Source organism: Cicer arietinum, chromosome 7 (assembly GCF_000331145.2).
Source record: "Cicer arietinum cultivar CDC Frontier isolate Library 1 chromosome 7, Cicar.CDCFrontier_v2.0, whole genome shotgun sequence".
Classification (NCBI taxonomy): domain Eukaryota; kingdom Viridiplantae; phylum Streptophyta; class Magnoliopsida; order Fabales; family Fabaceae; genus Cicer; species Cicer arietinum.
In genome coordinates, this window is record NC_021166.2 from 21,175,087 (window position 1) to 21,247,175 (window position 72,089).

At 28.2% G+C, this 72,089-nt stretch overlaps 4 protein-coding genes and 1 long non-coding RNA gene across 5 annotated transcripts; 1 reads left to right on the top strand and 4 right to left on the bottom strand.

Annotated features, from left to right (window-relative positions):
- Window positions 1–23,088: 23,088 nt before the first annotated feature.
- LOC101501432 (uncharacterized) lies at window positions 23,089–27,526 on the bottom strand. Its single transcript, XM_004509651.4, has 4 exons — window positions 27,163–27,526; window positions 25,564–25,855; window positions 24,821–24,871; window positions 23,089–23,531 (listed from the first exon to the last, which is right to left on the bottom strand). Exons 1-4 carry the CDS (start codon window positions 27,441–27,443, stop codon window positions 23,139–23,141), a joined length of 1,017 nt encoding a protein of 338 aa, XP_004509708.1. The 5' UTR covers window positions 27,444–27,526; the 3' UTR covers window positions 23,089–23,138.
- Window positions 27,527–35,937: 8,411 nt separating this feature from the next.
- Window positions 35,938–43,811, bottom strand: LOC140921058 (uncharacterized). Its single transcript, XR_012163917.1, has 4 exons — window positions 43,624–43,811; window positions 43,239–43,329; window positions 41,542–41,606; window positions 35,938–36,074 (listed from the first exon to the last, which is right to left on the bottom strand). It is a non-coding gene; the product is annotated as an uncharacterized lncRNA (long non-coding RNA).
- LOC101502500 (uncharacterized) lies at window positions 39,859–41,183 on the bottom strand. The gene is made up of 4 exons (XM_012718391.3): window positions 41,116–41,183; window positions 40,619–40,915; window positions 40,345–40,536; window positions 39,859–40,067 (listed from the first exon to the last, which is right to left on the bottom strand). The coding sequence occupies exons 2-3, from the start codon at window positions 40,895–40,897 to the stop codon at window positions 40,513–40,515; spliced, it is 303 nt and encodes a 100-aa protein (XP_012573845.3). The 5' UTR covers window positions 40,898–40,915; window positions 41,116–41,183; the 3' UTR covers window positions 39,859–40,067; window positions 40,345–40,512.
- LOC101502806 (uncharacterized) lies at window positions 41,789–42,571 on the top strand. The gene has a single exon (XM_004509734.4). The coding sequence runs from the start codon at window positions 41,789–41,791 to the stop codon at window positions 42,374–42,376; it is 588 nt and encodes a 195-aa protein (XP_004509791.3). The 3' UTR covers window positions 42,377–42,571.
- A 6,286-nt stretch (window positions 43,812–50,097) lies between the features above and the next one.
- Window positions 50,098–52,622, bottom strand: LOC101501747 (dof zinc finger protein DOF5.7). Its single transcript, XM_004509652.4, has 2 exons — window positions 51,283–52,622; window positions 50,098–50,477 (listed from the first exon to the last, which is right to left on the bottom strand). The coding sequence occupies exon 1, from the start codon at window positions 52,357–52,359 to the stop codon at window positions 51,316–51,318; it is 1,044 nt and encodes a 347-aa protein (XP_004509709.1). The 5' UTR covers window positions 52,360–52,622; the 3' UTR covers window positions 50,098–50,477; window positions 51,283–51,315.
- Window positions 52,623–72,089: the final 19,467 nt, after the last annotated feature.

Here is a 72,089-nt window from a genome sequence, read left to right on the forward strand (position 1 = left end):
CAAATTTTTATATTTTTTTAATGAAACCCTCATTGTCCTCCTTGGATGTTGTAACATTGTCCCACTTTTTTTTTTAAAAGTCATTTGAGTATTCAACTCTTTCGACCAATCTTTAGTTACTAAAACATTTGGTAAGATATTTCCTTGTATTTAATACATTTATTTTCTATTGAGTAATAATGCAAATATTTGACGAGTATGCAAATTGACAACCAGAACTACATTTTACTTTTTAAGGCAGAACTACCTATATGATGGTTCTCAAGCTTATAGAAGAAAACTATATATTTGTAGAAGATGTCTAAAAAACTAAACTGTCAGACATTTAAAAATAGTCATTGTCATTTGTAGTTCTTTATTTCTCTTGCATAAAAAATAATTTCTAAGACTTTAATGCCGAAGAAAAAATGGCTTTGTTGAATAAAAAAAGACTTTTTAACAAAAATTGTGATTATTACTAAAAATAGAAATTTATTATTTCTTTTATGGAATTTACGTGATTCTATTTCGTTTTAGCACGCGTTTGAAACTGCCGTGAGAATTCCTTTCAACATGTGGCAATCAAAAGTTTATAATTGTAGTTTTAGGATTTTTACAGGGAAGCGAGGAAATAAGATATACTATATGCTAACATGCGTGTTGTACACTATACATTAATAGATTTAATTATAGAATTATAATTTTAATCTGTTTATTTCTATCGATTTATAAAATCAATCTTCTATTTTAAAAATCAATAATTTTAGTTTTTCTCATATTTTTAAATTAAAAATAACGATTTGATATATTTTAAATAACGTAAAATACAATTTTATGATATAAAATTATCTAAATGGATTAATTATGTTATTAATTAAAATAATTAATTATTTTAATTTTATGGGTGTTATTCTAATATTATATGACACATTATTTAAAGCATGTCAAGTCGCTATTTTTTAGTTAAAAAATATGAAGAAATAACTATAATTGTCGACTTTTAAAATAGGAGATCAATTTCGTGAATCAGTAAAAATAAAAGGATTAAAATTAAAATTAAGTCAATTTAATATATTAGTGAGTATAAAATAATAATAATAATAATAATAATAATAATATGTAATGAAAAATTAATATTATTTTGTTTTAGAGTAGAATATACTAAGTGTTTATGTGTCTATTGGGTAATATATTTTTGAATAGTTATATATAAGCTAGATTTGTTTTAATACAAAGAAAAAAAGTAAAATATTGTTAACTAATACAATTCATGCAAAACATATTAAAATATGAATCTATTCATAAGATTTTACAACTTTAGAGATGCAATTCTTGTCTTTAATATTATTTAAATGTGAAATTGGTTTATTCAAATTTTTTGATTTCATTGAAGTGTTACTTATAATAATATATTTGTTAAATAATTATGCATTATTTTATTATTAAAGTTGTACATTTAACTATAATATGTTCTTCATTTTATATAATTTATAATAGTTTTGAAACATTAAATTTATAAATTTATTTATTTTTTGACATTTTCAATTGAGTATGTTCATCGTAATTATGTCAATCTTAGTGTCAATCTAAGCATACACAAAATGATATTTGGGTTTATTATAACATTCATTCCTAATAGTTTGTTAATAACAATGTTCATAATAACATTCAAAATATTGAAACAATTATTTACGTATGCAAATATAGGTTATATATATGGAAATAACACTACAAAGCTAAATAGAAATTTCTTAAGGTTCAAAAATCTTAGATAATAATAATATTTCTTTACATAATAAAAATGTTAGTTACACAAAATTGTCAAGTCAAATGAAAAATTCAATACATAATGTAACTAAATTTTATAGTTATAGTATTTTAGATGGGGAACAATTTCAATTACTTTGACTATTGTTTCGTCTAAATATTTAGAATGTAAAATGAAAAGAAAAGTTTGACTATTTCAAGAGTGAGTTGCAAAACATTATAGGCAAAAAAAGTTTGTGGATGTTTAACACATAAAAAGTTTTGAGTAAATAGTAAAATGGTTAGAAGTTATTCATTTCTAAATATTTAATAATATTCATTTTTGTTGTTTCGATTATAATTTGTGTTTTTTTAATTATAAAAATAAAATGAAAATGCTATAAGAGACACATTCAACATTATAGGAAAAAAAACTCACCTCGTATACAATAGTACACAATCTTGAACAATAATTGACAACAGATGAACAATATTATTGAAGTATTTGTGAATTGAGAATGTGTCACACAAATAAGTGTAATTTGGTTGCACTTCATAATATCGTTATCATTGCTTGAACTGAGAATGTGCAAGAGAGTAATTGAAAAATAACATATAGATCTTGATATCTGTATGTAGTCGAACTTGCATTATCATACTTTGAAAATATTATATGTTTTGTTTCTTTTTGTATGAATTATTGAAATGAAAGTTTAAACGAGTAATTAGATGAGTCATTGAGTGATAAATTAAAGCAAAAATTACATAACTTATGGAATAATTGTACTCTGATGGGCAAGTGAAAAAATTTATATTGCATATTAAAGAAATAAAATAGAATAAAAGTAGAAGATAGTGTGCATTGGGTGTTATAATTTTTTGTGAGTCACAAATATAGAATTTGGGTTCTATTTTGTTATATTGTAATACATAATACAAATTCAAGCATAAGTTTAAACATTATGTGACAATTTCAACTATCTTTTTGAACTAAAAGAAAATACTTCCTGTATTTATCTAATTCAAGAATCCATCTTTTTTGGGAATAGATCTCTATTTTTGTACATTTGCATGAAAATTTATTGTTGGTATTGTCATTTTTCTTTTGTTTATAGAGAAAATATATAGTAAATAAATTCACAAACAATCGTAAGATTTTGAATTTGAATCCAAAACATAATATTAAACCTAATAATATTAATATCTTCAGTTAGGTCTTTTCGAATCCAAAACATAATATTAAACCTAATAATATTGACATCTTCAGTTAGGTCTTACAGATTTTGATATTGTCATTTTAAAAAATTTTTTTTTATGTAAATGTTTGATGACACCCAATTTATAAACAATATTTTTTTTTAATTAAATAATCTGGAGCATCTCTCTTTTGCTCATAAATCCCTATTTGTTATGAAAATATTTAAAATTTCCTTTTGTCGTAAACTAGGATGATTAATCATTGAAAATATTAAATCAGTGAGTCAAAAAATTCATTGAAAATATAAACAGTAATTTTTTTAATGAAAATCACATTATCATTCTTCTTTTGACATATTTTGTGGTAATTCTTCAAAGCATCTAACTCGTTCGATGATATCTATATTTCTATACTATAATATAAGGCGAATTCCAAAAGTAACAAACAAATACTAATTTCAATTAAATATTGTTATGTATAAATTTGTCCTTAGCAAACATTTTTTATTCTAAATTTAAATTTAAAGTTATGTTTGAATCTACATTATAATTAAAGAATGTTGTGTCTTGGTTTAAATCCAAGAATCTTGAAGAAAAAAAGTCATATACTGCTTAGTATAAAAAAAGAAGAGAGATGTCAAAATTATATATATAATTTTCAGTTTTTCGTTACAAGATACACCAATAATAAATATTTTAAGTTTATATTTGATTTTTTTCTTGTCTCTTACACTCTTGTATTTGTGAGATGTAGTTCAGGAATTTTGCTTTTCTAAATTGAAAAGTTGATAAAGTGAAAAAATGAATAATTGATATTATATAACTGTTGAGACAAAATATCTCTCAAATAAAGTTTTAATGATAACAAAATTGTTTAAGAGATTATGATTATATATGTTATCTAATATGTGCTCTTGAGCGTATCAAATTTAGAAAAAAGGTTCATCTTCTTGATCAGATGAAGTATTTTACACATTTTAAATATGGCCTCTATGTTAGAGGATAAACAAGTTGAGGATGAAAATATGACATCTATGAAAGAGGATAAATAATACTGAAGAGTATATGAATTTATGTCAGAAGACAAATAATGCTGGAAAAAAAAAAGGATGAATTTATGTTAGAGGATAAATAAAGCAGAAGAGATGATGAACTTTTGTTTACTATTCATCCTCGTACATGAGAAAATGAGAAAAAAGTACCAAAGTACAAAACGTAATGTCCTTGACTAAAAAGGCAAGACCGTACAGTTGTTGAGAAAGCAAAAAGTGAAAAAGCACAAGTCACATCAGAATTCATGGAAGCTTAATCCTCCTAGCTTTTGTCTAACAATAACATATGAATGACATATTTTCAATTCTAAATAAAGACCATGGACAATCATCCAAAACTCCAACGAATACTTTGTACTTCTCTTTATATATGAAGCACCATCACCTCTATAAATTGATATGAACTCATCTTCATCATACACAACAAAATATCAGGCAAAAGAGAAGGATTAAAGCTGTAAAGAGCACACTCATTCTCTTAGAATACTTTCTATTGTTCTTAAATATATCTTTGAAGTCATCCTCTTAGAAAGTTTATCATAGTGGAAGAATCATATTCTTATCAAAACTCTCAAAAACATGTATATCCTCAAGTGAATATAAACTTGTTGATAATTGTAAATCAAGAAGAGAAATTGTTTATGTAAGCCTGTTGAGGCTAAGAAAACACATAGTGAAAAAAAAATCCCTTTAGAGGACAAGCCTTTTTGAACCACAGTGAAAACTCACAAGTTACTGAGGATTAGACATAACTCATTTTGGGTGAACTAGTATAAATTTGGGTGTTTCATTTTCTATACTTTCTTCTCTTTATTTGGTCGAACTCGCATTTTAGTTTCAATCTTTTATCCTCTAAAAACCATCATCTATCATCACACAGAGGATAAAGTTTTAAAAGAAAAAGAAAATTCAAGAAAAGTACAATATCTCTATTCAACCCCCCTTCTAGTGTTATTTTAGCTACTTCAATAACCACTCATGATTGGTCATGCATGAGCACATAATATCAATTATTCATTTGATCATCATTGATTGTTATTACTCACTTTATTCACTAAAGTGGATTGTTCATTATAGATGAGTCAAATATGTAGTCCATATATTTGCTATTAATAATGTTTGAACTAGGGACTGAGATTGTTTGAGAGAATTCTTAGTGTTATAAATATTTCCACATAGTATTATTCTCTTGTTGTCATTAGACAATAGTCGTGGTTTTTTTATCTGATTTTGAAATCTTCACGTTATATTTTTATGGTGTGTTTGTGTTCCTTTCAATTTATCTAGGTATGTGTTTTTCTCAGCATCTGGTATTAGAGTCTTTGGTATTGACGAGGGACATAATTCTTAGTATGCTTTGTGGTTGCACCATTATCTAATCTTCTGAGAATCTATCTGGTGCACGATTTTAACATGTATACAACTTCAATGTCAAGTTCTAATATGTCATAATAGCCAAATTTGATGCAAGAATCATTTTTGACTTGGGTAAATTTTAAGTCGATGATGTGTTGATAAAATTGAGATTACACAAAGTGTTGAATAACAAACATGCATTGGTTACTATTGATCCAAGGTGTGCTATGAGATTATGTGGATTGTTGAATAATTTTCTTAGAAATCCAGCATAGAAGTTGCACCATAAATTTTCAGTTTGGTTTTCGAAGTATAATGGAAATTCTTGATGTGGTTTAGCATGACATGAAAATTCTTTGAGTGGTTTAACTTCAATTGAAAATTCTTAAAGTGACTTAGGATCAATAGAAAATTTTTAGAGTGGTTTAACTTCAAGTGAAAATTATTGGAGTGGTTTAACTTTAAGTGAAAATTATTGAAGTAGTTTTTGCTTCAAATAAAAATTATTTGAGTGGTTTAACTTCAAGTGGAAATTCTCGAAGTGGTATAGCTTCAAGTGAAGTATACTTTTTATGGTGGAGTATTATAGTTATTTTTGAACTATGATTGTTGATGCGTACAATGAAAGTTGAAGATGCATCAATTTCTATAAAGGTGGAGATTGTTATGTTTTGTTGAAATTGAAGAATATTTTAAAATTAAAAATAAAATCTAACGTTGCATAGTATTGTAAAGGGAGAGGGAGGTCAAAGCTATATATCTGAACTCTAATTCTTCATTATAAGATGCACCAGTAAGAAAAATCATAAGCTTCTATATGAATTTCTTCTTTTATCTTCTACTCTTGTCTTGTAATGTTGTGAGAAGTAATTAAGATATTAACTTGCTTTAGAGGGCGATGGTGTACTGGGAGCTCAGGTTGATTGACATAAGTCTATGTGTTTTAAAAAATTGCACATAGTTTTATTTTCTAGTTGTCGTTAGATAATAATTGTGGTTTTTTTATTTTGTTTTTGAGTTTTCACGTTATATTATTGTGTTTTATTTTTCTTTCTATTTCTTCCAAAGAAAGAAAACACCAAAAGTAACGAACCATTTTAGTTGATCAGTTATCACATAATTATTTTGTAAATTTAAATTTTAAGACATACAATATTCATATTGAAATTGAAATTGAAATTTAGATTGTCAATGGATTTTCCTTCTCAAATCAAGAGTTATGAGACCTAATTGTCCAATATCTGATAAATGGATTTTCCTTCTCAAATCACCAGAAATGATTGTTTGTGGTTGTTTGTGCATAGGGAGAATATTAATATTTGGAAGGATCAATGGCTCAACTTTTATATGGTTGAGAGTCTTAATATCCCCAAGAACAAACATTATCTACTTTAAGCCAATGTGAATGATTTTATCAGAAATAACAATTGGTATATTCCTTATTCCATTTATTTGAATTATCCTAATATTATTGATGTTTTGCGAGATACTCACGTACCTACTTTTAGGATGGATGATAAATTAGTTTTGAAACACATTTATAATGGGGAGCTTTGTTTTTCTGATGCCTATCTTTTTCAAAAGCCTTCGAATAATAAGGATTATTGGGTTAAAGTGATATGGAACCCTTCTATCCAGCCATCCAAATCTCTTTTTGTTTGACACCTTTTTCATAATAAAGTTCCTACATATCAAAATTTATGTGTTAGAGGTTGCAATTTGTCTCTTGATGTAACTTGTGTGGCAACGAAACGGAGACTAGTCAATACCTTTTTTGTGATTGTGCTTTTGCGTAAAATCTTTAGACCTGGCTTGCCCTTAATCTTAACTTTAATATTGACAATTCATCTATTGATAATGTGTTGGACATCGGTAAAAGACTTTGGTCTTCTCAATATAAGATTGTTATTATCGTTACTATTGTCAACTTAATTGATGTGATTTAGTTTTGCAAAAATAAAGAAAGGTTTGATTATTTGTTGTTGTTGTTGTTATTGTTATTATTATTATTATTATTATTATTATTATTATTATTATTATTATTATTTTTTTACAAGGATTTAGAATTACTCTATGCGTTCTTTTTAAATTTTTGCATGTACATGAAAATTTTGTTCCTATTAACACGTCGTTTTTAAAGTTCTAATGCATTATAAATCATTGAACTATCAATAATATCTTTATTAATTTATTAAAAAGAGAGAAATCGATGAGATGATAAATTATTAATGGTATTATAAGAAAAAGATAAATAAAAATATCAAAATTAACCAAATTCATTAATTGTTTTGGTATGTGTTAAAAGTCAAAAAATAACAATTAAATAAAAGGAGGGGGAATAATATTTATTTTATTCAACAACGATAAAAAAAGTTAGGGATTCAATATAATTTTAGTAATTTATCTTTACTTAATATTCGTTTTGATTATTTATTTATTTATTTATTGATTTTCATATTTTAGTCTTAGTTACAATCTCTTCTAACAATTATTAATATGTATTTACTATAATATTCTTTAAAAAAATATCTATTTATTTAAAAAATAAATAAAAAGCCAAAATAAATATTTGATTAAAATTATATTTAACTTAAAAAATGATAACGTACACGTGGTTGATTCAAATTGATTGTGGATACCCATAATTTTTCAATGAGAATCTAAAGTGACCATGCACATGCATTAGTAAAAAGGGGCATGAATTTATTCTTAATTCTTAGTTCAATTAAGTTGAATGTCTTGTACAGCTTCGAATCAAGACTTTACAATTGTGTGAGTTAATTATAATTCAATTTATCATCTCTTCTAAAATCAAAAAGAGGTATAGGTTTCTCAGAGTTAGAATGTTCACTATTAAAAATACTCCAATCTTTCTTTTTTTTTTCTCAATTTTTTATTATATTATTAAAACTCTGTATTCTACTTTTAAAGTATTAGATTAAACGGGAGGGAGCTCTCACGGGAGATAATAATCTCCAGTAATAAATTAAAAAGAAGGTTTTCCAACCAAATTGAAGTTTCCTTACTAAAAAAATTGCTTTAAAAATAAAAGCTCGGTTCGTGTTAATCATTAAAAATAAGATATTGTTAATAAATCTCTTTAAGATATTTGTTAAGAATTTAAAAATAAAGTTTTATAGTAAAAGTAATAAAACTTAAACTTTTAATTAATAAATTAAAAAAATACAATTTTTAAAACATTTATAATTAAAAAAATTATATTTAATATACTAACAAGGACATTTGTCTTAAAAATATAATTTTAATGGAAACAATATGCTTCTCATTCTTCATATATGTTGTGTTTGTTTGGGTTCATTTTTACGTGTTCTGTTTCGAAGCTATTTAAAATTGAAAAAAATTTAAATTATTTATATAATTTTAATAATATTTTATATGTAAAATATTTGCACGAAGAATAATGTTTTTCATTATAATTTAAATACTTCGTTTAAAGAAAACAAGACTTTCTAACAAAACTCATGTGATTAATTACTAAAAATAAAAACTATTATTTCTTTTAAATAAAATACATTTCGCAGTCTTTTAAATTTAATAAAAATATTAGTTTGATTTTTTATTTTTTTTGTAACAATTAAATTTATTTTAACAATTAAATAATAAAGTAATAAAATGTAAGAATACATCTCGTAGTCCTTTAAATTTATGATAGTATCAATTTTTTTTGTAACAATTAAGTAATAAAATGTATGAATCATTGTCCATTTTTTACACATGTTATAAAAAAGTATTTTGTATGACCTTTACAAATAGATGTGACAAATCATCGTCATATTTCCACTTTTCATCCTAAAACCAAAATTTCAAACACAACAAAACCCAAAACCTAAACTAAAAACTTCAAAATTAATTTAACAAGAATAAAAGAGGAAGAAGTGTTGAACTTTTGGGTATTTTATTTTAGGCCTCCATCGAATTTTTGCTATGGATTATGGTTCTATGATATTGATTGTGGAGTGTAGGATTGAAGAAGAGATGTGTAATAAGTGATTCTTTGGATTTCAAAACGCATCATCTATAAAACATGTTTCCAGCAGTTTGGTTTCTTGCTAGTTCATTTCCAAATTAATGGAAAATATAGCCTTCCTTGAAAGGATTAAAATAAGGCTAAATATCACTTGTGGTCTTTTAACTTAATTTCAGTTAACATTTTAGTTCTTTATTTTTTTTTCTTCCGATTTAGTCCTTTATTCTTAACAATATCAAATAAAATATAAAATTATAAGTTTATTTGAAGATTTGCGTTACGAATTTGATGAAATTTGTATTATGTTGAAGAATATAATTAATTTTATGAGTTTTGTTTGAAATTTTTTTAAAATTTTTGTATAAAAAAGGATAACATTGTTGAAATTTTAAAATATAAAATATCAAATTGTCACTTAAAATTAAAGTAAAGGACCAAGTAAAAAAAAAAAAAGATAAATGACTAAAACGTTACCTGAAATTAAGTTAAGGGACCACAGATGTAATTTAGCCGATCAAAATAATGATACACACATTTTATTACTTAAAAGATCAAAATATTATTAAAAAAATTAAGCATATCAAATTAATACTCTTCGTGAAACTTAAAAAATTGTGGAATGTATTTTGAATATCAAATTAATAATCTTCCTTTCAACGTGTGGCCACCAAAAGCTTATGGAACACATTATTGTCCATCTTTCCGCTAGTAAATTTATAAAGCAAAATATAAAATTGACCTTTTGTTTTCCTATAGTATATCCTAATCGCAAATCATTCCAAATAAAAATGGTTATACTTTTATGTAAATAGTATGATCAAAATGTTTTCGTGCATTTTTAGACTTCGTATTTGTGTGGCAACGATGGCAATACGATCAAAGGTTTTTACGCAATATATTGTGTTCTTCATAGAACAAAAATTACTTTTAATAAACTTGAAATCTAGTTTTACGGAACCAATTATTATATACATATATGTTTGTTCCATGAAATTTAAATTCAAAATTTACCTAATAAAATTAATGTAGTAAAATTCGACTATTGCTAGTAATAAAACTAATTCATTTTTGTTCCATACATTAATTTTTTATTTGATAATATTTAATCTCGTGTCTTAAAGAAATAAATTGTCCACTCTAAAATGAATTAAATAAAAGCCATTTGACATTTCATTAAAAAAAGAAAAGAAGCTCTGACATATTGAATCCTCTTTTAGAGAATGGTCCTTAAAACGACATCACGTATCTTTTATTCTTTCGTCATGCCACGTGAAAACAAACTCTGATTATCGACGGCTATTTATATTTTTCTCTCTAAATATTTTATACATTTTTAATCAATTAAGTCTTATAGTTTTATATGTTATAATATGATAAGGGATTGATGAGAAACTATAGAATTATAGTATTGTCAAATTTGTACCTCCAAAAAATAGTACTAGAGTTTTGACGAAATATTACTTGTTAATATGTGACGGGAACTTCAAGTTTGTCTCCATCAAGGAGCATCAATGAGCCGGCGTTTATGCTTTAGATTCTACAAGTAATGTTTCTTTCATCTTTTGTCTTTTCAAACAAAGTAAATTATTTAAGAAGTGTAATTGGACCAATATTTTCAATTAACGGTTCTATCAAAAACATCCAACTATTGCCGTCCTTGCCAAACTTTATGATGGTTTCACATCATATATAGGATATACTCCTCAATTCACTGTAGTCACATCTTTTTCTTCCAAAAGTCTACTGTTAGTTATATATATAATAAACATAAAAACATGCTTTTTAGTCTTTTAATTAATTCAATTTTTGTTTAAGTTTTATAAATTTATTTTTTTTATTCAGATATTTAAATTACATTTGTTTATATCATTAGTCTTTAAAAATTATTAAATTACACTTGCAATTTTTTAAATTTAAAAATTTTCTCGAATTTCTATAATGGAATGTTAAGATTTAATCGACATATCACAACAAGTTAATTGTTCAAACTAGTTTGCATGTAAAATAAGTGAAAGACATTGATTATATTGTTAGACTTTTATTTATCTTGTTCTTATAGTTATACGAGTCATTGCGCCAAAATTAACATTTTACAGTGCGCCTTTTACGGCATTTTTTACTAAAAGCGCTGTTGTAAAATTAACAGAGGATACAACAACGTTTTTCTCACAAGCGCTTTAGCAAAAGCGCTGTTGTAGGTCATATAGGGTCATAATGTTTACAGCGCTTTTGGTGAAAGCGTCTGTTGTAGGGTCACATATATACAAGCACTGTAAATTATAGCGCTACCATATTATGTTTACAGCGTGTTTAGAGCGCTTTGTATATAATTTAGCGCTTTCATACAATTACAGGGTCTTTTAGAGCGCTTTGTATATAAGCATTGTAAAATGGTGCGTATTTGATAAAAATCATTCCCTTTAAATAAATAAAAACATATTTAATACGTTCTCTTTCTAACCCTATGAACTCTTCTCCCCTCTACTGTGTGAACCCTCCTTTACTGTGTGATGTCTTATTGTTGAACCCTCATCTACTGCTCCTCTACTATGCGTCAATTTCTACTGAGTGATTGTTGTCTCAAGTACTGTATTTATTAATTTGTTGTTATCACTAAAACTAATAAATTGTTACCTGATAAATCATATAAAATGTTATCTGATAATAAAGGGCATAACCTTGATAAATCATATAAATTGTTATCTGATAAATCAAATAAATTGTTACCTGATAAATCATATAAAATATGTTCTTTTTTGAAATATGTTCTGTTTTAAAATTAGAGTTGTATGCATAACCTTGGACATTGGTTTCCATTTTTCAATATAGACTATATATATATTATAGATTGGTATTCATATAGGTCATATAAAATGGACCGAAAATATATTATGCATTCATATAGGTCATATAAAATGGACCGAAAATGGATGTCTGTCAATTGATTGTCAAAAGAGTATGAAAATAGAGTGAAGGAGTTTGTTGAGTTTGCAGTGAAGAATGCAAAAGACCCAAATCGAATCATTTGTCCTTGTTTAAAATGTTGTTTGGGAAAATGCGTTAGAACAGATCAATAGGAAGGACATTTAGTATGACATGGAATTGATCAAAGCTATACATGTTGGATAAGACATGGTGAGAAAAAACAAGGGAACACTAATTTTGAGAATGGTTCGATATATGCTTCAAATGATTTCGACACAGATACATATGAGCGGGACGGAGTTGAGGAGATTGCAAAAGCAGTTGAAGAATATCTTCGGGATTGTCCTAAAATGTTTGAGAGTTTGTTGAGTGATGCAGAGAAACCATTATATAATGGTTGTACTAAATTCACAAGATTGTCGGTGATATTAAAGTTCTACAACTTAAAAGTGATTAATGGATGGTCTGATAAAAGCTTCACAAAATTATTAACACTCCTAAAAGATATGTTGACATACGATAATGAACTTCCCAGTCGAACCTACGAGGCTAAACGAATTTTGTGCTCTATTGGCATGAGTTACGAAAAGATTCATGTGTGTCCTAACGATTGCATTTTATTTCGAAACGAATATGAATTACTAAAGGCGTGTCTGAAATACAATGTCTCTCGATATAAGAAGAAATAGTCTACTCCAGTAAAAGTCGTGTGGTATTTTCCTATAATACCAAGATTTAGGCGCATCTATCGCAGTGAAGAAGATTCAAAACACTTGACATGGCATGCAGATGAAAGAATTAGAGATGAAAAGTTTCGACACCCTACAGATTCTCCACAATGGACAAAATTTGATCATGAGTATCCTGATTTTCAGAGAGAGACAAGAAATATATGACTTGCACTTTCTACTGATGAAATGAATCCACATGGTCTTCAAAGCATCTTACACATCACGTGGCCTGTGATTTTGTTGATTTATAACCTACCTCCATGGTTATGTATGAAGCGTAAGTTTATGATGTTATCTCTGTTAATTTCTGGATCCAAACAACAGGAGAATGATATCAACATATGCTTAGCTCCTTTAATTGAAGATTTAATAAATATGTAGGAGATAGGTGGTGAAGTTTATGATAGGTATAAGAAAAAATGTTTCAATTTGAAGGTTATGTTGTTCGGCACAATTAATAATTTTCCAGCATATGGTAATTTATTAGGATATAGCATTAATGGTTAGTGTACATGTCCTATATGTGAAGAGAGTATAGATTGGATGTGGTTGAAACATTGTAAGAAAAACGCATTTCTTGGATATCGCAAATTTTTACCTATTAGTTATCAGTATCATGGGTGGAGAAATGCATTCAATGGAAAATCAGAGGAAAATATTGCTCCTTTAGCACCGGCTGAATATCAAATATTTGAAAAAGTACAAGGTTTGACCAATAAATTTGTCAAACATTTTGCGGGAGAGCTTGTCAAAACTGGGTGGAAGAAAAAGTCAATTTTCTTTGAATTGTCATATTGGAAGTCATTGTATATCGGACATTTTCTCGATGTGATGCATATTGAAAAAAAAAATGTATTTGATAGTGTTATTGGTACGTTACTCAATGTTTCAGGAAATTCTAAGGATGACATCAATGTATGATTGAACTTGGTCGATATGGAAATAAAAAATGAATTGGGTCCCGTAAAGAAAGAAAATCACACATATCTACCTCCAGCCGCTCATACTCTATCTAGAAAGGGAAAAAAAATTATGTAAATTTCTACACGAAGTTAAAGTTCCAAAAGGATACTCTTCAAACATTAAATATTTAGTTTGTAAGAAATACTTCAAGTTAAAAGGTTTGAAGACTCATGATTGTCATGTTCTAATGGAGCATTTGTTACAAATAGGTATACTTTCCATTTTACCGGAAAAAGTTCGATGAGCCATAACTAAATTATGTTTCTTCTTTAGGGAAATTTATAGTAAAGTGATCGATCCTCAGAAGTTACCGATATTGCAGAGGGAAATTGTTGTTATTTTGTGTGAGCTTGAAATATATTTTCCACCCTCTTTTTTTGATATAATGGTTCACCTTACTGTTCATCTTGTTAAGGAGACACAACTTTGTGGGTCAGCTTATATGAGATGGATGTATCCGATAAAACGATATATGAAAATATTAAAAGGGTACATAAAAGTAGAAGTCGACCAGAAGGTTGTATTGTTGAATGGTACATTGTCGAAGAAGCTACTGAATTTTGTACTGAATATCTATCAAATGTTGAATCCATAGGACTTCCCATGTCTTATTATTCGGGAAGAATAACAAGAGAATGGATAATTGGGAAGAGAGTAATGATTATATGAAGGACATAATGGGAACAGACACAATTGTATGTTCTGCACAATGATGATGAGGTTCAACTATATGTTACAATACACGTGGATCAGTTATCTAGTTTGAACATGAATAGGAATCAAAATTGGATAACACGAGAGCACAATTGAAGTTTTATAATATGGCTAAAAAATTACATTAACTCAAATTTTGATATAGACCCCGATTCAATTTCATAGAGATTGAGGTGGCTAGCAAATGGTTCGAGTTATATGTATTTTCTTACACTGGTTATGTAATTAACGGCTACACATTTTATACCAAAGAACAAAATGATCAAACCACTATGCAAAATAGCGGAGTCACTCTAGTAGCTGAAGTGATGCATATCTCAAGTGCAAAACACAAAAACCCCAATATACGCAAATCTATCATATTTTGGGGTTATCGAGCACATATGAGAGTTAGATTACATAATGTTTCGTGTTCCCATATTTGGTTGCAAGTGGCTCGATAATAATAATGGTGTTCAGATTGATGAGTCAAGGTTCTTGCTTGTCGATTTTAATAGGGTGTAATACAAAGATGAGCCTTTTATTTTAGCGTCGCAAGCTCAACAAGTGTTTAATGTTACTGATCCTGTTGAAGATAAATAGTCCATTGTCGTGTCGACCAATAAAATAAGTGATGATAACAATAACGATGAAGATGTTGGTAATGAAATTTTCTTTGTGAAATCACAACCATGTGATTAATCCATCATTTCGTATCGTTAAATGACAAACAAATGTGAATCCCACCAAGAAAAGAAGAAGGGTATCTTAAGGTGTTTAAGTGTTTTATATAAGTCATGTAATCTGAACTCATCATGTAATTTAAGTGTTTCACCTACCAGAACTGAGCATTTTAGTATTTAGCTTGAACTGTATTTGATTTTATGCTTATACTGATTTTCTGCTTATATTGAACTTAAACTGAACTTGAACTTGAAAAAGCTATGCTTGACTAGACATTTTTCTTGAACTTGAATTGATCCCAATCTGAGTTGATAATGTAATTTAGCATTTAACATTGATATATAGGTATTTAACTAATTATTTGGAGGAAAAAAAATCTAAATATAGGTATTTTACTAATTATTTAGCATTTTACAGAAACTGAACTGAAATTGTAATTTAGCATATTTAACTTGAACTGAACTAAACTAAACATAAACTTGTAATTTTACAGCGCTTTTGTCAATAAGCGCTGTATAAAGCTTTTAAAAATTAAAAAACAAATATTATACAGTGCTTGTTCTATAAGCATTGTAAAAGCCTTTTAAAAATCCTCATATACAGCGTTTTTAATCATTTACAATATTTTTTTGTCCATAAGCGCTGTAAAATGCTCATATAGCGCCTTTAATACAGTCTTTTGAAGCGCTTTTTATATAGTCTTTAAAGCGCATGTTGTGGAAGTATTGTAATAGTTTCGGTCTTTTAAAGCGCTTTTTGGACAAGCGCTATAAAATGGTCTTTAAGTAAACTGATAATAAGAAACCGCCTCATTTTCCTCTTCATTACGTACTTTCCATCTTCGTTACTCTCCATACGAACCCTACTGCGATCTTCTCCCTACATTAACCCTCTTTATACAAACCTTCTTCACTACTATCCCTACGAATCCTCTCCATAAAATGTTTGACATATACATCAATTGTATACGAAATGATTAGGTTACTATAATAACTAACAAACTGATCAACCTCATTTTTTTCAGATTCAAGCAAAACCCGCCGCACCGCAAATCTGTCAGAAATCAGCCGCACCACAAATGCTTGTTCATGTTTAAACTCGATCCAATTAACGTAAAAAAATATGCCATTGATATACTTTTGGAAAATAAAGAGAATGATAAGCAGTTTTTTGCGCCATATAATTAAAGGTAATTATATATTCTTTATCTATATCTTTTTTAATTTATGATACTTTATCAGTTGTGTAAACAAAGTTGCCAACCAAATTTTTCTTGTTGTAGGCAACATTGGATGTTGTTTGCCATCAATGCCACCTTTGAAATTATATACTACTTAGATCCATTGCACGGTCATTATAACAATCACTCGGATATAAAGAATATCTTCGATACGTAAGTAACATTCATTTATTTCTTACATATATAAATAATGTGTTTGGTAATTGAATAATAATCACATTTATTTGATAGTGCTTTACATGTTTTCCGCGCTCAAATGGGTGCTACAGTGTCGAAGCATAAGTCAAATAACATCACATAGATTCCAATAAAGGATTGAAATTTTTGTTATAGAACTTAATTATATACCTTTAAAATTTCATTTACAATCAATGCATAAATATTTACTAGCGTACATGTTTTATTTTATAGTGTCCTCATCAAACTAACAACATAGATTGCGGATAGTATATATTGCGATTCATAAAGGAGATTGTTGATATGAATCAAAATATAACTCTATAAATGGTATGTTATTTTCATTATATTTTTATTTTCATATATATATATATATATATATATATATACTATTCTAACTTATTTATTTTCAAGTATTATATCGCATAGTACTTTGACAACTCCAATTCAACATATTCTGAAATTGATCTAACTGAAACAAAGGAAGACTGATGTTAGTATGTGATCAAACTGAAAGTTATATAATTTGTTAATAGGTGAGTTTCACATTGTAAACTATTATATATTGTATATTTTTGTGTGAACTGATCATTATTTTAATTAGTTTATTTTATTTTTTGTTATAGTAGGGTAAAATAAGAAATTGCTGAGAAATTGGCATGCTAGAAATTGTTAATATTGCTGATCATTATTTTAATTACGGACCATTATTTTAATTACTCACATGATATTGTTGATGTGCATATCTAATTGATATTGGGAATATGTAATTGTTGTGAATATGTACTGAATATAGTACTGATGTAATTGAACTTGTTGCTATGAATATATTTGAATTAAAAAATTGCAATCGTGTTAATATGTGCTTGATGAATATGATTTTGGAAAAAAATTGAAAGACAGCGCTTTTAAAAAAAATGTCATTAAAGACCTATTTATACACACCAATATTTTACATTGTTTTTTAGAATAGATTTACAGCCGTTTTAAAAAAAAAGCACTGGAAAATTAGTATCAAAATACACCTATTACGTTTTACGTTTTTTTTTTATAAAAAAAACGCTGTAAAACTAGCACCGTTTTTTAGAATTGATTTACATTGTTTTTTAAAATGTACCTATTACAACGTTTTTTTTAAGTAAAAAAACGCTGTAAAATTAGTATCACAAGTGCGCTATATATGCACTTATTACAATGTTTTTTTAAGAAAAGCGTTATAAAACTACTCTAAGAGAAGTGTTGAGCGCTATATACTACATCACTTTTTATTTTAAATAACGATGTTATATCTTTTAACAACACTAGATACTACAACGCTTAAAAGCGTTGTAAATAGGTAAAAAGAAGTGCTGTAAAATGTTATTTTTGGCATAGTGAGTGTTTAAATTGTTGCATGTAAAATCAAGAAATATATACAATTTATAAGATTTGATTAAAATATTTTTTGAATGATTAGTATAAGAGACATATTGTTACAGCATTTGGTAGAATTTTAAATGATAAAAAACTTTCAATTAAACTAAATCAAAATTGACATAAATTAAAAACTAACATTACAAATAAAGTGTAACTTAAAGAATTAAATCAAAATAAAATAAATTTAAAAGATTTAAGTAAAAATTGAGTTAAATTTAAAACACTATATAACCGCATTTTTGCCTTTCTGCCTATAATATATTACATGCTTCGTATAAATCCAACCGTAAGTGAAGAATTTTTGTTTTTTTACAAAGTGAAGTATTAATATATAATGGTTTTATGGTCCTTGCACAATTACATGAAGTCGAAGTGTTTAAGCACATCATTAGAAATTTATAATCTTTTTCTTACAAACCAATAGTTTTGCTACTTGAGTTTACAGACCAAGCTAAATACTATCTCCTCTAGACTCGATTATAGTAGGTTGACAAAATAGATGAATAGGATTAATTTAAATTTAATGGTAATCTATTAATTCATTAACAATCCTGTAAAAACTCAAGAATAAAAACGCAGTTCATCCATCACCCATTGACAAAATCCATTTCAATAGTAAAATAATCTAATATTTATGAGATCGATCAGAAGAGATAAAAAGAAGTTCATGTAGAACAAATAGTTTTGATTATTATATTATTTAAAGTATTACATATAAATTATTTATTAATTAATACTTTAAATTATTTATTAAATAATAAATTATATAATGACATTAGCAAACGATGGTCGAGACCACAATCGCATGTAGCGTAGTGGCGGTGGCCGGTGGGTAACGTTGGCTGCTGATCGACGACAAAGAAGGCGGCGGGTGGCTGTTCCTAGGAAGGGATCTATCTTGATCTTACTGGGGGACCCGCCAACGTACTTATTTTGTAATAATTTTTTGAATATTTTTGTCCTGAAAAATTATTTTCTTCTCAAATATGCTATTAAATAATTTTATTTGTGGAAGATCCATATGCACAACAATATGAGAAATTTAACTATTATATTTTTCTGGATATAATATAACATAATTTTTTTAGTCTTTAACTGTTTGTTTAGTGATAATTATATATCACAAGTTTATTACTTATGCGTCGATATATTTTTATATATAAATAATATACGATTGTCCACAGGTCATCAAAATTTCTAACTCATTCTTTGGTTGTTCACGGTTTGACTATTTCAACTGGTCTGATTTTTAAAATTATATTGGAGAGGCATATATAATTCATTTTTCTTTTATTCAAGGAAAATATTGCTTTTTAAAATAGATTAATAAATTGTTCATATTTTACTCAATGGATTTGTATTATCATTTAATGTGATGCATTGAATTTAGAAAGGAAAAAATGAATGTATTATTTTTTTTATAAAAAGAATGATAATATTAAATTTTACAAGAAGAATGATAAATTGTTTAATTTAAAAGAAATAATAAATTCTACCATAATTCACACAACTGTAAGATACCTGTATAAAACGTTCAACTAAATGACATATCAGTTGAATTAGAGTTTAAAAATAAAAATAAAAATGATAATATCAAATATATAATAAAATTATTTAAAAATTATATAAAATATATAATAAAATTATTTGAAAATTATTTATATTTTGGACTATGACTCTTGCTTAATTTAGTGGGAGTAATTGTGCTTTGGAATTGAATATATGCTATGTCCCATTTTATATTTTGTTTCTTTCCCATTTTACTTATCATTTTAGACTATTGGTGAATGAACCATTATTTATTTTCACATTTTATGTTATTACTATTATTAATTAATATCAATGTGTGTCTTTTTTATAACGTGTACTTTTCTTTTTCAAAGTAATTCATATTCGAGTCTTAGAGATATTTAAAGATACATTAAGACACTATGCAATATATTTGTTTTAATAAAATTTACAATAATATTTGTTTTTCTGAATTTTTGTATTAAAATTTTAAACGTTGACATATAAAATGGAAAGGGCGGAGTATCTTACATTTTTGCTACATTTTTGTTAATTAAATTTAATATTTTATTTTTATTTAAATTCAAGATTTTACAATTATATATTATAAAAAAATAATTATGTTTAGATTTTTTTTCTAAATCAATCTTTAGGCCGAAAATCGATTCTGCTATATCATTTTCTCTTTCCGAAATTACCCTTGTTACTTTTTCTTAATTTTAATTTTACTAAATATGTTTTCAACACGTGTCTCGTTTTTTAGATAGAAATAACAAAACAATGTGTATATTCTAGCCAAATTAATGTACCGACAGTGTTATAATTCTTTTAAAAAATTGATTTCATAATTTTTAAAATATTAAAAATATGTCATTCATTGGTACCTTTAAATATGTATATTAATTAAAAGAATATCACATGATTTTCTCAAAAGAAAATATAAAATACAGTGTTTTTCAAAAAAAAAAAATTATAACAAAGAATTATGTATTATTTTTTTTCTTCTAAATCGTATGATATACTTTTCACTATTATTTAATTTATACAGTTTTTAATTTATGCAGTTATATTAAATTTAATTATGCAACATAAATTTAAATAATCATCTATAGTAGAGGTGAGATATATATATTTCTAAATTCAATTAATACCTATTTTAATAGTTATACAGCAAAAATTAATCTTGATAGAATCACTTTTATATGAATACAACCAAACATAAATTAATCAATTTACATTCAATTACTTTTTAATCAAAATCAATTGTGCTAAAATCAATTCTAACCGCCACATGATCAAATTAACATGTACTTAGTCCTCTCCCTAGACTCTTAAAACTCGTTGTATTCTTAACTTTCTGTTTTTGGTATTTTCAACAATAACTTTGAGGGCGTTTTTTGTCTAATTAATTTGACTGGTAAAATTTAACCTTAATTCGCTTGTTCAATGGATCTGTATGTTGTAAAGTATAGTTTCACTTAATTCTAAGTAGTATGTTCAACCTTATTGAAATCAACTTATTTCATTATTTGATTCGTTTATTTAATTTATTCAATAGTGGCTAGCTCTTCTAGAATGGTTTAATTAATTTAATATTTACTTTAAAAGCTACTTATGTCCCAACTGTGCTGGTCAATTATGCCGATCATAGTTTCGTCCATTCAAAAAATCAGCTTGATTTTTTCTTTTAGCTTCATATTTTGTCAAGTGACGCACCACTCGCACATTTAAATATAAAATACCTCAATTTTGACATAACCGTATCACTTATTGTTTTAATACAAGGATTAGAGTGCAAAAGAATTATATGAGAATTGACATCCAATTATATTTACACTTAAAAATTACTGCATATTATTTGCAACATTTTAAAAAACATATCGAATAAAAAATTTAAATTTTTTTGGAGAGATTAGATCAATATAAAAAATAAAATAAAAAAATAAATATGAACTGTCTCATTAAAAATATTAGCTGAAAAATTCAAATAGATAAAACTAAGACAGAGGAAAAAAAGAGTGCAATACAATAATGCAGATATCATGATAATCAAACTCATAACATATGAGAAATATTAATGAAAATTGAAAATGAAAGACTATACCGATTACAATAAAAATCATTTCAAATACAATGAGTTGGCAAATCACAACGAGTATAAAAATCAATATTAACAAGTTTGTCGACACACATATTATGTTGTCTTCCATATAACTATAAAAAACGTGTAATTGCATTTGTCTTGGACGAAATATACAATTCAACCATATAATCTTCAATTTTCAAAAGATGATATTAGTATTAGTGAAAGATTAATTAATAAACAAAGAATCACACTCGATCTAAAAATAAAGCCAACTTTTAAAGTGAACGATCTCAATAACATACATTGTAGCATAAAATTTAGCATGAAACGATATGACATAAATAACCATATTTCTTAATACACTTCATTGTATAAAAAATGTTACTAATTAATTTCATAACGGGTACTTACTAATTTAAATATAAAGTACCACAATTTTGACATAACCATATTACTTAATACACTCCGAAAAAAAAAAATTATTAATTTATGTGAGAAATGAACAGTTAATTGATCTAGTGATCAATTGTAAGATTCAAACTCGATACTCTTGAGTTTACAATTATCAAACAAGGTACCAGCACTAAATCTTGATGTTAAAATGTCATCTTTTAACTAAAACTTCATACATTATAAAATATTTAACATTTAATTATTTTATGATATCAGAGGTTATTATGAATTAATTTTAAGGATTTGATTTATTGAGACGTAAGTTGAAATTCACAATATATTTTTTTTCTATACAGAGTAACTTTTGGAAATTTATTATAGAATATAAGCTCTCTGCTGAAGAATTAGTCTCCTTTTCCACTAAGAGGTTAGAAGAGACTAATGATTATATGGAGTGTGACCTTAAAAAAGGTATTTGTCCAAAATTAATTCCTCTTGGATTAATTAAAAGACATAATTCACTAGATAAGTACACGTCCTCCTTGGTTACAAAGACTTAATGAATGAAACCCTATAAATGTAAAAGTAAAATGTTTTTTTACTTCATTTTCTAAAACATGTTTAATTTGAACTTTCTAATAGGAAGATGAAATGCTTTTGGAGAGAACAATTGTAAAATACTAACTAGGAATGATATATTTATGAAAATAATGAAAAGAAATTCTTATAATATTTTTATTGTTTTCGAAATTGCGGACAATTATTCACTTTAAGAGTCACATATCTGATTGTTAACAAATGAAAATTAACAATTTTAAAAAATAAAAATAAAATAAAAAATATTTTTTAGAAAGTAAACGAACCCTAGTTTAATTTTCTTTGTTTATAGCTCTCTATATTAAACAACAGTGTGGTTTTAGTCTATGATCAATTTAAGGACAAAAGACATAAAATTTGGATTATAAATCAAAATATATTTAAGCTTCTATAAAATAACAAAATGTCATTTGTTCTTTGGCTGTAGCATATACAAAAAAATTCCACCTGCAACTGAAACATTGAGTGATTCATATTCTCCTGTCATTGGAATGCTCACAAGCTCGCATGCTTGCAGAGATTTTTCTGAAAGGCCACTTCCTTCACTGCCTAAAACCAAACATAGTGGTGCATCTGATATGGATTCACAGAAGCTTGGAGAAAGTAAACTAACAAGTTTGATCAACCCTTCATTCTCGGGATGCCCGGCAAGCAACTTCATTTGGGATTCTTCTTTGAGAGACTCCAGATGATTCCATGTTCCGGAAACTATAGGGAGCTGAAAGGAGGCACCTCGGCTAGCTCGGAGAGCTTTCTCGTTGAATGGATCACAGCATCCAGGAAGCAGAAAAACTCCATCCTGTTAATAATAGCCATTAATTACTTCATGCTTTTTAATAACAATTGAAATAGAAATTACAAGGGTATATAGTTTTTAGAAAATTTTGAAAAGGTTTCATATAACATTATTGTATCTGAAAAAAAACATTATTGCATCTCAGTTCAGATCATATCTCAAAGTTCATAAATGAGCTACAGAGTGACTTTTATTACAGCCTTTGACATGTTCTTCTGAATTCTGTCAGTATTATTTCTCTTTTAGCTCTCTGCAAACAGCACTCTTCTAGAATGTTATCTGTAGCTTGCAACTCCCCTTATAAGTTTAGTTAGTTTATCTCTAACTGTAATACAGTTAGAGATTCTTTGTATATATAACACAATTGCAGAATTGCCCTATTCAGAAGTATCTTGAATAAACTCAGACATTATTCAACTAAATTCGCTAAGACCTTCTCTCTTAATTCTTACTCTATTTCTCTCATCTTCCTACACTTTATCTTGGTTTCTCAGTTCCTAACATACTGCACCATCTTCATTCTGTTCTTCATGGGCATCAGTACCATCTAGACTCTAGTGGCTCACATAGTAATCAGTATCTTCTTCCTTCAATACCAATAGACAAGAACTAGGTGTTTTTTATAGCAGAAAATAGAAATAAACCAAATCATTTATACACAAGAATACGACAGGTACTGGTTCAGAAAATAGCAATTACAAAACGAAAAAGAACAGCTTTCTTTGTGCTCCTCTTCCTTGATTCGAGTAAACAGAAATAAGTGTGTGAATCACCTAGAGCAGCTGCATGGTGCAGCATCTGTGGTAAGTGGAAACCACTTGATCTGAAGAGATAAATTTTCTCTCACTAGATCTAACAAGCATACAGTTGTCAGACCAAACGGAACAGTGCAATACATAGTGTATTATACTATTAAATAGGAAGTTCTCATGGAGGAAGAAAATGGGGTCGTAAATTTGTTCCGTTTGACTGTTAATGCAAATAGAGATCATAATCATACATGCATACGCCTATTTAAAAGGATGACGAGTAAGATTAACCTTCTACAGAGTTTTTTAAAAAGGGAAACCACAAAGAAAACATCAACAACCAGTTAAAGCTGGTCAATATTCTACTAATAAGAACGATCGGTGAGAACATATAGATTTGGCATTTTGGCTACTCTTAGATGAGAAGATGTGTTCCAATACAGTGAAGTCGGTCAAACATAACCATAGGGAAAAAAAATATTGCATTCATAACAAAATGATCAGAGTATAGAAAGCACATAGAAATGGAGGATAATAGCTTACCCATCTGAAGGCCACAGCTGATCTGAGCAATGTACCGAGGTTACCAGGATCCTGCAGTGAACAATTCTTAATAAATCAGCAATGACACATGAATCTTCTGAAACATAACATTATTTTGGTTTTGGCCTTTTGCAATATTGACATAGAAATTCATATGACCAAATAATTAGTTCTCCAACAAAATCCATGAATATTCTGCTTCATAAACATATATTTCCTAAATGATTTATGTAGTCTGAGAATATAGATTTTAAAACAAAAGTGAAAATCCTGTTGTGTTTGATTAAAAATTTCACAAGCTGGCTTGCATAACACGGTCCTTAAAATTTCTTTTAATAAGAAAATAACAATTAAACATAATCATATAGGGTTTACAATAATAATTACTTTAGAAAGTAAATAGGGCTATACACTCTAATGAACCTCACAAGATGATAGGACACTAGATATTGGGCCTTGGCCCATAGATAGGTTGATTAGAGAATAAGAGTTAGTTAGTATATTAACTGATCAATTCAGATTTTCTGCATTGTAAGAGTTTCAAAGCTCATCAATTCCAGTCAATAAAATTCTGGTTTCTATCACAAGATGACTTCATTGAAAAAGAATCAGTATTGACCAAACAAATGCCAAATAAGGAATGGAGTGCCTCCTTTCAATTGAGAAATTAACATCGACAATATCAGATGGCAAAATTTCCAAAAACAAAAGGGTTAAATCTAGAAGAGGCAATTAAGAGTCACCTGAATCCCATCAAGGACTAAAATCCGATGTGCAGAAGAAAACCACTTCCGGCAGTGCTTTTGATTGTCATCTAAGTTTAAAAAACTGGCAGGAAATTTCATAAGAGCGATTGCATCAACTGAATCAGTCGACTGCAGACCTGAAAGCTTTCTCATCACTATGGAGCTCACACGCACAATAGAATCAGTGGATCCATCCAACCCATTAGGAATTTCAGCTTTATCAGGAAGAATTAAACAATCCATGGTAACATTTTTATCTTGTGATGACTCTTCAAACCTGTAGATTTCTCTGTATATAACAAACTTATGTCAATCATCGATGTAGTCTTATTAATAGTTTTAGCTGCACATGTCATTTGTACTTACAGTCAGGAAATAAAGAGTGATATAAAAAATAGTTAAGTCTCTGCTAATTGCTAACTAAGTAAAAGAGAGATGAATTAGGTCATTATGCCATTGAAAATTGTAATTTTGTGCACATTGATGTGAAAAAGGGATCCTGATATGTAGATAAGGACACAAGATCAGAATATGAACAGAAAACAATTCTTAGTTGAGTAAATAGTCACTTGGGTCCTTGAATTTGCCTGGAGCTGTCAATATAATTCTTGGATGTATCAAAATTAAAAAACATCCCCAAACCTATCATTCACTAGTTAATTTGGTCTACAAATGTGTTTTTTTTTGCTAATTTGGTCCTCGAATATGTCTTCCATTTGTTAGTTTGGTCCATGAAATTACAAACAGAAGACACATTCAGGGATGTTTTTGAATTTCAATACATTTAGGGACTATAATGACACCATCATAGACATGTAGAGAGTGTTTAATCATTCTTAGTTACAATTCCAAACCCTCGTCCCCAAGGCAGAGTGTTTAATCATTCTTAGTTACATTTCCAAACCCTCGTCCCCGAGGCATAGTTTAAGTGGTTGAGCTCGGACACTGAAAGGAGTTCAAACCCTGACTATTAACATTTGTCTATCCAAAAACATAAAAAAATTCCAAACAATCCATAACTTTTTTAAACAACTAGTGAACTGCAAACATTAAACAACAAGGATTAATTCTTATCACAGGAAGAAAGGAACAAAAGAAGAAGATATAGAGAGAAAAAAGTAGAGCTCATTCTTTCAAACAGCATAGCTGCAAATAAACTTGCACACTTATGCATGATCTTCAAGGCCATCATCAAACTAACAAGCAATAATGCCAAAACAACATTCTTTATTGAAATTGTGAGCGCTGGTCAAACTAGTCCCTGAATTTATGAATTTTACGTGCGTCAGTCAAAACAAGGTGACATTGATCAAAGATCCACGTAGAACTCCACATTTCCATTTATCATGCCACATTATTATAACTTCTAAGGCTAGAAGTTAACACAGGAATCATTTTGACCGATACATTAAAGTTTCGTTAATTTATAAAATTGAACGACTATTTTGACCTATGCTCAAGATTTCAAGAAGCAATTTGCCTATTAACTCTACAAAATTGATTCTCAGCAGTAAAAACATGACGATAATAATATTAATAATAAACGGAGTAAAAGAAAATTAGAAGAGATGAGGAGAGGAGAAGAATGGAGGAGACCTAATAGGTGTAGAGCCGACAAGAAGAACAGAGGCATGAGAACGACGATAAGAAGAACTGTTGCGGAGTTTGAGGCAGTGTTTCACAAATGGGTTTGAAGCACTGGTTATCAGTTTCGAATTATCGCTACGTGTCGCGTCGTGAGAGGTTCGTTGTTCAATTTGTTGTGGTGGTGATGGAGTGACCGAAATTCTTGTTGGCTGAAAACACCCTCTTCTATGTGTTTGAGGATAGAAAACAATAGCAAATTGAATGTTGCTGCTGATGCTGTAGCATTGCATTTCGTTTTTTGCCTCCAACTCTGCCACCGTTGTTTATCACTTTCTTTTTCTTTTTTCGCAAAGGCCGTTGTTGGTGATTTTTTTTTTATTTACATTATATCTAGTAAATAAAAATTAATAATAGAATAGATGTATGCCGCTGTGATTAGAAATATAAAATCTTAAAACTTTCACCCTACATTTTAAAACAAATTTTACCATAAAAAATAATGAGTACAAAATGCCTTACAACGATTCTGATTGAAACATCTTATTAGATTACTTTAAAGCGACTAATGGTTATATTTTTAATATAGATGGTTATATTTTTAATATAGTCGGTACTGTTGTATCTTAGAAATCGAAGAAACAGACGATATTGGTTCAGTCCATTATAAAGTTTGAAATGATAGCACTAGCTACTGCTAGTGAAGAAGCGAGTCGGTTAAGATGCTTATTAGCTGAGATCTCTTTATGGGAAAAACTTTTGCTAACTGTGTTGATCCACTCTGATAGTACTGCGGCTATTGCAAAGATTGAGAATCGTTATTACAACGGTAAGATACAACAAATACATCGTAAGTACAACATAGTTAGATAATTACTTTCTGAATGAAAATTTAGTAGATCATTTGAAGAAAAGATTGACTAGAGAGAAAGTCCTAAATACAACCAAAAGGATAAGATTATTGCATATAGATCTATCAGTCACTCATAATGGTAACCTAACCTAAAAGACTAAGAATTAGATTCAATAGGTAATAACAAGTCATAGTGATATGAGATCAACATGCTAGATTATATATGATAGAAGCATGATTCTTGAAGCGATGAAAGGAATAAATAAGATAATAGACGAAACATCTTAAAGAGAGCGACTTAGTCTGCAACTCAACCCAATAATATTTTCGATGACATAAATTGATTTATAAAGGTTTTTCGAATGTAAAAAATTAACAATTTTAAGACGTTTCCTACTGTCATGTCTACCGACGAAATTACTGGGACATGTTCTTCTGCTTCTGACTACAACAAATTGTTTCATTTTGAGGAATGCCACTTGAAACGATGGAAACAAAAGATGTTATTTTTACTAACCACGAAAATGGTTGCCAACGTTCAAAAGGGTGACATTTCTATTGTTCCAAAAATAGGGGAAGAAACAGAAAAGGATAAGAAAGTTGTCGAATTAACCCAATGGGAACATAATGATTACTTATGTAAGAATTATATTATGAATGGACTTGCTCATGATCTATATGATTACTACATTTTCGACAAAAATACTACTAAACAAGTTTGGGATGCTCTAAAGAAAAAATACGATACTCAGGAAACTGGAGCCAAAATGCATGTTGTTAGCCGCTATCTCAAATATCAAATGACAGATCAGTGGAAGATTAGTCTCATGAAATCTAAAAAATTGCTCACGAGATCATCTCTAAAGGCATGTCCCTCGATGAACAGTTTCAAATTGCTATTATTATTGACAAACGGCCCCATGCTTGGAAAGATTTTAAAAATTCTCTCAAGCATAAAACACAAGAATTTTCTCTTGAAAGTATGATAACTCACCTCAGAATTGAGGAAGAATCCTGTAAGCAAGACCAGAAAGATGAAGTTCTTCTTGTTGCTAATACCAAAAAGAAATTCATTGGAGCAGTTCTAAAGCCAAACGACAAATAACTTAAGAATCGCACTATAAAGAACAACATCAAGAATAGGAACCCTCCAAAAGTCCCAATTATAAAGCAACATTCACCTCCTGAAAATGCCTTTTTTCTCTACTTCAATTGTGGAAAAGAAGGTCATATGGCACACAATGTAGGAGCAAGCCAAACCCTGCTCAACAGGCTAACTTGACGGAAGAGCAATTCATTGCTATGATAACTAGAATCAACCTTGTTGGTGGATCAGATGGATGGTTGATAGACACTGGTGCCTCACACCATGTCTATTATAATCATGCTATATTTAAAATATACACCGATGCTGATGATAAGAAAGTGTTGTTGGGAGATTCTCACACCTCTAATGTTGTTGGTATTGAAGATGTGGAACTAATATTCACATATGAAAAGACCTTAATTTTGAAGGATGTCATGCACACTCCAGAAATAAGGAAGAATTTGGTTTATGGGTTTCTTCTCAATAAGACAGGGTTTACTTAGTGATGACATGTTTAAATTGAATGTTGAAATCAATAAAATGTTTCTTTTAGCTTACATGTTGTCTGATTTTAATATTTGGCATGCTAGACTATGTCATATGAACAAATGTGTGATTTCAAACTTAAGTAACTTAGGCTTAACTCCAAAGTTATCTTTAAAGGATTTTGAAAAATGTGATTTTTGCAGTCAAGCTAAAATAACTAAGAGTTCACATAAATTAGTAGTTATAAAATCTGAACCTTTAGACTTAATACACTCTGATATATGTGAACTTCATGGGAGGTTAACCAGAAATGGAAAACGTTATTTCATCACTTTTATGCAAAAATGATCATAGAGTCAAATGATGTTGACTTCTATGAAAATAAATTCCCTTTCAAATCGAGAAATAGTGGGGGCAGCGGACCAAGTCACATTCTTATGACAAGAATCACTAAAAGCAACAAACAAGGTAAAACAGAAACTCGAATAATTAAGAGAGTAAGAGTTTCTCAAGATTATGGATCCGATTATATGGCCCATACTTTAGAAGAGGATCCTGCAAATCTTAAATAAGCTTTGTCTTCATTGGATGCAGATTTATGGAAAGAAGCGATAAACAATGAAATGGATTCTTTAGAGTCTAACAGAACCTGCCATTTAGTATACTTGCCTCCTGGTTGTAAACCAATAGGTTGTAAATGGATTTTGAAAAAGAAACTAAAATTCGATGTAACTATTGATAAATACAAGGCACGTTTTGTAGCCAAAGATTTTAGACAAAGAGATAATATGGATTTCTTCGACACTTTTTCACCGATCACTAGAATAACATCCATTAGGATACTCATATCACTAGGGGCTATTCATAACCTAGTGATACACGAAATGAATGTTAAAACAACCTTTTTAAATGGTGACCTAGAAGAACAAATCTATATGGATCAACCTAAAGGTTTTGTGATTCATGGACAAGAAGACAAGGTCTATAAGTTAGACAAATCTTTGTATGTTCTTAAACAAGCTCCTAAGCAATAACATGAAAATTTTGATAATTTAATTATATCGAATGAGTTTAAAGTGAATGAAAGTGAAAAATGTATTTATTACAAATTTGAAAATGACATTTGCACTATCATATGTCTCTATGTAGACGACTTACTCATATTTGGTTCAAATATTCATGCTGTAAACACTGTCAAATCATTGTTGAGTAACAACTTTGATATGAAAGACCTCAGAGAAGCAAGTGTAATCCTAGGAATCAAGATTACTAGGTCAAAAAAGGGAATCTGTTTGGATCAGTCTCACTATGTTGAAAAGATCTTAAAGAACAATAAAAAATTTGTTTGTAAACTTGCATGCACACCATATGATCAAAGTGTGAAACTTTTCAAGAACATTGGTGAAGGTGTTAAACAAACTGAATAGCGAGCATCATTGGCAGCCTCAAGTATGCCACTGATTCTACTATATCCGACATTGTCTACGTCGTTGGACTGTTGTGAAGGTTTACCAATAGACCTAGTATGGAGCATTGTCACGCTATTGAAAGAGTCATAAGATACCTAAAAACGAACATGAGTCTCGAATTACATTATCAAATATTTCCTGTCGTCCTTGAAGGAGTCAGTGATACTGACTGGAACACCTTATCAGATGACTCCAAAGCAACTAATGGCTATATTTTTAGTATAGTTGGTATTGTTGTATCTTGAAAATCAAAGAAATAGACGATACTGGCTTAATCCACTATGGAGTCTGAAACGATAGCACTAGATACTGCTAGTGAAGAAGCGAGTTGGTTAAGATGTTTGCTAGCTGGGATCCCTTTATGGGGAAAACCTTTGTCAGCGGTGTTGATCCACTGTGATAGTATCGCAGTTATTGCAAAGATTGAGAATCGTTATTACAACGGTAAGAGACGTCAAATACGTCATTAGCACAACACAATTAGAGAATTACTTTCTAAAAGAGCTATTATAGTGGATCATGTACGCACCGATGAAAATTTAGCAGATCCTTAGGCGAAAAGATTAGCTAGATCCAAAAGGATGAGACTATTGCCTATAGATCTATGAGTCACTCATGATGGTAACCTAACCTAAAGGACTGGAGATCCCAAGAATTAGGTTCAATGGGTAATAACAAGTCATAGTGATATGAGATGAACATGCTATATTATATATAAGAGAAACATGATTCATGAAATGATGAAAAAATGAGATAATAAAAACTCTTAATGAGATCTATGCTCTATATGGAGTGGAGTATCTAGCTACATCAGTACTCTTGATAGACTCGTCTATGTGGTTGTGGAAGTGGAATCGCTTCCTATGAAATTTCGAGACAGAATTCCTAGAACGTTCGCTATACTGGGATACATGTGCATGACCATAAATGCACGGGCTTTTGAGAATACACCATATGAAAAGGTTGTGTGTGAGTTTGATGTCAGAGATAGAGTTCAAGACTACAAGTCACTCTTGTTGAATCTGAATCTTACTTGCTATGCAAATGTTCAAATCAGGAGACACCTTTGTTTATGCACAATCTTATAGAAGCGTTTAACGCTATTTCAGAAACCTTCTTTTCAAATTCAAGTGGGGAATTGGTGAAAATGATGACGATATTAATAGAAGATTGTTGGAAATAATGATGCTATTAAAAAGAGTTAGTGTTGTGTGAATTGAAAAAAAAAAAAAAATCTCACATATGAGGGATATCACATACTAGTAGTGTTTATAAGGTGGAGGTAATGAACTTGGGATGTGCCCCAAGGGGTACCCCAATTTTGTGAAGGAGGAAGAGCACATGGAAAATTGACTACCATGCAAGCGCGCGCCGCCGCCGTTTGGCCGGCTCGACCGAGCTTTGGCTAAGTGGTGTATTATTTTTTAGTATATGAAAAATTAATAAATTATTTATTTATTTAATATTAAATGAATGTTTGCGTTTTAATTTCTCATTGATACATTAATTATGTAATTTTCCTCCACCGAGTCAACATTCAACATCTGATCTAGTCAGTTTCTTACCCCCATTTCCACGCATCAGTTCTCTGATCAAACCCTAGCTATTTTCTCGTTTCTTTGTGGACTCGCTCATCAGATTGGAGCGCACGTTTCTCTGCTGAAGATTGGAGCACACGTTTTAGTGTATCTAACCTAATGGATCACACTTTTTTCTCTGATCCAACTGCAGATTTCATCTATTAATAAAGGGTTCTTCTCAATTGGAAAAGCACACCAAAAGTTCTCTGCATCTAAGCCTTTTCTCAATTTGTCTTCTTTTCTTTGTCACTTCTTCTATTTCTTTCAAGTGATCTTAGTACCATATTACGAGTGTCATATTAAGGGTGTAATTCTATTTTCATATTGATGGTGTAATTTGAAAACGATTTTCTAAGGTGCAGTAGAACTCCGATACAGTGTATCTGAGTTGTTTTATCCTGGATACTTCGAGGTTTATAGTCTGTCTTGCACATTTTAGGCAGTGTCACACAACATCTCAAAGAGATCAACCTAGTCCGCGGCTAAATTCAATAATATTTTTGATAGTATAAATTAATTTTTAAAAGTTTTTGAAACTAAAAAATTAACAAAAACTTTTTTGCTTTGTCAGACATATCACCTCGAGCATAGCCATACAAAATATCTTGCAAGTAAAAAGTTGAAATTATAACTACTCATTTGCCTCCACTAATTATATTAACACGTAAATACAACAAAAAAATAACTTAAGGTGATTAGAGAAGTAGTAGGAGTTGCATATGGAATAATGTTCAACCCCTCAATCAATTCTTAATTACTTCTATTTTTGGTGTACATTAACTACAATTTATCAAAGATAAAACACAAAGCCAACTTGATATTTTTTAAAAAGCAAATATTTATCGTTTCAAATCCAAATTGATAAAAAAAAAGTGGAGAGAGAGAATAACTAATGTTACCTTGGTCAAACTTGATTTTGAAATGTATCATGTTACAACAAAATCAAATTTGATTCTATCAATTCAAAATTGTTAGATAATGCATGGTAAGAAGAAAAGAGAAACACCATAAATTTCTTTTAAAAAAATAGAACTAATCTGAAACAGTTATTAGAGGAAATAATGCAATGGTGAATTTGAGATTGTAATGAATTATAATTTGAGTTTACGATGGTGAGTGACATTAAAATAGATGATGCATGTAGTCACTGTAAGTCTGAGTTTGAGGGATGAAGAAGAGAAGATATGAAGGAAAAGTAGAAGCATTTATTTGCAGACGCTATTTTAGATATTTAGGTGTAATGTAAAACAATAAAAATGTAGCCATATGCAATCTGATGCAGAAAATAGCCTTGGATATGCAAAAAAATTGCTATTAAAAATTGTAGAGGCATTAATGAGTTTCTTTCTGTCCACCTTGAGCCAAGCGCAGCAATGACTTCAAAGTAATGTGTTCGTTAGGCAGATGTTCTTAGGATCATGCGGCTGCCATGTTCAGTTGCCTAGTGTTAAAGTCAACGATTAATTATAGCCTAGTTACCGCTACATAGGTGCAATTATCTTAGCCTCATATACTTCTTCTGTTTTACAAATAAACGTTCTGGTATTAAAAAATAATAAAAATTAAAAAATAGAAAATTTATTTTATTAAATTATTTGTTTTAATTATGATCAATTTTCACTAATATCAATATAAAATATAATAATATTTTATAAATTATATATATATATATAATAATTGTTAAATATTAATATAAAATTAATAATTTAAATTATATTAAAAATTAATAATAATATTTATTTTAAAATATATATTTTTTTATTAAAATAACCTTCCTTACAAAAAAGAGAGTATACAAGTGCCATTCGAAGTAGAGCATTATTACCATATGAAGCATGCACATGAGTTAGATTGGTTAAGATGCAATTATTACATTACATCCTCGTCACACCAAGTTGATTCATAAACAAATAGATCCAAAATAAAAAATTAACAAGTTGGTTGCTTTAGGAATTAGAACATGTGTTATCTTCTTACTTGCAATCATACTTGTCCATGCATATAATCTAGATAGGTCATAGGATGCTATCATAGGTAGCAATGATAGTGATACCTTCACAGTATTATTAATGTTTTTTTTTCTTTTTTCTTTTTTCTATAGCAGTATATGTTGATATAATTAAGACACATGTGGTAAATATAGTTATACATGGATTAGTCGTCGATAATCTATGTGCAAAAGTTGTTAGATTATAACAGTAATAGATTGATGTAATGATTTTATTTTTTCTTTCTAAATTACATGTTTTATTTTTGAAGTTTAACTTAAGTTTTATTTAAATTTTTGAAGTTTATTTTTTATAGATTTGATAATTTAAATTTCATTTGTTTATATTATTAGTTTTTAAAATATATTAAATTATATATATAATTTTTAATTTAATTTTTTTTAAATTAATTAAAATATTGTAAAAAATTAATTATTCAATTTACTTTATATGTAAAAAAAGTTAACGACATTGATTATATGATTAGACATTTATTATCTTATTTTTAAAGTTATATATATATTTAAATTATTATAAAAAATTAATAAATACAAATTATTAATAATATATAATTAACATTTTTTAAATAACTAATATGAGAGACACATTATTACTGTATATAATAGGATTTTAAATTATCATAAATTTTCAATTGAACTAATAATTGTTGATTAACTATACAAACATATTGCAGCTTAAAATAGTATAGACTTAATTGCAATTTTGGTCTCCTATTTTAGCTGAATCGCGAAAGTAGTCCCCCATTTTATTTTTCTCCAGTTTTGGTCTCCCAAACAGAATTTTGATTCAAAATTTGATGAAAATTCATTTTTTTTTTGTTGCGCTTATTTAAATCATATCATGCTTCAAGATCTCGTGATGCATCAATTATATCTGAAATCTATGATCATTAATGATGTAGTGCAACTTTAAAAAATGACACTTCATCCAAATTTGGACTAAAATTCTGGGTAGGGACCAAAACTGAGGAGAAATAAAATAGAAGAACTACTTTTGTGATTTGTAACACCCCGTTTTTCAAAGCGAGGGTATATTTTTTTTCCAAAAAAAAATTAAACTGAAACAGAGAAATAAACAAGAAAAATGCCTTTGGATAAATAATTGAGTCATTATAATTTACAAACAGCGGAAGAGTTTCTCCAATTATAAATCCAAAACATTTACACAACAACAAATGGTACATGGAACCCATTCAAGTAAAAAGTCAAACTAACAATATTAATATAAATACAGTTTTCCAAAACTAAAAATACTCTAATCCAAAAAGAAGGACACCTAGTTCCTATACATCATCCTAATCTGATCATCCTACCAAAAAACTATACACCCTGAGTATCTCCACGCGCCCCGTGAGATCCTCCTAATGTAACTGCAATCACGCGTTCCCATCTCCATTCCCGTCCGTAGGGTACGAACCGGTAGGATCGTCCTGACTCTCATCTGAGGGCAAAGCCCAGATTTCCACAATAATTGTAAAGGGTCACCAACCGAAAATAACAGATAACACATAACATTTAAGTTTTAAATGCACAAAATAACCTTTCAACTAAGCATGCACCTTAAAAGGATTTTCCAAATGCTAAAAGTTCATATAATGCTTGTCAATTAACAATGAACTCAAAATGAAGTTCTCAAACCATCAAGTAATACATAACTGACCAAAGCATTGATAAATCAATTGAGAAATCGATTATCTAACTCAAAATAAGGACTTTTGCTGAGCCAATCGATTGCCAAATCGATTTGGTCAGTTCTGCTGAGTTTTTGCATGACCAAATCGATTTCTAAGTCGATTTTGTCAGTTCTGATGAGTCCCTGTGTTGCCAAATCGATTTCCAAATCGATTTCGGCAGTTTTGCTGAGTTCCTGCCTCTCTGCCAATCGATTTCCAAATCGATTTCTTAAAAGATTTTGAAAGATGTATTTATACAATCGATTGGCAAATCGACTAGGTCAAAATGGTGAACTTCCTGCAACTCATCCAATCGATGGGGAAGTCGATTTCCCTGATCGTTTTTCCAAAAATTCATGCATTTACTCAAGTCATTCCTAATCAAGTTCACAACCTAACACTTAGCAATTCCTACACGATTACCACGGCAATTGGGATCTCGATAACCATCATACTTACACACAACAATCAACACATAACACTTAGCATTTTCAACGCAATTACCACAACGACTCAAATTCAAATCACTTAATCATAAAACTCAAATCAACCACGACTCGCGTGCCAAGCACCCTAATGCAATGCGTATATGCCAAAATGCATGGACTCGGAATTCCAAACCAAAACCCTCCTCGAAGGGCCGTAAATCATAATCGTACCGCCTATCGCAGGCCAAAGTACCAATTACCAAGGTGCCACCTATCACGGGTCTGCACGATTTACTAAAAAGCGTAAACCATAAACGTACTGCCTATCACGGGCCCGTATCGTTTACCGAGGTGCCACCTATCACGGGTCAACACGATTTACTAAAAGAAAAAGCGGGAATCGTAAACGTACCGCCTATCACAGACCAGTACTGTTTACCTAGGTGCCACCTATCACGGGTCAGCACAATTCACCAAAAACGTAAATCGTAAATGTACCACCTATCACGGGTCAGTACAGTTACCATGGTGTCACCTATCACGGGTCAACACGATTTACCAAAAAGTAAATCGTAAACGTACCACCTATCACGGGTCAGTACAGTTACCATGGTGTCACCTATCACGGGTCAACACGATTTACCAAAAAGTAAATCGTAAACGTACCACCTATCACGGGTCAGTACAGTTACCATGGTGTCACCTATCACGGGTCAACACGATTTACCAAAAAGTAAATCGTAAACGTACCACCTATCACGGGTCAGTACAGTTTACCAAGGTGTCACCTATCACGGGTCAACACGAATTACTAAATAGTAAATCGTAAACGTACAACCTATCACGGGTCAGTACAGTTTACCAAGGTGTCACCTATCACGGGTCAACACGAATTACTAAATAGTAAATCGTAAACGTACAACCTATCACGGGTCAGTACAGTTTACCAAGGTGTCACCTATCACGGGTCAACACGAATTACTAAATAGTAAATCGTAAACGTACAACCTATCACGGGTCAATACAGTTTACCAAGGTGTCACCTATCACGGGTCAACACGAATTACTAAATAGTAAATCGTAAAAGAAAGTGACGAAAATGAGAATGGGAGAAAGGAGAGAATTTGGCCGCGGACAGAGGAAGAAGACGATGGAAAATGGCTTTTCTTTCCTTTCCTTTTCTTTCCTTTGTTTTTCCTTTCTTCCTTTTTCCTTCCTTCCTTTTATACTATTTTCTTTTCCTTTTCCTTCCTTCTAGTTTTCCTTCCTTTTTCCCTCCAAACAAACATATATAAACATAAATATATTTTTATATATATATATTACTTACTTGACGAAAATGAGAATGGGAGAAAGGAGAGAATTTGGCCGCGGACAGAGGAAGAAGACGATGGAAAATGGCTTTTCTTTCCTTTCCTTTTCTTTCCTTTGTTTTTCCTTTCTTCCTTTTTCCTTCCTTCCTTTTATACTATTTTCTTTTCCTTTTCCTTCCTTCTAGTTTTCCTTCCTTTTTCCCTCCAAACAAACATATATAAACATAAATATATTTTTATATATATATATTACTTACTTTTAACAAATATCTCTAAAATATTATTAACTTTGGCTAAAAAGCCTCCGAGCCAAAATCCAAAATACACCAAAAATACATAAACGGTACTTTAAATTTATGGGTCTTACATGATTCAACTAAAATAAGATGACCAAAATTACATTTAAGCCAATAGTATATATGTAATTTAAGACAATGATATTCTGCATCACTCTAAATTAGTGAAGACCTTACAAATCAAAAAGCACATACATAAATGTATATTTATCTTTTTTTTTTTAATGGTATTAATGTAATTCAATGATCTATTTACATTATTGTATAAATAATTATTCAGTACAAAATATCAAATATCACTATAAATAATAATTGTATTGAAAATGCTAATCAAAGACATATCTCATCCTTTTTTCTTATTCATTTTAGTTAAATGTTGTTGTTTTGTTTTATTTTGTGGTTTGTATAAGAACGATCAAAATATTTTATTTATTATTCTTTTATGAATCATTTTATCAAATAAAAAGAAATTAAAAGAAAAACATGTTTGTTTTTTAATAATTTACGATGAATAAAAATAATTTTTTAATGAGACACACTAAATTTATTCATACCAAATAAAATTATGTTTTTCAATATGTTAGGAGAATGAATGAATTTAGATAAATCCCTTTTATTTTTTTCGATTATTTTCTTCAATTATTTTATTACTTCTTGTGTTACTCTTACTGATACTCTTTTATCCATTTGTACTATTTAAATCTAATCAAGAGAGAGATAAAATTTAGAGAAAAAAAAAGGAAAATTAAGAGAATGTTCCAATTTCGCAAAGAAAAAGAAAAAGATAACATCACATCACATTTTGTGTGTTAATTATTAATTAGTTGTTTAGTAAGTATCGTACTAAAAATATAAAATTAATTATAATTTAATTAGTTAGTTAAGATTATAGTTAGTTTATGAATCTTCTTTTAAGTTCTTTACAAAAGTAAAATGTAGTTATTCCTATCATCTTTTACCAATCATTCAATCACTACAAAAAAAATTGACCTATCATGACACACAAAATGTTTCACTAAAAGTTAAAAACCGTAGGTAAAAGTCAATAATACTTTGAGTGACACCCAAATCTAGTGTCAACTTTAAGGGGGCGTCCTGCTACACTTTGAGAACTGTCACTACATGTTCTGATGAGTGTCACTACATGTTTTTGATTTCTACCTACAATAATGACTGTCACTAAAAACTAGATAAATATAAATAAAGAATTGGTTTATTCCTACGGTACTATCTGTCACTAAAACTTATTGTTATTTATTAAATTAAATTTATTTTATCTCCCTTCTAATTGTAATTCTAAATTATTAATACCAGTAAATTAAATTTAAAATTTTAATTTATTTTTATTAATTAATGTCATTGAAACATACAATAAAATATAATTTAATTTTACTAATTCTATTAAATGGATGTTACTTGCATTCATAGCATTTTAATTATATCACTAACATGAGTATCATATCTTTGTGACAATATTGTAATGAAATTAGATCATAAAAAAATATATTTCTCCACTAAGTAAATCATAAAATCTTTACAAAAGTGATATATTTCTCCACTTATGAATACATTTTTAATTTCAAATTATCCTAAAATTTTCTCTAAAATCTCTCCTTCCATGTTTTTAGAATCTATCTTTGGAACTCTATCATTCCATTATTCTTTGTCCTGCAACACTTGTTGTTGAGAAATATTTCAGATTTGATAAACCAACTCCTAAAGCCCTGTCACACAATAAAAGATATATATAATTAACAAAAATTATAAAAACCAAACAATCATAAGGTCATAAGCTTTGAGGATTCAATCTTTTGAAGTTTGTAAGGAATAGTTGTTATATTCTCAGTTCTGTTTAAAAGAAAATTGCACTAATTTGCAAGTTTTTGAAAGAACAAACTCATAAATATTATTAAGATAATGTGGTTGGGGATCATAGAATTGTATTATTAAGTGTAGATTATATGTCTCATTGGTTGAAGGTAGCAATGAAAGCAATAAGACCTTTTCTAGTAACAGCAGCTTAGATTGCAAAGATGAGGAAAACAACCATAGCCAAGCGATAATGTTTAATCTCTGTCAATTGAAGTCTTTCTTTCTTTTCAGGATCACTGGCTAAACCAAGAGGATCAAATAATTTGCCACTTGGGTATAACCTTTTCTCCAGAAACCCTACCCAATGTTGTCTCCACTCACCTGTTCAATAGAACCACCAAAAATCAAAATGTTTTTGACATAATTAAAATAGTCACCAATTATCATTTGACATAAATTATACCTGTTCAGCTACAGTTTGTAAAACCTCATTAATTTGTGGATCTTCAGAGAACCGTACTTGGAGAACGGAAACAAGATTTCCAAGCAAATTCTCCAATGTTTTAACTCTATGGTTAGCATGAGAGTTAGAGCTAGAACTTGCGTGTCGAGCAATCTTGCCAAGACAACGCACACGTCCTCTTTTTTCGGATCCTTTAACTTTTGAGTAAATATCATTCTTCCAGTTTGTAGAATCTTGAGTGGTTTGAGAATTATTTGAACTTTTTGCCTCCTCTACCATATGCTTCTTTAGTTCTTCCTACATTTAACACAGTTTCATAGCCAATTACAACATTTAACAACATGATACTTTGCATTCTTTATACATCGAAAGAAAGTTACATAACACATTCAAGTTCTTAAAGTTAGGCACAATAAGACCAATTCATGAAATCTAATAACATGAGCTAGAATATAAAATTAGGCACACAATCTATCTTCAAAGTTTAAAATTCTTACAATTACATTAGCGGCCTTCTCATTAACAATACTTCCATCTTTTCGAGTTCGAGTATTAATATAAATTTGTGATCCAACTCTTATCCATTCAATTCAATGCAATAAACTGAAAAATTGAATGAAATAACACACAAAAATTAATAAATATAACTTAAATATAAAGAAAGGAAAATTAAGGAAATAAACGGATGATAATAATAATAATTATAGTTATAATAATAATCATCATAAATAGTGTTTCTTGATAAATTATAATAATAATAATAATAATAATAATAATAATCTTGATTGCTACCTGTTTGTATGTCTTTATTATTATAAGATATATGATATTTTATTGCTAAATAGAAGTTAGCTACTGTAGACCCCGCTTATTGTTTTGCATTTTTAATAATAATACAAGCTATTGTATTTTTAAAAACTAACCGAGAAGATTGAAACAACGAACTCAAGAACCAGCCTTGTGTACGTCCAAGCTTCAGATAAGCACTCTGGTTACCATAAGAAAGAAAGAAAGTCATAATATTAGAAAGTTGAGACATTTTCCAAGTAATTCTTACTACTGGCCCACATTCCTTTTTGCACCTCCCTTTCACCATATATATATAGTAGAGAAACATGTGATGGTAACATAATTTTAAGGTTCAAAGTTCAAACAAGCACAAACTAAGACATGGCTTCTTTTTGTTTCAAGCAAAATTTCAAGCTTCTCTTTTATTTTTCTCTCTTGTGTGTTTTCTTTTTTCTACTTCCTTTACTTTTTCACTCCTTGAAACCATTCCTTATGCAATTTTTCAGCAACATCATTGACAAGAGTTACATGTTCCTTCTCAGCAATACACTTCTTGGTTTTATAGCATTTTATTCTAGTATAATCAATTCATCTTCATCAACAACTTACCAAAGTATCGAATATGTTATCGAAAGCGAAAAGGGTAGTCGGTTCGAATTATATGAATCAGAATCAGATGCTGCAGAACCAATTGCTGTGGATAACTTTATGGAAAATGAATCCCAAACAGAAGAAGAAAATAGTTTGATGATAGTGGAACCAGAAAATGTGATTATAGATTTAGAAGAAGATCAAGAAGACGAAAATGCCCTTATGATAATTGATGAATATGACACAGAGGAATTAAACAAGAAATGTGAGGATTTTATAAAAAAGATGAAAGCTGCATTCTGTTCTGATTCAAGAGCTGAGAAAAGTTTTTATTTTGATTATTATCAGAATCAGAAATCACTTGTGCTTGTTAATTAATTGAGTACCAATGGAATCTTTATCAGAAAAACAATATCTTAGACTTATCTTTTAAGCTAACAAATCAGATTTTTCATTTTTGCTTGTAGGAATTAAATGTTTTTTTCCTACATGATTCTGTTTGTTCTGTTTTATTTTTATTTTGTGTAAATAAGCTCTTACATAGCTAGATTTTAGATTCGGACTCGAGACATGGAATCCAACTAATAATATTAGCATATATCATGTACACATGGTAGAATTGCTCTCACCACTGATGAGAATGCTCAGCCAGTACGAGATTGAAGAGTACAAATTAATATACATAATTTGAAATTTAATCAAACATATCTATTTTTGTCCTCATTTATATTTATATTTTGAGATTGAAGAAATGTACACATGGTAGAATTGCTCTCACCACTGATGAGAATGCTCAGCCAGTACGAGATTGAAGAGTACAAATTAATATACATAATTTGAAATTTAATTAAACATATCTATTTTTGTCCTCATTTATATTTATATTTTGAGATTGAAGAGTACTCTAATATTATCAAGACTTGAATCTTGGAGTGTGTGATACATAGTTCTGATAACTGTTAAATTAAAAGAGAGATAAACTTTATCCGGTAAATCTATTGCTTCTCATGCTATAGAACATTCAAACACATAATTATCATGACCTAAATTCTACCCTTATTTTATATTAAATACATGAAATACCAGTAGTAGCGATGACCGTAAACCGCTCTGAAACCGACTTTCTGACAAAGGCACTAATATCCGGCGAAAGACCAGCAATCTCAAAATTCAGATTCAAGGATAGTAGACATAACAACTTTCATTTATTTTTCAGAATGAATACATGATATAATTGTACCTGAGCTTGAAGATGAGAAACTCCATATTTATTTTTTGCTTTTTCATTATCCTTTCTCTGAAAATTAATCCCTAAATCACTGAATCTGAATCTGAATTTAAATCTGAATCGATGAGTTTGAATAACAAAATTGTAAATCATAAATTGTAAATTGTTGAACCGTAAGATAAATCCGATTGAAGATAAACACAGATTGAAGATGAAATTGAAGGAGTTGATTGAGGACAAAATCAACTAAACGATGAAGAAATCGGAAAAAGTGAAAATCAACTTTGACAATTTCTGAGATGAAATTGGGAAACAAATTGAGAAGAAAAGAAATAGGGAAAAATAATTTCAGAAATCGAAATGAAATGAAGGCATTGCATTGAAGAACAAAAATTACCTTGACAATTTCTCAGCGTTGAAGGAAATCAAAATGGGAATGAAGGCGTTGCATAAATTGATTTTCGGTGAATGAAGGCGTCGCCTGAAATGGTTTTCAGTGAATGAAGGCGTGAAATGGTTTTTGGTGAATGAAGGCGTGAAATAGTTTTCGGTAAATGAAGGCGTGAAATGGTTTTCGGTAAATGAAGGCGTGAAATGGTTTTAGGTAAGTTGATTTTTTACGTGAATAGATTTTTTATGTGAATAGTTTTTTGTTAAGTTATTATAAAATTAATACTAAATTAACATTTGTGACACTCTCTCTGTAGCTAAAAGTAACTATAGTGACAAATAAATATATATCACTAAATATTGAGTGTCACAATAGATCTTTTTTTTTTGTAGTGAATATAAAATATTATAAAGAAATTTTTTACTCTATCAAATTATCAAGCTTATTTATTTTTTATATAAAATGCTTACTTTTATATAAAATAATAAAATAATGATTGATTAAGATTTATATAAAAGAATTTATATAAGTCTGCCCACTTAAAAATACAAGAACAGGTTTACTATGTAATTTGACGATTGAAAAACAACTGAAATAAAACATTGTTTATATATAAATAAAATTTGAGAATTTCATTTTTTTTCATTTCAAATAGATAAAAAAAGGTGTACTTTTAGAATATATTTAAACACTACTGTATATTTTTATTTACTTTTGACTTTCACTTATTTCACAAACAAACAAAAAAAATATTATTATGATGAAAAATATTAACGAAACATAAATAATTATATGTATTATTATTTAATTAATTTGACTAACATATTATATAATTAATTTTTTGAATTTAACATAATTTATTTTAAAAAAACTATCATATTATATAATATTATTGTACAAACAATATTATACATTATATGATAATATAATAATTTTAATATATGCAATATTGTAATTATTTCAGACTCCGAGAAACACAGTTTATAATACAATGTTCATAATAAGTATCCAAAATCGCATAATCATGAATCCGACCACAACAACAACTGTGACAACTTAAACTTTCTCCATAATATTATATATAGCAATAGCATGTTGAATTTATGAAGAATTATGATGAAGAAATAAAATAAAAAATATATTTTGGTGGTGTGATAGTGTATTTTGTCATACATATGATTGCTTGCAGTTGGAATAGTTGGTTAGTGGGGGTATCTATTCATCAAAGGGGCCAGAAGTTTTTGGTAGGAATCATGGGAGAATGGAGTTAATGGGCATAAGCATATATGTCATGACTCATGAGTTCTTGCACTTTCTATGTTTATGAAATGACACTTCCAAACAAAAAAAGAGGAGTTTCTATCACCGTAATCACGCGCTCTCATCTCATGCCTTTTCCTTTTCTCTTCAGTCCCTCTCACCGTTACATTTAACCCACAAACACTTACGGTTATTTAATATTTTCTACATTTACATTTTTTGCATCCACAAAATAGAAATAATGCTTCACCACATGCATGTAACTATTAAATTTTTACAACTACTATATTCAATTGATATCGGTAAATTGTCAAAATTCAACGTACAATATTTCAAGGTTTATTTAGCTTGGAATAACTTGTAGAAGGTAAATAAAGAAAAATCAGAAGAATAATTAATTTTTTTGGATGACATGAAGACAATCGCAAATTGATCTTTATTTTAACAACTATTGCCGTAAAGATTCTCAAATGTTTCTAAAGTAATATCACAAATTTACTTAATATACTTAATATTGAATATACATATTGAATATACTTAATATTTTTTAAATATTAAAAATTATATTTTTTAACTTTGTTCAAAATATTTTTAATTTATTATTGTCTAATCATAATTATTTTATTATATTAATTATAATAGATATAATTTTTAAATTTATAATTTTATATATATTAATGAATGCGGTTGTAAACGGAAAAACTCGAACTCATTGTAAACGGAGATATGGCATAAATTTCACACCCACTATAAAACAAGTGCAGTGTGAGTTTTCCCCAATTAATTGAATACGGAGTAGCGGAGGCAAAACTGGCACAGCTCTATTGCCGCATGGAGGATAGTATAATTAATATTTATATTTTTAATATTTATAATTAAGAATAGTATAATTAAGTACACACAACAAAATTTATTTGTTTTGATGGATGCTGAAGCGTTTTTAACCAAAATCATGAGGCAAGGGAATGTAGGTGGGAATTATTAATAGCATGCTAGGCTTCATGCGTAGTGTAGGCATTCAAAATTGAAAGCCAAAGACACATTTATAAATTACAGACACAGTATTATATTTAAATTTTCACTATGCAGAACACATAATGGTCATGATACATGATGAGGAATAAAGGTGTTTAATCAACTATTTCCATCATTTGTGGGGGTGAATTCTGTATTTTTCTTGTAAATAGTGAAAGTAATGAATAAAGATAACATATACGGCAAACAAGAAAAACTTAAATTCTTTGGTTTACTATACTTTCTATGTGACATGATAAAGAGTTGCAATGAGACTTGATGATGGTCAGTGGCATTTAGCACGGATTTGAGGGATCTTTCTCCAACCGTCTAATAGCTAAATCAATCATCTTATAATTTGACTTTATCTCAACCTTTAAAATATCATAAAGTGAGGACCGTTTCTACATATAAACACAAAGATTAGATATTAAGATTGTAACTTAAATGGTTTGATAGGATGCGATTCAATGAATTTTTGAATGTTAATATCACTTCAAAATTTGAGTTAAGTATAATTAGACTATTATAAAATCAATTAAAAAAATTATTAATAGAAACATTAAATTTATTCACTGTTGCTATTATTTTCTACAAAAGATACTTAATTAGTTTATGTTTTTTATATTTAATATTTACTAAAAGTATGAGAAAAAGATGTATTATAGTAACATCTATATATATATATTAATAAGAAATAGTTAATTTCTTAATTCAATAATATTAATTTATTTTAATACCAAGACCCACACAAAGAAGATAGTAGTTACATTGACAACCCTTAAATTATTTGAAAGGGCAATTTGTTACCTTATAAAAAATAGCTACACAAAATAACTATTTTTGATAACAAACATAACTTTATGAGTTTCTATCGTTTCATTAAGATGTTACTTCTAAGGAGTGTTTAAATTTATAATTTTATTTTAATCTTATTAATTTAATTAAAATCCGTCATTACCATTTATCATTTATTTTAATTTAAAATAAATTAGGAGTGTTATAATCACAAGGATACCAAAGATCATCTCAATTAGTACAAAATAAAGAAAAAACATGCATTTTTAAGCATATATTTTTTCTCCGCACATATGCATTTAAAATATATACATGTATTTGTTGTTATGTTTAATTTTTTCTTATCAATTAATTTTTATAAATTGTGAAGAAAAAAAATGAAAATTAGTAAAACAAAATGAATCAAATTAAATTTTAAATAAAATTTTAGAAAATGAAACTTAATTTGATGATCATAAATATTATATATGTAGATCAATAAATTTTGAATTACCAACTTTTAAACATTTTTTACATTAATTAATATAAATTTTTATTATTAATTAAGAATATCATTTTATGTTATTCGGTATGACCTTCTTAAATATTTGAAGGTTCATTTATAAAAGAGAAAAAAATAAATGATTTAGTAATTACAATACTAAACCTTTATTTTTGTTTTTATGTTGTTTTTTTTCCTCTGACAAATGGATTCTCAAGAACTTGGAAAACCAAACTCTACCGAATAGAGTCTTCATATAAAGATCCAACTTTTTTCTTCACAATTTGCTTGAGTTCAATATGGAGGCTAAATTTTAAAAGTTGCATTACAGAAAAAGAAAAAAAAAATAATAATCTTGCAAAAACCGCAAGAGTATTGTATAAAAAATCAGAGACATGTAAGTAAAATTGGACAACACAGAAATTAAGTGATACTAGAGGTTTGACCCGCGCTAGAATATTTGATAGATTAAATCGTCCTTCAATTTTATAAACAATACTACTTGAATTTAGAAGCAAAGATAATTAGTTGATAATAGTTGTTGAATGATATATTAAAAGTAGACAAATTTTATAGTACATAAGTTAGAAATGTTTTGCATCATGCACAAATTTTTATCATGTATTGAATAAATAAGTTTCATCATTTGATCAAATAAGATGTAATGGAACTCAATGATTCAATAGTAAAAATAAATTTATGTATAATACAAGGTGATCTTACTTATGCACATTAGACAAAACTTTAAAAATAATCATTTTTAGTATGATGTTTATTGTAATTTTCTATCACACTTTTTGAATATGTTCTAAATGATTGAAAATGATTTAAAAAATCGAAGTTATAATATTTATTTGAACTAACTATTTTTGAATTCATATTTAAGTTTATATCATATACTTAAAAAGACAATTAACTTCTACTTGTATACTAAAAATTCTCAAATATTACCAATAAAAATACATTAAAATACTACATACATTTGTTCTAGCTTTTAAGTGAATGGTCACGATCCGCTTATTTGTTTAAATAAAGATAAAGTGAACAAGAGCAATTAATTTTAAAATCTATTTAAATAGAATAGACGATTATTTCAAAAGTTATGTGTGAGTTTGTATAAATCAAATTACTTTACCATCTATTAATGTTTTGTGCTTATATTTGATATTCAGCCAATGATATTTCTCTATAATATAAATTGACCGGTCTTTAATTATATAATATTTTGAAAGTTTCCAATGAAACATATATGAAATATGGTTTAGTAAAACAATTTGAAATGAAAATTATGAGTTGTAAATATTAAAATATAGGAAGAATGAAAAATCAAAATTGAAGCACTTTAGAAATCACACATTCATAAAAGTTCCTATGTCATTGAGAAAAGTTACTAAATACTATGCAATTGCATTTAAATAGTGTATTTAGAGAATGTCATTTAAAAATATTAAGAAGAACAATCATATTATAAGTTTGACTACTAATATGCAATTAGTTACCAAACTATGACATTATGAACTCTAAGAAATTGAGACACCAAAAGAGTGAAACTATAAGACACATAGATTGAGCTCTTTCAACTTCGCAATTGAATGAAATCTTGCAATCTATTGCAAGTGCAAGATGGGGCGCCATAGTTAGAACTTAAAAGTCGCTATTGATGAATCGAATAGGAGAATTCAGGCAAAGAGAATGCAAGGAATTCCATGATATAATGGACTTAAGTTACAATTCGATCATGAAATATAAAATCAAATATTTTTAATATTAAGTAAGAGTTATCAAATTTATTAAATGATATAATTACATAATAATGAGTAAAGAGAGAGTGAGCTTTCGTTGTAAAATTGATGCAAGAACAACAAATAGAGAATAAAATGAAAATTTTAATGGAAAGCTTATCTTAATAGAAGAATGAATGTTAAATAGCACTAAAGAAGTGGTAAATGTATTTTGAAGGTAGCATATCATAATATCTTTAATCAGTCAAATTGTAGATGAAACGACATAAGAAAAGTTGGATTGTTAACAGACATAGTTTTTATTTTTACTAAAAAAGTGGATGGTATTTATTTATAAAATACATTGATATCAATACAAATTAAAAATTGCTAAAACTAATAAAATTGAATATGTGAATCAACTCACATTCAACTTAATAATACAAAAGAATAATTTAGCACAAAACAACATGTCTATAAATTTAACAAAATTCAAGTGTATAGAATATTTATACTTTTAGATCTTGACATTGAGATGTGAAAATCATTGATTAAAATCTATAATAAATCAAAGTTATTTTGTCGATATAAACCAAACAAATACAACCCCAAGATGAATGAAAATATCAAAAAACGTCACACTTAGACGACGAGGAAATCACAACAAAAAAATTAAAGAAAAACTAAATTTGTATGAAATCAACTTATTTAGATAAAATGAAGAAAAAATTAGAGAATAATTAAAGAACAAAAAATTGTTTTAAATCACAATCAAATATTATTTTGAGAGCGTGTTAATGAACATAGTTAAAATATTATTTTAATATATTATAAATAAATATATTCGATTGAATGTTTTTTGAACAATACCCTCTTATACTATTAATATTTTTTTTTACGAAGAAACTAAATTAATTGAGATTTGTTGATTTAATAAATTAAAGTGTTTTTGTTATCAAAATTTAAAGATTAAATTGTTGAAAATTTACGTTTTCAAAATCAAATGCTAATTTAATAATTCTTTCGATCTCATATATATAAGAATAAAGAAACTACCAACACCGTTTCAGAAAAATAGTCAGTCTCATTTATTTATTTGTTCAATAAAAAAATGAACTGTATTATCTGAATCATCTTTTATGAAAACTTATTCTATAAAAAAAAAAGTTATTAAAAATATAAAATCTAAATTAATGAAATAATATATGACAGAAATTACTAATACCATTAGACTTTTTTAATTGTTTACATTCCAGATAAAAGGAAATAGCATAATTGAACTTGAACTTATAAATCAAAATCCAGTAAATGATAAAAAAAACTTATAAATCTAAAAGCATTTGATTTTGTCATCTCAATTAACTGATGAAAAAGTTTGCAGTGTTTCATTAAACTTTAGCAGTCTCAAACCACCACTTTATCAGACACCAAATCAAACAGCAAGCTTAGGAGTAACATAGAAAGGTACAGAGGGAAAATTGGGATTGAGACAACGAAAGAGCAATGTTACAGGCTTTCATCACTCACTGCTACATTGCCATGTTTTGTGTATTGCATTGATCAGTAGCTGAAATCACTCAGTTTCTCTGATACACAAACAAGGACATGCTATATATCTTTAAATTAAATTAAATTAAATTAAATACATAAACAACAAACTTATCAAAAGCGTGGCATTCAAGTCCTACAGTTTCAATTAAACAACAGTCCAAAATTTCATCACAGATCCCTAAAATATATATATTCAGGGAAAAGGTAATCTTATCACCGACCCCTTTTTAGTGTGAACCTTAAGAATGCTGTGTCAAGACAAAACTTCATTTCATCAAATTTTATCAATATAGCTGAATTTAATCAAATTATTCTAATTCAGTTAGGAACATTTTTCAAGTTACCACGTTTTCCCAATTTTCATGTTGCATTCACAGTTAAGATTATAGTTGTAAATTGCAATACGCAACTACGATTGTAGTCACAATATTACAGATTTTGAAATTTTCTGCGATTTAAAACTATGCTTATAGTTAGTAATAATATGGAGCCACATTAACAGAAAAAAGTGATTGAAGGTACAATTAAACATATAAATAAAAATCATATATCATTAAATTTTTTTGACAATTATACTAACTACTATAGCATCAAGCTCAAATTCATCTGTATATGAAAACACATAATGAACTAAGTAACAAAATGCCATGATATTAAATTATACAAATGTTGATTTTGAACACAATAAATAAATAAAAAACACAAATTCACCACTAAAAATACACCTGGCTAATTTTTTTTATTTTTTTTTTAAATTTAGACAAATGATATAGTGGTTAACTTAGACATTATATTTTCTTGATTCTCAATTTTACCCTCCAAAGATTAAAAAACTTGTACCTCATAATCAATGAATTCAGCTCTTTCCTTGATCTAGGGCAAAGCAGTATATGGTTGTTGCTGCTGAACATCACCCCAAACATTAACACCATTACTCCAATTGTTGTTTCCATTATCATTACCACCATTAATTGTTGTTGTTGGAGTTATCATTGATGAATAAGAATTACCAAAAAACCATTCCATTGGTACATCACCACTTGAACCTTGATCTTTTCTTAAATCACCAAACATCTCTGTCTTTGAAACATCAAGATTCTGAAACAAAATTGGTTGAGTCAAAACATTGCTACTTTGTTCTTTCTTGTTATCATTATCTCCACCACCAAACATTGTTGCTAATCTTTGTTGTTGAAGCTTCAAGTGCAAATCTTGGTTCATAGAACTCAATGATTCAATAGAAGTAGCAAGACTAGTACTGTTACTAGTAGTAGAAGTAGAATTCACATTCATGAGATTCATTCCTTGTTGAATTGGATTTTCATTTGCACCATTGAATAATCCACTTCCAATTGTAGATGAAAAAGGGTATAAATTTAGACCCATCAATGAATTTGAGCTAGTACTAGATGGATCAAGTTGGAAAGTTGAAGAAGTTGTAGTGTTTGAATTTGAAGAGAATTGGTTATTATTATAGAAAGAAGGTTGAAAATTATGAAGGTGAAGCTTTGGAGAAAAGGGTAGTAAAGGTAAAGGTAAATTACCAAGATGAAAATCAAGGGAAGGTGAAAACTTGTTAATGGATTCATTACATGATGAGAACCTTGATGAAGTTTTGAGCTTTTGTTTCTTTCTACAACCACCACCAATTGGAACATTTCTCAAGGCTCCACCATTAGTCCAATATCTTCTACAAGTTTTGCAAAAGTGTCTTGGTTGTGTGAGGCTATAGTTGTTGTAGTAGCAGAATTTTGTGTTGGGAGAGTCACATCTTGGACATTTTATAACTCCTTGTTGATTTTGTGATGATGATGGTCTTGTTGGTGGTTTTTTGGAATCTAAAGAAGAACAAGAACCTTGTTGGTTTTCATGATCTTGTTTAGTTGAAGGTGTGTTTTTGAAATTATTTGATGGCATGGTTTTGAGAGAGAAAAAAGTTGTAAAGAAATTTTAGTTGAATGAGTTGATCATTTGATTTGATGCATATGCATGGTGGTGGTGGAGGGAGGAGGAAGAGAAGAAGGGTGATTGTGATTGTGATGAAAAGGATAATGTGTGAGGTGGGTTAGAGAGGTCTTTTTCATATGATATTTATGCAATAAAGAAAGGTGAAATATATAGTACATAGTTTTGTAGATGGAGGAGAGACAAAGAGTGTCAAGGGGACAGAGTGTACGTATGACAGAAGAGAGAGAGAGAGAGATAGAAAACATACACGAGAAAAATGAATGATCCCAAACTAGCTACAGATCAGTATTTTATGTTCTGCAATCTAACTATTTTATTTAATGTAACAGTATGGATTAGTAGGAGACCTCATCATTTTATGGAAAGATAAATAAAATCTAACTAAAACTTCTTTTAATCAGAGTGTTTTTAAACGATTCTTTTTTAAGTATAATTTATTTATTTTGATCATTACATAGTTAATATACTTGAAAATATATAATGTTGTGAACTAATTTACAACCTTTGATAATTTAATATACTGTAAAATTTGAGCTAAAGTAATTGATGATTTTTAATTTTTAATTCCATATTTTGAATTTCTCTTAATTTAAGGACTAATTTGATTAGATTTCAAGGATCAACTTAAGAGTTTACATATTTGATCATTAATCCACTCCTAAAAAAATTAAATTAGCAATAAAATATTTAAAAGAATAATATGAAATTCATCTATAATTGTCTCACTGATTTTTGCGATGAAGAATCAAATTGAAGATGGATATTTTTTTGGGGTCAAGAAGATGAACTTTTTTTTCATCTTAAAATGTTGATTTTACAAAATAGAGTGACAATTGTATGTGCAAATACTAGTAGCTAGTAATTATTATATATATATTTTGCGTAACTAGTAATATAGCTTTCTCTTGTAAGTCCAGGACATGTCTAACAAACTTTCTAGTCACACACGCAATCCCTTTCTTTCTCTTTTAAGTTACATATACGTGGATTTGGACACTTTTGTTTGTATATATTTGGCAAATTCTTAACCACAAGCACTTTAAGTGGATCAAAATATCATACTATAATAACTTTACCATTCTATTCATGTTAAAAAAGAAATATTAGAAAGCTTTACTATTTGAATTTTTTTTTTCTTCCGGTAAGTACAAGATTTTAACTGGTACACAACAAAATACCTGTGTAATAATAATACAATTTTAAGGTATATTCACAATAAAATACATATTTTTATTTTATTTTATTTATCATTGAAAGATTATTTTTTAATTAATTAATAAATGATAAATATATATTATCGTATATGATTTGTATAAAAATTGTAATTAAAAAATTATAATTTTTAATATTTTATCTAGAAGATATTAAAGAGACAAATATATAATCAAGAAAATATATATTATTTTTTAATTAATTAATTTGTTTTTCTTTTATTCAATTAACTAATTGACTAATGACAAGATTTATCTTATATATAGTTTATATAGTAAATTATAATAAATGTATTATAATTTTCTTTAAAATTTTGTACAAAAAATTTCAAGAGACACATTATTAATAATATATATATATATATATATATATATATTTATCTTATAACTAATTAATTCATGTAATATTATCTTATAACAAATAGATCAATGAAAAATATATATTTATTTTGAATATAATTATTAAAAAGTCATGATTAATGTATTACAATTTTATTTAAAGTTTTTTTTCAAAAAATCTTCCAGTGATATATTATTGATGAAATACATAATAATTTCTATTTTGAAAAATTGTGAGAGAGAATCAATAGATGTATAATATTAATATAATAATGTAATGTAGGAGACTAAATAGATGTATTAATATAATATGAAGTGAAAAGATAATACGTAGATATAATAGTTTAATATTATATAGTAGAGAGAGAGTAAAAGAAAGTTGAAAATGAAAGAAAGAATGATGATGGAAGAAAGACAAAGACGAAGAGAGAAAAGATAAGGTTGATTTTTGAAATTTGTGTCAAAGTGAAATGACATATTTGATCCTTAAAAAAGTGTGACAAAATTTGAAGAAGAAGATTTATTTTATAGGGTTTTGATAATAGTTAGTAGTATTCTTGTAGTTATAATAGATGATAATATGTTACAAGTAAATTCTACAATAGACTACGTTGAGATGAAAGATATATGTTTATAATTAATAAGTGATTGTTGAGGATTTTTAATGTTTAAAATTTATTTAAAATTTTAATGGTGATTGATAATATAATTTATAAGTATAAATTAATAATTTTTTTTTTGTTTTTATGAGACAGTGATTTGATTAGAGTTAATTTTGATAAATTAAATTTTAAAAAATACATTTATTTTTTTTATTTAATTTTGTCGATGTTATATCAATTAAGAGGATTGTTATTTATATTTTTAAAAAGTATCATTCAATTATAATGTAGATCATATATGAAGGTGATTTATGGTAACATTCACCTATGCTTTATGTTTTCTTAAGCCGTGCTTAAAGTCTCCATATGTTTCATATGAACAATAACATCAAACAATTACCGCATCAAAGAGAGTAAATACTTAGAAAAAGGTAAAACTACAAGTGTTTAGATTTTCTAAGTTGCCCATTACAACTGTCATAGAGTTGAACAAAATCTAAAGAATTATAATTTCTCTCTCTAAATGTGATAGTTCCATTATTACTTCAGTTTACAAATATCTAGGAAATATTGGTCCAACCTACAAAATGCTTTGATTTACCTTCAAACTCTTTAAAATCATCTTCAATTCATTTAAGATAGCTTTGCCGAAAATTTTAATATTTAGATAATTTTATAATTGAATTTTTAAATAGAAAAGCACTTCACTTTATTTATTTATTTATTTATTAGAAACGAATCAAAACAAAGGAAGCAAAGCAAAAACAACTACTATCTTATCCTATAACTTTTAATTTGCATAAAAGTACACCACATGGTTATATCCTTAATTCCTCCATTTGAAATATCAAATCCTTTAGAAACCTCCACATAAAAGATTAGTTGCAAAAAGAGCTTGCTTCTACTTGATTTTGATAACATGGTTAACTAGAGTGGATTGTATTAAGAAGAGACCAATTCTTCAAAATATTTCACAAACTGACAAAGAAAGGGGTTGCAGCTAAAAATAAAATTAAATGCAAACTCTAAAAAAAACTACATGATAAATTATCATATAATAATTTTTTTTTGTACAAAAGACATTTTAATTCCTTCGTCAATCAATTTCAAAAAAAATTTATAATTAATTTAATCTAAAAATAAAAAATTAGTCTTCACTATTTTTTTTCCTATAAAATTGAACTCAAAATTCTCAAACATATATTTTAAGGTTTGCTTTATGCCCAACAAGAAGCATGAAAAATTAAATGTGTACTTGAACAATAGTGTTTAAAACATTTAGTATATGAATAGAATGTATAGGGTACTAGTAGGCTACAAGTGGAAGTAGCAAAAGAGCAAGAGAGCAAACCTATAGGAATTAGACAAGTATAGAGGATGTAGTAAGAGATGGAAGATGTGGTCAGTAAAGGGAACAAAATTGCAGCTTACAACAGCACTGGATGCTCTCTGTACACTGCCAACACCAACACCTTGTCTACTTCTCTCCTTCAAACGTCCCTTTTAAACATAATAAAGTCTCTGTAATCAAATATTTAAAGGATTTCTTTTTGTCAAAATTGCTAAATTTTATAATAGATATACTTAGAATCTCATAGCTAATAAATTAGGTAATACTAGAGAAAATATAAATTAATAAAAATTGAAATATTAGATAAAGTTAGTGATTGAATTTGAACTAATAAATGATAAAAATATAAAAAAAAAATATTTTTAATTAATATTTAAATTTTAAAGTAAGATAATAAAAATAAAAATAAAAGAAAAAAAAATGATATTCTATAATTTGTAAACATAAATATTATTTCAAATATATCTCAAAAAATATTATAAATTTGTGGAACAACGTTATTAATTTGAGAGTGAAAATTGTTATCAATTAGTTGTACTTTAATTATACAAATTTATACACTATAAATTATCTACAATAAATATTAAGTGATTTGACCTTAACAAAGAGAACCTAAGCGTACTTCCTAGTTAACTTATTTTGAAAGAAAAAAAAACATGTATAGTTTTTCCTGCTTCATCAATCTATGTTTTTTTTATTAACTTTAGTTAATAATTAATTAATTAAGATTAAATAATATCTATGGTCCCTTAATTTAATTTCAATTAACGTTTTAGTTTTTTATCTTTTTTTTTATTCTTTATTTTAATTTTAAGTGACAATTTAATCTTTTATGTTTTAAAATGTCAATAATGTTATCTTTTTTATTTACAAAACTTCAAAAAAAAAATCATAAAATTAATAATCATCTTCAATATAATGCAAATTTTATCAAATGCATAATCCATATATTCAAATAAACTCATATTTTCATCTCCAACAACATCAAATAAATAATAAAAATATTAATTTATTTAAAGATTTAAGTTGTGAATATGATGAAATTTGCATTATATCGAAGATGATAATTAATTTTATGGGTTTTGTTTGAAAATTTTAATAGTTTTTTTGAATTTTTGTAGAAAAAAGATAACATTGTTAACATTTTAAAACATAAAAGATTAAATTGTCACTTAAAATTAAAATAAAAAATTAAATCAAAAAATAAAAATATAAAAAATTAAAATATTAATTGAAATTAAGTTAAGGAATTGCATATACTATTTAGCCATTAATTAATTACAATAAACAAGTGATTTCATGTTTTGGCTTTTTGGGCTGAAGTACACCGCTGTGCATATATTAATGGCCCCCTACACTACCCATTGCTTGAAAACAAATAGGGAAAAAATTATACAAGTCCTTTAATAATTTTGTTCAGCTATAAGTAGAAAGCTTAGTTATTGAACTCTAAGATCCAAAATACTTTTTTTTTTCAACTAGGGAATCATACAAGTACCAATAAAGTAGAAACAACTTTAATCCTTAAGCTCAATCAGAAGAGTGGGGATAAAACAGATAGGTCGATATAACATAAGACAGGGAAATTCAAAAATCAAAGGTTGTTGTTTAATTAATTAAAGAACTGATTGATGATCATTAATGTTTCAGTCATGAAAACATCCTCTTCACTTATGCGAATATATTGCGATTCAACGAAATTTCTTTTGCTCCTATCCAATGCCAATGTTAAGACTTAAGAAGAATATGTGCGGGTAAGAGGCATAAGAAAACACACTCGTACCAAATAATCAGGTGCATAGCGGAATGAGTTAGATGTTCATATTACAAATTATGGTTTATATATTTGTTAACATATTATCTTCTACATTTAGTGTTCGAGAGTGTATTGATCAAGATTGCGTCAAGGGAGGAACATGTGGAAAACCATAGAAAACGAAAAACACTATAAATAAATGAACTAGCATAATTAACTTATAAAATAATTCTTAACATTGTGATTATATCAATTCTTTTGAATAGATTAATTTAGTTTTTGTGACTTAAAACGATACTAGTTGATTCAAATTGGTAAAAATTACTTCGATTAACATCAATATAATTCAAATTCGTTAAAATTAAAAAATCAATCTGCGAACAAACACACAACATTAAGTTAATAGCATAGAATAATAAAATGTCTACAAATGTGACATAATCTATATATATATGATAAAATTAAAGTGTCCATAATATCTATGTACTTGATCGAAATTGATTTGTCGATCTAAATTAAATAAACACCGCGACAATAAAGAAAATTAAAATGTTGACTAAGACAACATACAAAACAATGTCACACTTATACGAAGATATAATTAAAAAAAATATGTATTCTATTAAAAGCTTTTATTTTAATGTATTCATTAGATTAATTTAGTTATCAATTTGTTTTTAATAGAAAATTATCTTGGATAAAATATTTCAATTTCAAGAATATTTGCAATTTTATAAATTTCCGAAAATAAAATGTCTTACCCTACAACAATTTCAAAGATTACACACTGATTTGGTTTTAAGGTGATTAACTCCAACCGTGCGTCCACTAGCTACAATCAAACTAGGCTTGATAAAACTCTTTATTACACATTTAAAATAAATTTTGATCTAATTTTTTTTCAAATAATATGAATCGATAAAAATCACTTTTTTCAATATATTTAAACATAAATCAATCTCCATTTAACATAATTTTAATCAAAATCAATTATAATAAACTCAAATATATTAAAATTAATTCTCATTACCGCAACATAAAACAAATACTACATTGGTGATCTACTTTATATTATTTGTTATTAACTTAATCTATGTTAAATCTCTCAAATTTCTATGCATATTATGTCATATATTGCACCCTGATTTTAATTAAGAGATAAAAAGAATAATACCCTTGTATCTCATTTGAATCCTGTGACGTCTGTTTTCTAAATTTGAGCGTGACATAAGGAAGAAAGTACAAGTGTGAAGACTCTTATAACTATGAATATGCTGAATCTATTACATGATTTTAACTGTCGTGATCAACCATTTAGCTGCTTGTCTTGTTGTAGCTTTATTGATAGAATAGAATACCTTTCTGGGAACTAGGAAAGACCATAATATATATACTAGTAGTACATGTAAAAGAAAAAGAGATCATATTTCATGCACAATTCTTAAGGACTAATTAATGCCCAAATGCATGAGTCGACTACTTCTTGTGATTTTTTTTTCTTTATGAAATCTGTATTGATTTTAATTTGTTAATAAGAAATTTAACAATGTCTCAAAATTTCATGGTGCAATAATTGTACCTGGGATCTATGATCATAAACAGTGTGGTGTGATTTAAAAAAAATGACATTTTATCAAGTTTTGGACCAAAATACTGTTTGGGGACCAAAATCGGAGAGAAATAAAATGGGGGAACTATTTTCACGATTCAGCTAAAATAAGGGGACCAAAACTGCAATTAAGCCAAACCACTAAGCATTTGATGACATATAAACTTTAATGGCTAAAGGACTGTGTTGATATTTTGGTGGATAAATAAGTTTTTGTTAATTTTAGTACCGACAACTATCATGATGGAATTTTGTATGATGTTGCACCTATAGAGGCTGACTAAATTTTGTTAGGGTAGCCATGACAATTTGACATAAAGGTTCATCTTAATGGTTACACTAACATTTACTCTTTTGTGCATTAAAATGTCTCTTTTACTTCTTAGTTCCAAAGAAGTTTGTGTTGATCAAATTCAATGAAATCTAAAGATGGACAAACAAATCAAAGAACAGAAAGGAAAATATATATTATGTCTGTTCATGACTCAAGTAGCCAATTTTTTTACCTAAGGTAGAAAACTTATTTGCTAGAGAACATGTCATTAGGAAAGCTTTGTTGATTACACAATCGGTATATTTTTTTTTTATTTCAATGATTTATGTTTATCTAACTCACATGATGATATTCCTCCTTCATTGAATTATCTTTTAAAAGAGTTTGATTATGTGTTCCCTAAATAACTTCCTCTTGGACTACCTTCTCTTAGAGACATTGAGCCTCATATTGATTTCATTCCTAGTGCTTCTTTGCCTAATAGGCCTCCTAATAGAAGTAATCCAAAATAAATTAAAGAAATTGAAAGACAAGTCCAAAAACTTTTGGAAAATGGTTGGATTCAAGATAGCCTTAGTCCTTGTTGAAGTAGCAATGTCAATTTACAAGGAAGAGGGTTTGAATTGTAAATTCACCTATTTAAAATTTCCTGTTAAAATCTTAAAAAAATAACTCAAGAATGATATTGGTTATGAAAACAGAAAACAGAGAACGTTCTTGGTTTTGGAAACAAAAAACGAATAATGTTCTAGTTTAGTTAAAATCATAGTTTTAGTTTATCTATTTAACTTGATAATCAAAATGACTGAAAGTAAATAGAGATAAGGAAGAGATACCGCACAAAGATATATTCTAGTTTACTCAACTCGGGATACGTCCATCCCTCACAACTATGAGATTTTTCACTAAGTGTTCAAACGAAGAACGTTATTAGTTTTACAACGTTCTTGGTTTTACACAATTTTTGTTAAGATTAACATTGATCTGTAACAACAATTCATTTCCATCCAAAAAGGATTCAATCAAGTCACCTATCAATCTTGAGAGGATTTTACAATTCACCTTTTAACCATAAAAGGATTTTTACAACAATACTCAAACTATAAATAACCCTTATAGTTTTGAGTTTTCATAATAATGATTTAGAGAGATTGGTAGAATCTGATTATGCTCAATTCACATTTGAGAATTGATTCTTGATAAAAGAACTCAGTAATACGATATGGATATATGAAGATACATTTATAAATGATTCTTTTGCAAATGAGAAGCTTTCAAGTATGTGAGTGTATGTGCGTGCATGTGATTGATGGATTTTCTTAGCACTTGAAGTTCTATGTTTTCCTTGAGCTTGGGATTCCTTTTATAGGCTTCAAGAAGGTTGATGACAACTATTTTGACCATTGAAAATGTGTCTGCTGTCATGTGTCAGACTTGACCAAAGACTAGACTTTTGGAACTTTGAATGTTACTGTTTTGGACATTATGCGATCTGCTTATGTGTTAAAAATGTTTGATCTGTAGCTTCTCATTTTTGATTGTGATGATTCTTTGTTTATGCACACAAACATCCCAGAGATGTGCTTAAACAATTCAGATTAAGACTTCCTTTTGAATGGTGCAAAATAGGTTGGAGAATGATGATATAAGGCTAGAGAATGATGTTCAATAAACTGGAGAATGTTCGTATCATTCTGGACTAATGTCATCATACTTGGAGAATGATAATGATCATTATGAAGATAGTTGTTGATCATTTTGGAGAAAGATGTTTGCTTCTGAAGATCAAGTGTAACAAGCTGGCGAATGTTTATCAATCTGGAGATTGATGTTACAATATTGGAGAATGATCATTTGACACTTTTTCTTTGAGTTGTACCTTGTATCCTTTGGTCCTATTGAATGATTCTTTTGATCATATTAGATATGTACATTCTTAGTATATGAACTGGAAATCCATTCGTGATTTGCAAGAGCTTCCCTTGCATTAAAAACTGATTTGATCTTGCTTGTTGAAAATGATTGAAATGTGGAGAACAATCTTGGTTTTCCAGATTATGTCAAGAACGTTCTTGGTTCAGTTTTGTTCATTTTTAGCTCTTTCTTTAAACTGATTTCTCTTGCATTTGCTTTGTACATATCTTTGATTATTTCAATCAAAAGCATATGTTAAATTAACACATAATTTAGAATCATAATTAGAATCTTTGATTGACTTTTATTTGTTTACATTGAAATATTTAATTTGAGATTTTGCCTCAACACTTGTGCTATGTCGTTAATCTTAGTACCGAAGAAAGATGGCACATGACGCATGTACACTGATTGTCATGATAATAATAACATTGCCATCAAATATAGAAGTCATATACCTAGGCTTGATGATATGTTAAGTGAATTGCATGGTAAATGTATATTTTCCATAATTGACTTAAATAATGGGTACCATCAAATTCAGATTAGAGAGGGCGTTGAATGGAAAATAAATTTTAAAACCAAGTTTGGGCTTTATGAATGGTTCGTTATGCTATTTGACTTAATCAATGCCGTTAGTAATTTCATGAGATTGATGAACTATATTTTAAGGCACTTCATTAGAAAATTTGTGATAGTTTAATTTGATGATATTCTTGTGTATAGCTTGAACACACATGATCATATTGAGCATCTCCAGAGTGTTTTATAAGTACTAAGAGAAGATAAGTTGTTTAATAACTTAGAAAAGTGCATTCTTTGCCAAAGTGAGGTTACATTCTTAGGATTTGTAGTGAGTGCACAAGGTGTCAAAGTAGATGAAAGAGAGATTAAGGCCACAAGGGATTGGCCAACACCTTAATGAATGAATGAGGTTAAGAGTTTTCATGGTCTTGCTAGTTTCTATAAGCATTTTGTGCCTAATTTTAGTACGTTGGTCACTCATTTGAATGAGATTGTTAAGAAAAATGTTGCATTTAAGTGAGAACAAAATTAATAAGATGCATTTACTACTTTAAAGGAGAAATTAATCTATGCACCTATCTTGGCCTTGCCAAAATTTGCAAAAACTTTTGAAATTGAATTTGACGCATCTAATATTGGAATATGAGATGTTTTGCTACAAGAAAGTCATTCAATTGCATAATTTAGTGAGAAATTGAGTGGACCACACTTGAACTATTCCATTTATGATCAGAAACTATATTCTTTTGTTAGAGCATTGCATACTTGGCAACATTATTTGTCTCCTAAAAAATTTGTGATACATAGTAATCATAATATCTTAAAGTATCTAAAAGATAAATGTAAGCTAAATAAGAGACATGCAAAGTGAGTTGAATTCTTAGAATAATTTCCATATGTCATCAAACACAAGTAAATAATGTGGTAGCTGATGCACTTTCAATGGGGTACTCACTAATCTATACTTTTCAAACTAGGATTCATGGTTTTGATAATATTAGAAATTTATATGCCTTAGATATTGATTTTGCTCGTTTTTTCCGTGATTGTAAACTTATGGGAAATGACTTTTATTATAGACATGATGGTTATTCGTTTAAGGGCAATAGACTATGCATTCGAAGTGTTCATTGAGAGAATTTCTCATAAACTAGGTGCACTATGGAAGTTTAATGGGTCATTTTGGGGAGCATAAGAATCTTGACATGTTGCGTGAATATTTTTACTGCCCTAAAAATTAAACATGATGTGCATTTAGTTTGTTCTAAGTGCATAGTTTGTAAAAAGGCTAAATCTAAAAGCATACCTCAAGGTACTTATAAGTTCATGTCAATTGACTCTGCATTTAAACTCATTTTTGCGTTGTTATGACATAAACTTGGGGTTGTTTTGATAAATATATATCTTAAGCATGTTCCCTTAAATTTCATTTTACATTATATGATTAGTATGATATAATTGACTTAATAGTTAAGAATTTTCAAGATTGAGTGTGTGGTAGTCTTTAATATATTTATTAATAGATGTGTGTGTATGTGTAATTACTAGATATTTGATTAAGGTGAGAAGTATAAGATTAATCCTAGTTAGATGAAGTTTTCGTCTATATACGACAGAAGCGAGGGTGAGTGGGACACCACTTACGAACGTAATTATGTTCAATCTTACCAAAATAAAGTTACTAACAAGAAGATGACATTAGTAAAACTAATGTAGTCTTTTATGAATGCTTGTTAGATAGAGTTTAAGTCATTAGATTACTCATGTCTAATGACTTAAATACTTAGAAAGAGCCAAAACTATATAGAGAAGGGGTAACTCGGGAGTAAGTATACAGGAAGAGAAACTCAGAAGATAAATATATCTTTGAATTAGAATGTTAATTGATTTGGTTTCATCCCTTGGGACCCACTGAGATGAAATCTCATTCCTTGTTATTTAAATATTTTACAGGTAAAAAGCTTATATCAAGAGCTGGAGAAATGAAGCATAGCAGTTTATAGTATAGTTTGCTTAAAATTTTTAGGAAATTATTTTGAGCCATTGATGTGTTATGTACTCTATATTTTTTCTCTTTCTTTGAAGGATTAGTATGTGTATTAATACATTTGCATGACTTTGTGTCGGGATTTGTATTAACCATCTCTTTTGTCGAATTATGTTAATGCTTGAGTTATATTCTAGACAATTAACTTATGATATTACATACACTATTTGAAATCACATTTTAATTAAAAGTGGCAACCTCTCTCACAAACCTCATAACATAGTGCCTACAATCTATCCCATTTTTTTGGCGAGTACACTAGAAAAATTAAAATATATACATCAATGCAATGATATATAAGACAAAACTTGAATCTCATGATAACTTTATAAGAAAAAAAATTTGTAACAATATTTATAATCATACACCAAATGTAATAAGTAGTTATATAAAACTTGTATTGGTCTCCACATAATCTTGTTCGATTTATTTTTCAAAACTTAAGCTCCCCTTTGAGCATAAATTTTTGGATAACTCTAACAAATATATATATACTTAGAATACCATACACAAATAACCACATATATTTATACATGTTATGTTACACTTAAATACTTACGTATCAAGCATAAACTTAAATTTCGAGTGATTTATATAATCACCATGTACTGAATCTAAATAATGAACTATTTCTAATGTGGCACTAAACCCTCATATTATGATTTCTCGACAACACTTAACAACGTCTCAAACATTTCAGGATAACCTTGAAGATCTTCTTCGATCACATATGCAATCTTTTCAACTCGATCACGATCATAAGTATTTGTGTGAAAATCGTTCGACGCATATTTCATATTATTCCTCAAATAAGTGATTCGCTATATATTTTAATACGTTCCTTCCTAAATGTCAATCCAACTCAACTTCATTAATCCGTTTTTCATAACAACAAATCTATCCATTGGTAGATAATTGGACTTAGGTATTTGGCGTGTTTCATGACAAACTTAACAAACTCTTTTACTCGATTTTCATATTCCTTTGACAATTGATTAGTGGACATCCATATTTTATCCATTGTTTCTTTAAAGTTACTTCAACAAAAAGTTAAAAATTTATATCTACAAAAGTGTTACAAAAACAACAAAAAACAAAAAAACAAACTCTGATATGTAATAAATAACGAGTGTTTGTGTAACATATTTTTATTTAAGACAATGGAAAAATAAACAAATAGAAGATACTGGATGCCATTATTAATGACACATGATCATAAAACAACAAACATATTGTTTTTTAAAATAATGTGGATGATGTAATCTTAATATGCAAAACAATTGCATATTGTTTGTGGTTTGTAAGTTTTTTTTTTATCAGAATCTTCTTTAATTCTCTAATTAGTTGAACTTCTCAAAATTAAAGTGGGTAGCATATCGTACTACATTCTTAGTTCTCTATCTATTTTCTTACTTAAACCACAACATATGCAACAATCGAATATGACAGTTAGGCATTTCCTTTCAAGATCCAACAATTGAAAAAAAAAATGCAGCAATTGAAAATTAGCAAGAAAATAAGTTTCAACAAAATTCAACTACAAATACCAAACATTTTCTCTGAGATTTTTTTTAGAGACCTACAAATTTGAGAGGAGAAGTTTAGTGTCTCAACAGTGATGAAAGAAAAGTTGTGATCTTACTTCAAATTTTGTGAAACCTGAAAACGAGCAATAAATCGATAATTAAAATGAATCAATTTAAATGACGACACATTTTTGTTATAAAAGGTTATATAGACTTACAATCTTCAGAAGGTGCGATTTAGTGACATAAGTAGAGAATGGAGTAGGGTTTCTTGTTTTAAGGCTTCTCGATTAGGGGTTTTTACATTTGTGTATTTGGGTTTATTACACTTGTGTTGCTTAAATCAATTTCTAGGTTTCTTTATTTGTGTTTGCATTTTTAGGTATCTTGCGTTTGCGTTTCAAAAATAGATTCACGATGAAAAATCTAAGTATCAGTTTCCGCGTTTCATGTTTATGGAATTCGAGTTTATATGGTTTCTCGCGTTTCTGGTTTATCTTGTTTTTGGTTTCACGTTGTCAGGTTTCTCTTTTTAGTGTTTCTGGAGGCAATGTGAAAAGAAGAGATTATAAAGGAAGATGAAGGGTTTTGGCCAACAAGAGAACAAAGAATGGTTTCTACTGAGTGCGCGTAATGTTTTGTTATATCAATTTTTAATTTTTGTAGATTTTTAATAATTTAGTTTACTATGGACAACACTTTTAACTTGCGCTATAAACATTAGACAACGTTTCTAAGAAAAACGCTTTCTAAGGTTCACCAAATTACTTTTTATAAGAGTTAAGACACTGCTTTGCAGAAAAGTGTTTTCTAAGATTCACCGAAAGATAATGTCAATGTGTTTTTAGATGCGTAATTAGTTAAAATGTCATGTTACTTGCCATCCAAAAAATCTTTTTAGGCCTGAAGCTGTCATTCTTAAGTAAATATAAATAATGACAACATAGTGTAACACAATTGACAGATAACTAGATTTTTTAAATATGTGGTGAAAGGTTCAATCTTTAGTCGTTACATATGAAAATATTTGTCGGAAGTCTTAATAAGATCTTTTGATATGGTGAAAAGGCAGCAGGGTGGAGGTCGAGGAAGGTGGCGATGCTAGGGTTCGGGTTGGAGGAAAAGAACTTCTCTCATTTGAGAAGAGAGAATGATGAGTAAATATGAAAGTGTATAGTGACTGATGTGTCTATGCATATAGGAAAGGAGGTAGGAAAAAATAAATCGCTTTTTATTTAGAGACTTCATTTTCATTCACTACTAGTTTAGTCACTAAATCAATAGCTAGGATTTTTTAATTAAATTTTTATTTAAAAATTGATTTTTCAATTGTTAAAATATTAGTGTCTAAATTAGTCGCTAAATTTTGTGTCACTGATTTAGACACCAAACTTGTCTTTGGTTAACAATTTCAAGTATTCAATATCTAAAAGGGGCTCTATAATAATTGAATTATTATTATTTTTAAATTGATCACTAAATAGCATATTTTTAGTATTGAAATAATGAGGATGTCATGTGTGAACACAAAATTTAACTCCACTCACACAAAAGAAAAAAATAAAAGAATAAATAATTAAAAATTGGCTAAATATCATGTGTGATCTCTTAACTTAATTTCCGTTAGTGTTTTAGTCCTTTATTTTATTTTTTCTTCCCAATTTAGTCATTTATTTTAATTTTAAGTGACAATTTGATATGTTTTAAAATGTCAACAATAATGTTATCCTTTTCATTACAAAAATTCATTAAATTTTTCAAACAAAACTTATAAAATTAATTATATTCTTCAATACAATACAAATTTTATCAAATTCGTAACTCAAATATTCAAATAAACTCATATTTTCATTCTTTATTTGATGTTGTTAGAGATGAAAATATGAGTTTATTTAAAGTTTTAGTTATGAATTTGATGAAATTTGCATTATTGAGAATGATAATTAATTTTATGGTGTTTGTTTGAAGTTTTTAATAAATTTTTTAAATTTTTGCAAAAAAAAAAAAAACATTGTTGACATTTTAAAACATATTTAGTCTTTAAAATATTAACTGCAATTAAGTTAATGGACCACGACTACTATTTAGTCTTTAAAATATATATTTTTGAAATAATTAAATAATGTATATTTTTAGTGAACGTGTTTCAATAATTTTTATTTGGGGTTGTAATTATGTACCTTTCTGAAATAATAGTAAATAAAAAAGCATACTAATACTTAATTTTTACCTTTCACTTTCCTCATTCAAACACGAGTTTGAGTCTTCAAGTGATTGCAAGTATATCCCAAAGCAAAATTCTGTCAATCTTTTAACATATTGGAATATGAAATATTTGTTATTGTTTAAAAATTTTATTACATTATTATTCTACTTATTTTTGTGTCAAATTAGTAGTAGCCTAAATTTGAAGGAAAAACAAAATTCATACACACCCCTACATCTTATATACACACCTTAAAAGAGAAATAAAATAAATATTTTTTTAATACATTGGTGATATAATAAGACGAGAAATCGATATATATAATGAAGTATTAAATATGTGTATTAACATTATGGACAAGAACAAATACTCTTATTTTTCGTTTGTTTTTATACGCGTTTGTATTTTCTCTATAAAAGAGTTTTGAGAAAGTAGGGGGCAAATAGAAACAACAAAATTAAAGTGTAATAATCAGTGATAAGTAGAAAGTGCAGAAATTAATAGCAAGCTAGGTAGACATGGAACCACCGACCAATGTACTTGTATGGTTGTGAGGAAACGTGCAGCGCCGTAGAAAGCAGCCAACTCAAACAGAGAGAGAGAAAGAGAGCTAGAGAGAGAAACACGTGATGAGAGGGGTGGCTGGATTCCCGTGAGACCAAACAAACACACCATGGGAACAATGTTTCCTCCAACTTCACGAGCTTCCCTCTCTCTTCTCTTCATTTACAACTTTCATTCATGCCAATTGTACCAGCTGATGTTACTCTTCTTGTCCCGCATTATAATGCAAAACTGCTCGATACTTCCCAGCTTAAAAATGACTTCAAATTCAATGGTATATATTCTTCAGAAAATAAATTATATAACTTTTCTCTTAGTCTTTACCATTAAAACGACCCAGTCAATGTCAAATAGGTAAAATTAACCGAAAATGAATGTGTCTTGAAAATTTAACTTGTAGAATCGACACTAATTATATATATTTTATAAACATAAAGACAAAAAGAACTGTTAATCTATTATTTTAAAGAGTGTCGTTAATCGTATTACAATTTCAAATCGTTTTTATGATGAAATTTTAACACCAATCATGTATAGATACAAATTATGCACAATGTACATTTAATATTCAACAGATAATTCAGGACGAGTGATGAACTACCCTTGTTGCCGCTAGGGTTCTCAACAATTGACCATAATATACATTAATAACAAAGAATAATTAATTATTGTCAATTCATAATCGATTAATTAAATCATTAATCTAACATTTTAAATATTAGTCCATGGTGGATCACTATCGGCTTATTTACCATCGCAAATTGGTGTAGTTATGCAATCGGCGAGTTCGAGTAAAATCAAGATAAGACATTCAAATTTTAACTCTGTAAAGTATATTAAATAAAAAATTATCTTTAATATTTGAACCATTCAATTAAGATGGCACGATTTCAAGGTGTGGCAACACTTGACTGCAACCATATTGAGTGCACATAATCCAAATTCGAATAGGTGGTGTGGATGTTCCAACAAATTGTGCTCTTTGCAGGACAATCTTCACTTATTTTTATCTGTCATAACAGTTTTGGTTGTTGGCAAAACTGCAATCTTGATCACATTATGCAGGTTTTAAATGAGCATGACACGTCGATCATGGCAATGATTATTTGGAGGCAATAAAGAAACAATGTTGTCTGAAACAATTGCACTGAAACTGCAGTACAAGTATGGAGTTGTGCTTGAGGAATGAAGAATGGCTTAGAACCGGCTCAAAGGATGGGACGCAACGGTGACACTCCTTGATAAGTGTATTAAATTAATTGTATAAATAATAATATTGATATTTCGAATAAACTTAAAATTAAATAAAAAAAATTTAATATAAAAAAAACGATAAGGGAATTCAAATCACCTCATTTTTATTAAGTAGTTATTAATTTATTATTTTAACAATTTAACTTGTATGATTACGTCAAATTAACAAAGTAGATTTAGACTAATACCCTGATTCAAAATATTTTATTTTTATTTTTATAATAACGAATCTTAATTTCTTATGTAATTAGACTTGTTTATTCAAAACATGTACCGTCAATTTCTTAGACATGTAAATATTTTATATTCATGTACCAATATGGAAACATGAACATATATTTATGTTCTAGTTATCATAGTCTATTTTTCAATAATGAAATAATACCTAGATTTGATTCTATGGTGATCAAACATACACTACGCGAAAAATAGTATTTTATAGTGCTTTTTTAAGCCATTTACAGCGTTTTTTCAAAAAAATTAAGCGTTGTAGTATCTAGTGCTTTAAAAAGATACAACAACGCTCTTTAAAATAAAAAAAAACGCTGTAAATCTCTTCTAAAAAACGTGCTGCTTGTTGTACTAGTTTTACGACGCTTTTTCAAAAAAAAAACGTTGTAATATGTGCATTCTTATGCACGTTTTACAGCGCTTTTTCAAAAAAAGTGTTGTAATAGGTGCATTCTTATTCTAGTTTTATAGCGCTTTTTCAAAAAAGCGTCGTAATAGGTGCATTCTTATTCTATTTTTATTAAAAAGCGCTGTAAAATAAGTATATTAAGAAAGCAATGCCCTAGATTAGCAAAACAACAACATAGAGTCCTCTTCCAATATTATAACAACTAGCAGATTATAAAATTCAACACTTGAGTAGCAAATTATAAAACATTGTCATTGAGTCATTTCAATATTATAACAACTAGTAGATTACAAAATTAAGCACTTGAGTAACAAATTATAAAACACTATCATTGAATCCTTCCAATATTATAACAACTAGTAGATTACAAAATTCAGCACTTGAGTAGCAAATTATAAAACAATAACATTGAGTCCTTCCAATATTATAACAACTAGTACATGACGAAATTCAGCACTTGAATAACAAATTATAAAACAGCAAACTAATCACTTGAGTTACTATGAATCTTTACTATAAGTCACTCTACGAAATACTATCAATTGTCTTCCAAAACAAACAACACTATAAAAAATTAATTCACTATACTAAAAAAAGTAAGTCACTATATAGAATCAATTAAAGCTCAAAACTTACAATCACTCTTGCAGCCTTTTCATTGACAATTGATCCATCTTTACGAGTACAAGTTTCAACATAAATCTCTTCACGTCTAGGTATCACTCATTTGCTCTTTTTTATCTAAACTCAAACAAACAAGTTAAATGTATTTTATTTTTTAATTACAATTCACCCCATGAAATGTACAAACTGAAACAAACCTTTTCATCAATAAATTTTGGGAGACTTTTTGGTACCCATACAATGAACATCTTCGAACTTAGCACGATTTTGTTTCAACAAATTCAAGAATAAACTCTAACTCTCAATTAAACTCACTAAAATTCAAATTTAATCCCTAAAATGAACCATAACTCTAAATCAAACACGCGAAAATTCAAAATAACAAAGAAAATAGATATAACTAAGCAAATATGTCAAATATATATTTAATATGAAGTTTAAACTAACATAAAAAAAACAGAAATCTAAATTTACCGGTGATGCAAGAAAGGTGGTCACACGTTCAGGTCACGCTGTCGTCGTGGATGTGGTGTGATAACGGTAGTCATGAGTCTGAATTAGGCTGCAATTTCATGAGAAGGAAAAATCAACAAGAACAAAGTTGAAAAAGTTCAATTAGGCTGCAATTTCATGGGAAAAATCTTCAAACTTAAAAACAACAAGCTAAGAAATTCATCAGTTCATTTACTACCCATGAAGAATACTAACAAAACACATCAAAACGAATCAAAAGGGTCACCAAATCTTGACTCAAAAGTTCCAACAAGAAAAAGCATCTCAAGAACCTCGATTCAATTACAATAGAACCAAAAAAGTTTAGATGATGTTACCAAGAATAATACCTATAACAGTCCAAGAACAAGTGCTACCAAGAATAACAAAGAATTGAATTCTATTTCAACAAATGATGCTTGTGGTGGATGATGTGGACTAAATTTTGTTTCACCAAATACTAGAATAAACCCTAACTCTCAATCAAACTCGCTAAAATTCAAAATTAATCCCTAAAATGAACCCGAACTCTAAATCAAATACGCGAAAATTCAAAATAACACAGAAAATACATATAACTAAGCAAATATTTCAAATACATATTTTATATGAAGTTTAAACTATTATAAAAAAAATAGAAATCTAAATTTACCGATGATGCGAGAAAAGTGGTCACACGGTCAGGTCACGCTGCCGTCGTGGATGTGGTGCGATAATGGTGGTCGCGAGTCAGAGTGTTCGTCGA

Bases quoted from the DNA above. Each gene is read 5' to 3' on its own strand.
- LOC101501432 (XM_004509651.4), bottom strand. From the start codon at position 27,443: ATGCAATGCTACAGCATCAGCAGCAACATTCAATTTGCTATTGTTTTC. The intron at 25,856-27,162 runs GTCTCCTCCATT...TGTTATATACAG, and splicing joins GTCGGCTCTACACCTATTAG to AGAAATCTACAGGTTTGAAG. The intron at 24,872-25,563 runs GTGACTCTTAAT...TGTTCACTGCAG, and splicing joins TAGTCCTTGATGGGATTCAG to GATCCTGGTAACCTCGGTAC.
- LOC101502500 (XM_012718391.3), bottom strand. From the start codon at position 40,897: ATGGTAGAGGAGGCAAAAAGTTCAAATAATTCTCAAACCACTCAAGAT. The intron at 40,537-40,618 runs GTATAATTTATG...TCTATTGAACAG, and splicing joins TACAAACTGTAGCTGAACAG to GTGAGTGGAGACAACATTGG.
- LOC101502806 (XM_004509734.4), top strand. From the start codon at position 41,789: ATGGCTTCTTTTTGTTTCAAGCAAAATTTCAAGCTTCTCTTTTATTTT.
- LOC101501747 (XM_004509652.4), bottom strand. From the start codon at position 52,359: ATGCCATCAAATAATTTCAAAAACACACCTTCAACTAAACAAGATCAT.